Source organism: Arachis stenosperma, chromosome 1 (genome assembly GCF_014773155.1).
Source record: "Arachis stenosperma cultivar V10309 chromosome 1, arast.V10309.gnm1.PFL2, whole genome shotgun sequence".
NCBI classification, from domain to species: domain Eukaryota; kingdom Viridiplantae; phylum Streptophyta; class Magnoliopsida; order Fabales; family Fabaceae; genus Arachis; species Arachis stenosperma.
In genome coordinates, this window is record NC_080377.1 from 35,828,978 (window position 1) to 35,901,066 (window position 72,089).

The 72,089-nt window shown below is 32.1% G+C and overlaps 6 protein-coding genes and 1 pseudogene across 6 annotated transcripts; 3 read left to right on the forward strand and 4 right to left on the reverse strand.

Moving 5' to 3' along the window:
• Positions 1-2,835: 2,835 nt before the first annotated feature.
• Positions 2,836-4,225, forward strand: LOC130977709 (uncharacterized). Its single transcript, XM_057902213.1, has 6 exons — positions 2,836-2,982; positions 3,075-3,229; positions 3,331-3,379; positions 3,553-3,732; positions 3,846-3,926; positions 4,061-4,225. Exons 1-6 carry the CDS (start codon positions 2,836-2,838, stop codon positions 4,223-4,225), a joined length of 777 nt encoding a protein of 258 aa, XP_057758196.1.
• A 2,194-nt stretch (positions 4,226-6,419) lies between these two features.
• Positions 6,420-8,900, forward strand: LOC130977725 (uncharacterized; annotated as a pseudogene).
• A 16,558-nt stretch (positions 8,901-25,458) lies between these two features.
• Positions 25,459-26,313, forward strand: LOC130960996 (uncharacterized). The gene is made up of 3 exons (XM_057886585.1): positions 25,459-25,556; positions 25,688-25,789; positions 25,885-26,313. Exons 1-3 carry the CDS (start codon positions 25,461-25,463, stop codon positions 26,185-26,187), a joined length of 501 nt encoding a protein of 166 aa, XP_057742568.1. The 5' UTR covers positions 25,459-25,460; the 3' UTR covers positions 26,188-26,313.
• A 321-nt stretch (positions 26,314-26,634) lies between these two features.
• LOC130943777 (uncharacterized) lies at positions 26,635-27,671 on the reverse strand. The gene is made up of 2 exons (XM_057871797.1): positions 27,113-27,671; positions 26,635-27,042 (listed from the first exon to the last, which is right to left on the reverse strand). Exons 1-2 carry the CDS (start codon positions 27,347-27,349, stop codon positions 26,785-26,787), a joined length of 495 nt encoding a protein of 164 aa, XP_057727780.1. The 5' UTR covers positions 27,350-27,671; the 3' UTR covers positions 26,635-26,784.
• Positions 27,672-28,093: 422 nt separating this feature from the next.
• On the reverse strand, positions 28,094-32,494 carry LOC130977741 (chaperone protein dnaJ 10). Its single transcript, XM_057902214.1, has 10 exons — positions 32,362-32,494; positions 32,153-32,212; positions 31,981-32,063; positions 31,477-31,630; positions 30,395-30,524; positions 29,875-30,033; positions 29,600-29,772; positions 29,249-29,329; positions 28,244-28,378; positions 28,094-28,156 (listed from the first exon to the last, which is right to left on the reverse strand). The coding sequence occupies exons 1-10, from the start codon at positions 32,446-32,448 to the stop codon at positions 28,094-28,096; spliced, it is 1,125 nt and encodes a 374-aa protein (XP_057758197.1). The 5' UTR covers positions 32,449-32,494.
• A 2,225-nt stretch (positions 32,495-34,719) lies between these two features.
• On the reverse strand, positions 34,720-35,585 carry LOC130962546 (putative invertase inhibitor). The gene has a single exon (XM_057888751.1). It carries the CDS (start codon positions 35,530-35,532, stop codon positions 34,963-34,965), a length of 570 nt encoding a protein of 189 aa, XP_057744734.1. The 5' UTR covers positions 35,533-35,585; the 3' UTR covers positions 34,720-34,962.
• A 4,758-nt stretch (positions 35,586-40,343) lies between these two features.
• LOC130977757 (uncharacterized) lies at positions 40,344-40,595 on the reverse strand. Its single transcript, XM_057902216.1, is given in 2 exon segments — positions 40,344-40,549; positions 40,551-40,595. Coding segments are annotated over 2 exon segments (237 nt in total). The 3' UTR covers positions 40,344-40,357.
• Between the last annotated feature and the right edge of the window lie 31,494 nt (positions 40,596-72,089).

Sequence of the window (72,089 nt, forward strand, 5' to 3'; positions counted from 1 at the left end):
AACTCAATTAAAAATAACAAAAACCAGTAAAGTGTATATACACCCACACTAATAGCTAAAATACACCCAAAGAAGAGATTGATCTACACCCGAGCGTCTGCTATAAATTCCAGATAATTAAACAATGTTCAGCAATTTTTAAACAACACAATGCTATACAAATTACTGTAAATCAAACCTCAGGAACTTCGTTAGATTCAAATTCATAATCCACATCGCCTGGATTCAGCGCAGAATCTGAGCTTGAAGGATCCATTATCTTCAAAACGAGTTCGAACTTTGATTTCAGAAAACAACAAATCAACAGAGAAAACGAAGCTCGAGTTGCAGAGAGAGAAAAACAGAACGTAAACGAAGAACATACCAGTGAGAAAAGAAGAGGAAAAGATCGATGGAGAAGAATGAGCGAAAACGCGCGAGAAGAAGAACAACCAAATCTCAAAATAACGAAAACGAAGAAGGAAACAAATATTTTAAATTTGGAAGTTAGATATACGCGGCATATTATATAGCGCGTGTGATCAACGTAGCTGGAGGAGCGAGTATTTTAAATTTATTATTTAATAAACTTGTAAAGCATACAAGCCCTAATGGCTTGTATGCAGAGCTTTTCCGTATAAATAATTAAATATACCACTTAGGCCATAACTAAGCCAACTAGCCAACCCATGCCAAATAGAGCATGTTTGTAACAATTAAATTCGGTTCAAAACCTTATGCGCTAGTTCAAACTTACGAATCCAATTAAATAACATCAACATAATTTATAGTTCGTATAAATTTTATTTATATATAAAAAACTATTCTTTATAGTATACAAATGGAAAGCTCATATGCTGACGTGGCACTCATACGTTGAGTCTGGGAGTTCATTTGCTTAGGTGTCGTCATTAGAAATTTTTAGAATTATATTTATTAATTATAAATTATTATTTGCTTAGGTTATTATTTTTAAATTTTAAGTTTGGGTTGTTTTACTTAGGTTGTTATTTTTTAAATTTCAAATTATATTTAAGTTGCTATTTTTTAAATTTTAGATTGTTGTACTTAAATTATTATTTTTTAAATTTTAAATTATTTTACTTAGGTTGTTATTTTTTAAAAATTTGTTAATTCTTTTTACTATTATTTTTTAAAATTTTGTTGATTTTTTTAAAATTTGCAACTACATACGTTCTTTTAAAGAAATTTAGAGTTTTAAAAAAATTTACGTTAATTATATTTCGACTGTTACATACTAATATTACTATAACGATTTACGTTAGTTTAGATTTTTTAAATTATTATTTGTTTAGGTTGTTATTTTTAAATTTTAAGTTTGAGTTGTTTTACTTGGTTTGTTATTTTTTAAATTTTAAATTAAAGTCAACCAAATTTAAAAAAATAGAGTATATACCCATTTTGGTCCTCAAAAAATTTCAAACTGGACACTTTAGTCTCCAACTAAAATTAATTACTCGATTGGTCCCTAACAATTAATTCTGTCAGTCACTTAGGTCCTTTACTCCGTTAACTCTAACGGAGGACAAAATAGTCCCTGACAACTCTAACAGGAGACAAAATGGTCCTTGACAATTCTAACAAGGGACAAAATAATCCCTGACCTCTTTATTCGAAAACGATACTATTCTTCCCCAATTTTTATCATATCTCGCATAACCCTAACATTCATACTCTCCTTCTTCACCTTCACAGTCTTCTTTTCCATCTTTTCCTTCCTCCTCTTTAACTCCAAGATTAAGTTATGGTATAATTGTCACACATGTTGCACCTACCTCAACATGTCATGGACCACACACTTCCTAAATTCTTGTGACTGGTACATCCACCTCATTTGCACTTCATCCACCAAAAGCATCCACTTCCACGTCTTCGATAACATCACCTCCAACCCTAACACGTCCACGACATCCTCAAGACCAAGTTCCACAACTACTCCAATGACACGCCTTTCTCCACTCTCCGGCAAGCAATATAAATTATTGGACATTAGGATATCATGAGAAGATTCTCCTTCGACATCATATGTAAATTCTCATTTAAAATAGATATCAAGTGCTTCATTCCTTCTTTTCCAGAGTCCAAGTTGGCAGACAGCTTCGATCTCGCATCCAAGCTATCAGTACAACGAGCAATGTCGTCGTTGCCGCTCATATGGAAACTGAAGCTATTACTGAACATTGGTTTGTAGAAGAAGCTGAAGAAAGCGATCGGAGTGGTGGACAATATTGTCATGGAGATGATAGGATAGAGGAGGAGGGAGATGACAATGACGATGACGGGTCTTAACAAATCAGACTTGCTGTCTAGATTTATGGGATCCGTCGAAGACGATAACTAGTTGAGAGACATAGGCATTAGTTTTTCGAGTATGAATTGGTTGAGAACAAGTTGAGTATTTTTTTCTTGTGAACATTAAATTTATAGAGTGTGCATGGTGTAGTTTGAAGTTACAGTGTTAGATTGCTAGTGTTATGTGAGATATGATGAAAATTGGGAGAGAACAGTGTCATTTCTGAACAGAGGAGATTAGGGACTATTTTGTCCCCTGTTAGAGTTGTCAGGGACTATTTTGTCCTCCGTTAGAGTTAACGGAGTAAAGGACTTAAGTGATTGACGGAATTAATTGTTAAGAACCAATCGAGTAATTAATTTTAGTTGGGGACTAAAGTGTCCAGTCTGAAATTTTTTGAGGACCAAAATGGGTATATACTCAAAAAAATTTAGTTATGATGCAACTATAAAAGTATAAGTTATGAGAGATGTAAAGCACCACAATTTAAAGTACATCAATCCCTTTTTTTACATATATCCAAAATCTCTCTACTTATTCCAATGGCTGGTATTCACAAAATTGCTGACATCAATCCTACAATTGACAATTTGTGTGTACGTATACGAGTAATACGGTTATGGACACTACCAAGTTATGGAAATTCTCCATTGCCATACTCAATTGAGATGGTTTGGCTCGATGAAGACGTGAGTTTTCTACTAATATTTTTCTATTTTATTTTAAATTTATATTATTTATTTGTTTATTTAGGGAATTTAATCATTAATTTTTTTTTCAGAATGTTATTTGTGTTGTCTTGGCTACTATAACTCATATTATGGATACTCCAGACTGGTGGTACGACCAATGTGAATGCAACACATCCATATATACTTTTACAAAAACTTTCAAATGTTCAAGTTGTGGCCGTCTCCCTTTATCCATAACTCCAAGGTTATTTATTTATTTTTTTAAATTAAAGTATATGCACATTGGATTAGATATTGAATAGTCTATATTTAACTTTTTTTTATGTTATTTTCTTTTTTAAGCAGGTACCGAATAAAGCTTGGTGTCATTGATGATTCTGACTGTGCATGTTTTGTAGTCTTTGACAAGTAGGTAAAAAAAGTTTTGGAAAAGACCTGTGTGGAGATACTTGATCCACTCCTATTGATAAGATCTAACCAATATTTATTTCTAAAAACATAGTGAAGATATTTTTATTGGTAATTTTTATATTATTTATTATTAATATATTATGTAATACCCTTCAGAAAGGAGATTTATTGGATACACCTACACTTTTGCTCAACCTAATTGATAAGACATTTCTCTTCATCGTTGAAGTTCAAATATCTGATAATCCACATTTTTCATCTTCTTATAAAGTTAAGAAGATGACTGATAATGTGGACCTTATAAATAAATTCAAAGAGGCTCACCCTATTCAAATTGTGAGTATAATTATAAGTGTACTTTCTATTAAAAATTAATATATTTTTTGCTTCCTTGGTCATTAGTAGTATCTAATTTATAAATAATAATTAATAATTAATTATAATTTTAGGATGTTGACTACACCGGTGGTTTGCTTCCAATTTCAAAGACATCCTCAATCATTGAAGGGGAGAAAGTAGAAGGTGCTAAGGTATTTGTTCAAAAAATAATTTTTTTGTTTGTTTGTTCTCTCAAAATTAGATCTTAATTTTATTCAAAAAATATTAGTGAGATAAAATCAAAGGTTAGAAAGAAGTCTTTAATTTAACGTGGTATTTTGTACAGAATTTATTGCTTGAATTCTCCAATGAAGTTGCGGCCAGTGATGAATCCGAATTGTTGGAAAATGCTATTACACCAACTAAGCGATTATCCTCGGAGTCGGAAGAATCGAAGGTGGAAGAAGATACCTCAACTTGCAAGAAGATTAAGATTGAGAAAGAAACTTGAGAATTTGGATGCACATGTTTTGGAATCCCTTTTAGAGTCTATCTAATAGAATAATGCCAAACATATGTTTGTTTTGGTGGAAACATTATCTTTTCTTGAGTTGTTATTTTTCTTTTAGTTCTTTTCGATTTTTATGTTTAGAATTTAGAATTTTTTTAAATATAAATTAAAGTTATTTGATTATTACTTGTGGTTTTATTTTTAATTTGATTTTCACCGCTGATATTCTGATAATATCTAATTTAATATTTAATGTCATAAAGTTATAAATTTGTTCTTTGAATTATTGTTGATACAATTAAGTTAGTTATTAATTTTTAATGTGTATTTATTTTAAAAAAATCTAATTATAATTTTAATTAAAGTATTATGTTTAGAATTTTAAATTTAAATTCAAATATACTTTTTTTTTTGAATTTTTACGTAAACAATTAGATTTGAGAATATTTTTTAAGAATTTATATAATTTATAAGCTACTATGCTAATTACAAAGGATTATAATAAAGTAAATATAATTACCAGTCTTATTAAGATGTGAGGTTATTTATACTATTTAAAAAAAATATAATACTGTTTAAATTTTAGAAAAGGTACAATAAAGTTAATACTATTTATGATGAAACTAAAAAAAATTATTTTTAAATTAACAAATTTCTATATTCCTAATAGACAACGAACGTTTGATTAGAAAAATTTATTTAAAAATTTAAAATTTATACTAGCTAATTAGAAAATTCTATTTAAAAATTTAAAAATTGAATTTCTAATACTAATTTCTGATTAAGTAAGTTCTTAACTATTTCGATTTTTAAATTTAAATTTTTTTACTTGCCACATTTATAAATTTTTATTATTATCTTTTAGATTGTCTCTCCACAATAGAAGTACTTTCATCTTTTTCTCTCTTTTTAAATATTTTTTCTAAATTTACCTAATTTATAAGGTTATTAATTTTTAGATTATATTTAATTTTATTTATTTTGATAGATAAATAATAGGATTGATACTATTTATGACGAAACTAATAAAAATTATTTTTAAATTAACAAATTCCTATATTCTTAATGAACAACAAACGTTTAATTAAAAAAGTTTATTTAAAAATTTAAATTTGCACTAGCTAATTAGAAAATTCTATTTAAAAATTTGAAATTTAAAATTCTAATACTAATTCCTAATTAAGTGGCTTCTTAACCGTTTTAATTTTTAAATTTAAATTTTTTTATTTGTCACATTTATAAATTTTTCTATTTACTTCGTTTACGTTGTTATTTTTTAGATTATCTCAGCACAACAGTAGAAGTACTTTCATCTTTTTCTCTCTTTTTACTTATAAGTTATTCATTTTCAATCTCTTTATTTAAGAAAATGAAAAAAAAAGATTTTAACTATAACTTGAATTTATTGATCGTGAGATTAAACTTATATTTATTTGAAAAAAAATACTTTTGTAAAAAAATATATATTATTTTTCGTAAAATATGTTTACGTAACTAAATAAATGAGAATAAAAAAGAATTTAAAGCAATCAATGAAAATAAAATCTGTGCGATTTTACATAGACATAAGAAGACACTAATTTCATATTCTATATGGTAAGTTAGACATGAGAAAAAATTGTAAAAAAATTAGTGTCTCAGTATTTTAGAGAGACACAAAATATATATTTTTAATAAGTGTTTGTGTATGACCATGTCTTTCATTATTTTTGTCTCAGTAAACAAACACCATACATGTACTCTGTGTACTCCCGTGTCTATGTTTTGATGGACATGTATACCAAAAACAAACGCTGCCATATGTGTACTCCTATGTACTTTATTTTTTTTAATAATATAAAAAAATTAATAATAAAAATGTATTATATATAATGTATATATATTTTTAATTGGTTAAAAAATTTATTTATTTAGTATTTTCAGGTATATATTGAAAGATGCAAGAAGTCCAAAGAGAAGCAAGATTGAAGAGAAAATTGATATTAAAAGACAAAGAAAATATAAAGCGGAGCACAATTCAAGGTAGATTTTATACAAAAAAATAACTAACATGTCATGAGTATTTTGGCCGAATGAAAGCCCATAAAATACAATATTTTCTATATATTATTTAGTTATTGACAAGTATTTGTCTGCATGTGAGACTGTGTGGAGAACCTTATCTTATGATATTCATCAAAGGTGGCCTTCAGTGATGAGATTAACCTTTCATTTGCCTGGAGAGCAAAATATTATCTTTAAAAATGATGACGATCTTGAAGAAATCGTGGAAGAAGAGGAAGAAAAATGTATGATATTCTTAGCACGGATGGAGGCCAATAAAAAACTTGAAGCAGGTCAAACTTTGCCGTATGGTGAGTTTCCAAATCAATTTGTTTATGATAGAGAATCAAGGGAATGGCATCCATGCAAAAGAGGTATTCTATCGGGAGGTTAAATTATGTTCCACCGGGTACAGGTGATATTTATTATATGAGAATTTTGTTAGCTGTTCAGATAGGTTGCACAACATACGAGTATATTAGGACAGTTAATGGAATTACATATTCTAGCTTCCAAGATGCTTGCTATTCCATGGGACTACTGTGCGATGATAGGGAATTCATTGCAGCTATTAATGAGGTAGCTGAACTCGCATCTGGTCATCAATTGAGAAAACTATTTGCGATGCTACTGATATCTAATAGCAATAGCAACCCAGAGCGTGTTTGGAATGCAACTTGGACATTATTAGCTGATGGAATACTATATGAGAGGAGAAAAGCTTTCAAAAACCAAAGTATTTTATTATGTCTTTTTTTTATATCAAGATTGTATTCTCTTATTATCTTTATTTTTATTAATAATATTAATAGTTTTATTTTGGAATTACTTATTAAATATTTCATAAAATCACCATGTGCTTTTACTAGGACTAAACATGACTCATGACGAATTGAAAAACCTCTGCCTTATTGAGATTGATGAGAAGATACTCAACAGCAATACGAGATCTTTAAGAGACTATCAATTAATGCCATATCCTAAGATGTCTGATGTTTGCCTTTTTCAGAATAAGCTAATAGAGGAGGAGTTAGCATATGACACAAATGAGTTGACTCATACAAACTTATATACGAAACAAAAGATAACTCATGAGCAAAGGTTAGTATTTGATGAGATACTCAATGATGTTATCACAGACTCTGGTGATTTTTACTTCTTTATGGGCATGGTGGGTGTGGTAAGATATTTATTTGGAATGGACTTTCTTCTACTATTCGGTCTAGAAGAAAGATTGTTTTAAATGTCGCATCCAGTGGAATTGCTTCTTTACTCCTACCTGGTGGCAGAACGACTCATTCTAGATTTTCAATACCCATTACAATTACTGATGAATCTACTTGCAACATCAAGCATGGCAGTTTAAAGGCTGAGCTGCTTATCCAAAGTAGCTTAATAATTTGGGATGAAGCTCCAATGCTCAATAAAATGTGCTTTGAAGCACTTGATCAGACGCTCAGGGATCTTATGTCAGTTACCGATCAACATAAGACACATAAACCATTTAGTGGTAAGGTTGTTGTTCTAGGAGGTGATTTCAGACAGATACTTCCGGTGATTCCGAAAGGAAGTAGACACGATATATTGGCATCCACTATTAACTCATCCCATCTCTGGTCATTTTGTAAGGTTCTGAAACTGCATACGAATATGAGGCTTCTAATATCTTCTTCGGATCAAGATGAAGGTGAAATGAAGAGATTTGCTAATTGGATACTTGATGTTGGAAATGGAAATATTGGCTCTGTTGTTGGTGATGAATCAGAAGTTGAAATTCCAGATGATCTATTGATTACAACTACTGATGACCATTTGGTAGACTTTGCATATCCAAATTTGTTGCAAAACATGTCAGATTACAGGTATTTTCAGAGTAGGGCAATTCTTGCACCCACACTTGAGAGTGTCGAGAAGGTAAACGATTTTGTCTTGACAATCTTTCCAGGGATAGAAAAAGAGTATTTGAGCTCTAACACAATATGTCAAGCTGATGAGAATGAAGATGTACAACAAGAGTGGTTCACACCAGAGTTCCTAAATGACATCAAATGTTCGGGACTACCCAATCACAAGTTGACTTTGAAGCCAGGAGTCGCTGTAATGCTACTCTGAAACATAGACCAGACTTCGGGTTTATGCAACGGGACAAGATTAATAGTTAACGAACTTGGCAGCGACGTAATTGGAGCGACGATAGTGACCGGTAGAAATATTGGAGATAAAGTGTACATTCCAATAATGAACTTGATCCCTTCAGATTCAGGATTGCCATTTAATTTTCAACAGAGACAATTTCTATTAATAGTATGCTTTGCAATGACCATTAACAAGAGTCAGGGTCAATCATTATCACATGTAGGATTTTATTTGCCAAAATCAGTGTTCACCCATGGACAACTTTATGTTGCTTTGTCAAGAGTTAAGAGTCGCAGTGGCCTCAGGGTTTTAATTCTAGACGAAGACGATAATCCAAAGTTATCAACAACAAATGTCGTGTTCAAAGAGGTTTTTAATAATATTAAGGTAAGAATAATATTATTTTCACTTTAATAGCATGTTATGATTTATACTTTTGTACAAATATTTACTATAGATATAACTAATTTATCTATAACTTCTTTTTCAGATTTGAAATGAAATGCGTAACAAGAAGCACAACATCCTATGCCAATTGCTTTTCTAATGAAGTTAGTAAGATACTAGGTTGTCGATAAATTTTTATTAGCTTTTTGATAAAAAAAATTAGTGTAAAATTAACATGCTATTATTACAATTATATATGTTTTTATTTTTTTCATGTCTCCCTCCTTATGGTTCAAGAATATTATAAACTTCAAACTCTTCTATTTATATTTTACTTTGAATAAAGATAAAACAACATATTTAACACGTTTATTATATAACGACAATAATAGTGTTATACTAACTTTAAAAAATATATAGGTATAAAATAATATTTTTAATTTAACTTATCAAATTTAAATATAAGCCCGTGCATCGTCGCACGGGTTTAACACTAGTAATTATATATATTCTCTATTTATTCATTATAACTTATACTTTTGATCAAACTCATATACATAAAAAGATGACAATAAAATTTTATATCAATAAATATATATATATATATATATATTATTTTTTATTATAAATAATTTAATTACTTATTACGTTTTAGTTTATCATCTATTAATGAATCTATAACAAAATAAACAAAATATTATAATTTAAATATAATAAAAAATAATACATCCTGAAATATTTAACAAATATGAATATCATAATTAAGTGTATATTGTAATACTCCTACTTGTAAAACATTTAAAATGCTAAATTAAGTAAGATGTTAAACTTAGTTAATGCATGAGTATCTTATTGACCATTTTATAATTAAGCATATCGTAAAAAATACATATGAAAAAAAAGGTTGAATTCGTAATTCATTAAACATAAACCACACATGCATAAAATAATAATCTTAAGTATAAATGCTATAACAAAATATGAAAATCCTTAAAACATTTAACAACTAAAGTGAATTCATAAAACTCTTAGGAGGGCTTTTAGTTGATGCTAGTTGGTAGTGCGGATGAGGTTTTCAAAGGATTCTCTTCAGAACATGTTGGAGAAACTTTTTAAACAAAGGAAGCAAGAGCCTCTCCAAGTGGTCCTGGGTATAGGTTTTATCCAATGATTAATATGTGCTAGTGTGGAGGATTGGTGAGATGAGTCATGAGTTAATGAAGAACAATATGTAGTGTGGATTCGTATGTAGGTTGATAAGAAAAAAGTCATATTATGCGATGGAATCAAAAAGAGGACTCAATAGAGATTCTTGGAAAGAATGGAGTGCCATATAATAGAAGTGGATGTGAGGTATTCTTACTATGTACATATTTTTGGTGGTAAAATCTACCAAAACTCTTTGATTTAAGACAACTCAATGAACACCATTAGGGCCAGCTTCTGTATAATCTCAAAATAGAAAGGGTACATCACAAGAAAGCAATAAGGGTGAGAATTCAGAATTGCAACATGATTTACAGTAGTAGAGATTAGTGAAATACATCATATATCATTTATTCAAGAATCAACATCTAGGTTATCAATTATCATATAGTGTCACACAATTATACAAAGCATACATCACATGCCTTTCTATATGTTTGGCCATGAGCTCACGAGTTGATTTTCAATCTCTCAACTGACATTACCGACAACCGATTCCGGCCCTAGCCTGTCCATGAAAATGAGTATGAATGTACCAGTAGCCAACTCAGACCTTAACTTTGTATAACATTGGAACAAAGTCCGTTTCTTTCATTATAATGCCTTGAGAATTATCATTTTCATTCATAAATCTTTAAATACATGATAATGAGGTTATTATTAGGTTTTTGGAGTTGCAAAATATCATTTTGGGTCAAAGAAACGTATTTGGAATTCACCTTAAAGATTTAGAACATTAAAAACACGATTTTTGGTGATTTTATAAGTAGAAGATCGATCCTTTAGTTACCAGAGAGGATCAATCCTTTCGTGCATGCATAACTGAAAATTTTCTTTGTGAGAATCGATCTCACAATGGACCCTCTATCTGTGAAAGTGCATAAAGTATTGTTTTGTCATTCCTTGACCTACAAAATACCCTAAATGCATATTCTAGTGCTATATACTCATTTATACAATATCAAATATTCCTTCAAATAACTCCAAACATTAAATTTAAAATAAATAAATACATATAAGAAATCACTGTTCTTACAAAAATCACTTGAAAATTCCATATATGTTGACTTCTTTCTTAGCTTCTTAAGAGTAAGTTTGGATTTATCAACTCTTAGTATCTCTTAATATGAGTTGAAAAAATAACTAACTAAAAGTTGAAGGGATGAGAAGAAGGAAGAAGTAAACGTAGTGGTGGTTTGGGTGCAAATGGTTGGTCTTGGGTGCTCAAGAAAATGGTTGTATGAGTAACTAAGGTGTTGTATGAGGTGAAAGGAAATTGTATTCGTAGTTGTTGTGGTGAGAAGTGGGAGGTTGAACTGTAGAGAAGGGTTAAGAATTGACTAAGGGTTTGTTTGGAAGTCATTTTCGTAAAACATCTTTTATAAAAGTAAAAGTGATTTTATGTTTATATCTCATATAAAAAAAAATTTTATTTATTAATTATATTTAGATAAAATAAAATCAAAATAATTTTTTTTATTTATTATGTGAAAAGTATTTTTTTTAAAAAAAATCTTTTAAAAAAAGATGTAAATTGTAGTTTTTTAAAAAAAGATGTTTTTTATTATTTTCGTACTTTTACTTTTATTATTAGAAATTTATCAAACACATAAAAAAATAAAAAAAATATTTTAATTAAAAAAATATTTTTTTTATCGATTTAATAGTGTCCAAACAAACACTAAGTGTGTATAAAATTGATTTTAGGATTTTTTTTTTTAAGGTTTTTAAGAGATGGATAGAATGAACTAAGAGAGTGAAGTGGAGAAAGTCTGTGTGCATGGAAAGCTAAAATTTGAGGACTATTTATTGGGGAGAGACTGAAAGTTGGCATGTAAGAGAGGTTGACCATACAAAGGTTAGGTATTGCTTGCGTGGTTGAGCTTGAAACTTTGGGTTAAAGGTGGCATTGTGTTGAGCAAAAGATGAGGGGTGATTCAACCACCAAGATGAGGTGTTCATACATAGTAAAACGGTGAAATAAACGGTAGTGGTTTCTGGACATTCTTGTGACCAAATAGTGGGGTGCAATACATGAAAAGTGGCTGGAACATTATTTCTTGATCTCCTCATTCATAAAATCGATCCCTATATTAAAACATGGAATCTATCCTCTCTTCTTAAAATGCACAGTTCAATTTTATTGGGACGTTTTTTTTTTTGTTATTACATATATGCACATGTAAAATTATATATATTTATGATATTATATATATAATCAAATAAAAAAGACTAATAAATCTTTTATATATATATATATATATATATATATATATATATATATATATATAGGTGAATTCTATCCAACCCTCTCTGAAATAACATGTAAGTTACCCTTCATGATGTGTCACACTTTAATTGATCATTATCTTAACTATAGTTGGGTTATTTTGTAATTTATTATTTTAGATGGATAATTGTATAATTTTTTAAAATATTAAAATTCTACCCGTTAATTGAAGCACGTTCTCACGCAATCTCTTTCTACAGTGCATCATTCCTTAACGGGTCTCTCATGGCTCCTAACTTCCCCGTTCTTCCCAGTATAGCCAGTGTCGACTTCATTTCTATCTCTTGTCCTCTCACTCAATCCTTTTTTGGCCATGACCCATGAATCACTCCTTACCAACATCAACATCATTAATGGTTAGTTCAGTTATTAAATTTTTTTATTAAAAAATATATATTTATTTAATTACATGATGGAATATATATTCATATATAAAATATAATATAATAAAATAAATCTATTCAAAATACTTAAAAGTATATTTAAAATTATGAATATATAAATATAATAATAAAATTTGTACTCTAACCAAGTAAACATATTTTTTTATCATACATAAATTTATTTAAAAAATAAATATATTATTAAAATTAATAATACAAATTTAAAATAATAAAATCCAATTTTTTACTGTACTTTTTTATAATATTTTTATTTTTTTAATTTACAATTTATTAGTACTTTATTATTTAATTAATGATTAAACAAATTATTTTTATAAAAAATTATTTTTTGTATTATCTTAGAGAAGAGTCCAATATAATAGTTTAAAAAATAACGTAAAAATAAAATTTTAAATAAAAATATTTAATATTAAAATTTTTAAATACAAAAATAATTTGTATAAATATTTAAAAGATAAATATAAATATATGCATAAAATAAATAAAACAGATAAAATGGGAGTATTCATGAGAAATAAATAATTATTTTTGTCTTCTTTATTTATTTTAAACATATATTTCATATTTATATCTTGAATATCTATACAATTTGTTTTTGTATTTAAAAATTTTAATATTAACTATTTTTTATTTAAAATATCATTTTTACATTAATTTTTAAACTATTATATTGGTCTCTTCTTTAAGGTTATACAAAAAATAATTTCTCATGAAAATAATTTGTTTAATCATTAATTAAATAATAAAATATTAATAAATTAAAAATTAAAAGAATAAAAATACTATAAAAAATACTTGTAAGAAAGTTGAATTTTATCATTTTAAATTTGTGTTATTAATTTTAATAATTTATATTTTTTTAAATAATTTATGTATGATAAAAGATATATTTACTTGTTTAGAGTACAAATTTTATTATTATATTTATATATTCCTGATTTTAATTATACTTTTAAGTACTCTGAATAGATTTATTTTATTATATTATATTTTACATATGAATATATATTCCATATATTATTTTTAATGAAAAAAAATTAATAACCGAACTAACTATTAATTATGTTGGTAAGGAGTGATCGACGACAAAAAAAAAAAAGGGATTGAGTGAAAGGACAGGAGATATAGTAATGAAGTCGGCGCTGGCTATACTGGGAAGAACGGAAAAGTCACAAGCCATAGGAATTCAACGACTGGTTAAGGAATGATGCACTGTAAAAAGAGATTGCGTGCAACTAAGTCAGTGCTATTTACTGGGTAGAATTTTAATATTTTAAGAAATTATACAATTACCCATCTAAAATAATAAATTACAAAATAACCTAACTATAGTTAAGATAATAACCAATTAAAGTGTGACACATCATGAAGAATAATTTACATATTATTTTAGAGGGGGTTAGGTAGAATTCACCGTGTATATATATATATATTACCCAAAAATGAGATTTTCGGGAGGTGAGGACGATAATTTCAGAGATAGACACTTTTTTTACGTTAGCTTAAATTATACAGGTCAACTACTATCCACTATCTCTAGACATCTGCCAAATGACTTGAGAGTTTAAATGATTATCTTAGTCTACAAAGCTTTTGATCCTGTTCTTTTTTGTCCATATGAACATTTGGCTCCATAATCATTTGATAAAAGAGGCATTCTTATTCTTATGAATAATTTTTACCGAAATTTATGGTCAGAACCAAATCCAGATGAGGTGGCGATATTGAGTATGGACACATACACTGCCTATTATTTTCTTTCTCCAATATGATAATGTTTTTATAATTATTTATTACGAGAACTTTAATTATTATTATTTTTTATTTCTTAATAAAAATACTCGCAAATACTTTTGTTCGGGAGGTGAGATTATAGGATTACCTCTTGTAGTCGTGGAACATAGATTTGTATGATTGAGACACGAGACTACAACGAATTTTTACAATTAAAAAATTATTTAATACAGACAGATTTATAAATAGATTTGATTTATATTATACGAATTTTTAGTTATTGACAAAATTATTGATAAATTTTGTCTCTCTATAAAAGTTTCATCAAAAACTGTTTACTGACAGATTTTTTCCGTCAGTAAATTACTGACAGATCTTCCCTTTATAAATTTTTTTTTCCATTTTTTCGAGCGTCAAATTTTTTGACAAATTTTTCGTCTGTAACTAGAGACAGATTTTTCGACGGATTTTTCGTCGGTAATTGTCAACAGATTTTTCAACAGATTTTTCGTCGGTAATTAAAATCTTGAAAAAACATTCCAAACTTTGAATACAGACAGAAAATCCGTCTGTAAATCCGTGAGTAAGGTAAAATAATTTTTTTTAGATTTTTTTCATTGCAAAATAAACCTGTTTTCATACAAAATAAATACAAATTTAATAAATACAAATTTTTATCTAATTTGTATTCGAATATTTATAATATTTCAAAAATAAACAAATTCATCATATTATCAAATTAAAAGAAAAGTACTATAAACAAGCAAGTCAATATAATTCAAAATATAAACAAAGTGTTGATACATCAACTATAATAATAAGTAACAACCATACATCAATAAAGTGTATTGATACATCAACTATTGTCCTCTAATTAAGTCAAAATATACAATAAGGTTGCTTAATTAGGTTCTAAAATTGGAACCTCATCTGTACAGAAACCATTCATCATTATTGTGTCCATAGATTCAAACAGTGGGGTCATGAATTGATCCTCTGCCTCAGGCTTCTCTGTCTCCTTATATTTTTTTCATTTCTCATTTGTTCCCCAACTATTAAATTCTGACAAAAATAAAAAAATAGTGACAAATCTCAAGTAACAAATTCACAAGTGAAGCTCACCTCAACATCTGGTCTAGTTCTAGTGACTTTCGATTTGGGGTTGCAAGTTTAATAAGAGAAAAAGAGAAAGAACCTGGTGGTGCTTCTTTAATCTTTGCTGAGTCTTGGACTAGAACAGGAGTCTCCTTAATAACTGGTGGTGCTACTTCAATAGTTTTCTGTGCTATCTCACGCTCTTTAACTGCTCTGGCATTTGCTCCATCTACCTATATTTGTATTGCCTGCAAAGTATCCTGTAACTTGGCAATTTTATGTGCCTTTTTCTCTTCCAAATCAGTTTGTAACCAGTCAAAAAGTAAATAAGTTTATGGTATAAAACATGAAAATCAACTTACTACTAGCTTGAATGCACAGCCTTCGCAAATAATATGACCATGGGTTAGTCAGAGAGAAACCAAATAATTATTACATTCAATTACATTTGATATGCAGCCATCATTATAAGCTAAAAATAATAATATACTGGTTCCATAAGTTGAGGGGTAGCCATAAGGAAGGAAGAATAGGCCACTCATCGTGCTGTTGGAATTAACTGGCCAGATCTCCTATGAAGTGACTCGAGCAATTCTTGCATCAACAATCTTAAATTTGACATTTCTGATGGGTTCATCACACAGAGGTCCCTCTCGTGCACCTTCATCACACAGAGGTCCCTCTCGTGCACCCCACTAAAATCAGCTCCCAATATATATATATATATATATATATATATATATATATATATATATATATATATATATATATATATATATATATACCTCATATCAATTTGCAATAAATTAATTAATCACTGAATAGTAATATAGTTCAATGCATTTATCCTTTAAATTGGGGCTACATTATATTTACACATATAACACAAAAATTCAGAGACAAAATCATAAAAAAAAACAGAACAAGTAAATTTATCTGCTTATCAAAGCCAAATGCCTAGATTGACCATGCAGTAAGGAGATCCAAATCATACTTAGTCTGAAAGAGTTTACTTAGTCTTTTCTGATTCTAGTCAGTACTAACAACACCATTCTCTATGTCCTCAGCAAGACCTCTTTCTAGTGGCTCAGCATTCTAAAAAAAAAAACAAAAGTGAACAATAAATCAGCCTAGGAAAAAAGTACTCATGAATATCATACACCATACACTCTTGAAAATGCTTACACAATAAGTTTAGGAGATAGATGCTTACCATAGTTATTTAGTTCTTCTTATTTGGTGTCTCGGCAAAACATTTCATTGAGATACAACATGTAATAATACAAAAATATTAAGTAATGAGAATTTGAAGGTGAAATGAATAACTGGGGATATAAATCTATTTGTATTAGATGAATAAACCTCTATAACAAAGAATATGATGTTTGATAAACCACTATTTTATGGTTTATCTTATGCTCAATTGAGTGGTTTTTATCAATTCTTTACTCACTTATTCATACAATTCGCATGTTTTACATTTTCCTTCCTGATTTTGTGCTATGATTAAAAACATGCTTCTTTGATCTTATATTTGCTTATTATTAATCCTCTCTTATTACCATTAGATGCCTTGATATGTGTGTTAAGTGTTTTCAGATATTATAGGGCAGTAATGGCTTGGAGGATGGAAAGGAAGCATGCAAAAGTGGAAGGAATACAAGAAGTTGAAGAAGTTGTTAAGTTGTCCAGCCTGACCTCTTCGCACTCAAACGGCTATAACTTTAGCTACAGAGGTTCAAACGACGCGGTTCCAGTTGCGTTGGAAAGCTAACATCCGGGACTTCGATTTGATATATAATATGACATAGTTGCCCTGACGCTAGGTGGCGCGAACGTATGATCCACACGGACGCATCGCATCTGCGAACTTTAATCCGCGCGGCCGCGTGGGCGACACCTCCGCGTCACTTGGCTGCGACCTGTATGGACCAGAAAGCGCTGGAAGTGACTTCTGAGCTATTTCTGACCCAGTTTTCGGCCTAGAGAACACAAATTAGAGGCTATAAAGTGGGGCAATGCATCCATTCATAATCATGCTATTCATAATTTACTTTTTATTATTTTAGATGTAGTTTTTAGAGAGAGAGGCTCTCTCCTCTCTCTTAGGATAGGGATTTAGGACTTCTCTTAGTTTTAGGAGTGACTCTCGATCCCAGGTTTAATTTTCTTATTTATTTATTTTCTCTTTTATTTGTCTATGAACTTTTCCATGTTACATTTGATATTTCTATTTAATATAATTTGAGGTATTTTCAGATTTATGATTGCTTTATTCTATTTATGATGTCTTCAATTTAATTTAGAATTTTTCCTTTTGGCTTGGGTTAAATAATTGGTAACTCTTGAATTATCAAATAAAGCAGTGGTTGAAATGGGCAGATCGCTCTAAAGCCAGTCTTCCCACAGGGATTAACTAGGACTTGAGGATCAAACTGATTATTTTACTTGACTTTCCTTTGCTTTAGTAAAGGTTAACTAAGTGGGATTAAAATCCAATTCTCATCACAATTGATAAGGATAGGACTTCCAATTCTAATACCTTGCCAAAGATTTTATTAGTTATCAATTTATCAATTCTGTAATCTCTTTCTCTTGCTTAAAACCTTTTTCAACCCCAAACACTGTTTTTCCATAACCAATAATAAGAACATACCTCCCTGCAATTTCTTGAGAAGACGACCCGAGGTTTAATACTCGATTATCAATTTTAAAGGGGTTTGTTACTTGTGACAACCAAACGTTTGTACGAAGGGATTTCTGTTGGTTTAGAATCTATATCTACAACGCGACTATTTTTATAAAATTCTTTACTAGCAAAAATCTTAACGTCAATGTCCCAGAAAGAGCAACCTGGGAAAGAAAGTAAGAACAATACAAACACTTAGTAGAAAAATCAAAATAATAGTAATAATTGCAAAAGTAATCAACATCAATTAATAATCTACAAGATTTTATAGAGGCCTGGAATGCATTATCTGGCCAGTTGTGGAAGAACTTAGCAATAGGGCCTGCATTGATTGTAAACGGCGATCTAAGAGACACAGTAGGTGCAGGAAGATAAACCAGCATGAAATCTGCAAGTATGGTCATCACTTAAGAACAACAGTATATGGAAAAGGGGTGTTATGCCATTGAATTCTTCACTTGACTATATTCTTAACAAATAGTATTAATAGTCAAAATAGTCCTGAAAGATCAAATATCTCAAATTGGTCATTGAATCTGCCAAAATAATTCACTATTATATCATTTTAAAACTAATTGAAAGCATTTAATCTTGACGATGATGAGCATGTTTAAGAAATAAGTTGAATATAAAGAGCAGATATTCATACCACATCTGCGAAAACTATTTCATATATAAGTATTTAAGGAGGATACTAATGGAATTGAAGCAGGCCAAGTTGAACCTAACAAGAACTACTAATGATCTTGCTGATGTTCGAACATTTTTCGAATCACTTAACAAGAAATTAGAGAAGGAAAGAATCTCGCTTGAGAGAACCCGCGAGAGGCTTAGTCAGAATTCATTGAAAATATCTTCTCTTGAAGAACTTAAACATACCAGGAATGGTGGTGGATTAGTCACACACTTCTCCCTTTCGCGCCGCAAAATCACCGACGGCGGCTCTGCTCCTCACATCGTCATCAGTGATGGTTGTCCGCGGGTTTGGCACCTCCCAAGGAAGAAATCGAGCCCTGTCCCGTTGCCGCCGTTGGAGTGAGGTCCCGTCGCCATCGAGCCCTATTGTTGCTTCTGCTTTTCTGCTTTTGCTTTCTGCCTTCTGCTTCTACTTCTGCTTCTATTTTTGCTTTTGTTGTTGCTTCACCATTGTTGATTCACCCTTCACAATTGTTGTTGTTAATTTATTATTGGTGATACTGATTCTGATTATAGTAAATTAGTAATTGTTTCTGATTATAGTAATTGCATGATGATGATTTGGCTATGATGGCAGTGGTGATGGTGATGAGAAAAAGGAGAGTGAGGAGGTGCGAAAGGAAAGAGGTGATGGCTATGTTGTTGTTAATTTAATTTCTTGCTTCTACTTTTTGTTATGCTCTGTCTGCATGGTAGAATGAAGAAAAGTGAGAAGCTGAAAGGGGATTGGGGAAGAGTGAGAAGAGGAAGGGGAGGAGAAAAGAATGAGAAGCTGGAAGGGGATTGGGGAAGAGTGAGAAGAGGAAGGAGAGGAGGGGTGGGTGTCCTTCGCCAGTGGTAATTGCCGTGGCGAAGGTGAGAAGAAGAGGGTGATGGTGAAGAGTAGAAGGAAGGGGATTGGGGGAGGGTGGAGGGAGAGACGGAAGAAATGTTGGGGAGTGGGTGGGGTAGGATTTTGCTCTTTTTTTAATATTATTTTTATTAATAATAAAGGGTAATTTGGTCAAAAAAATATAATTGAAGTAGAAAATGACGATTTTATAACGTTTTGTAATGTTAGGGATGATTTTAATAAGAAAAAAAGGTCGGGGATGATTTTAATTTTGACCTCAAATTTTAGGGACAAAAAAAGTACTTATCCCATAATATAATATCAATTAATTAAATTTAAACATGAATCATTAACTGATTTAATTTATAAAATAGTATATTATTTAATTAAAAATATAAATACAAAATATAATTATTTTATAATAAACTAACATGACAGATAAAATATATGTCATATATACGTAATTAAATTTAAGCATAACTTATTAACCGATTTAATTCATAAGATAATATATTATTTAATTAAAAATAACAAATAAAAAATATAATTATTTTACGATAAACTAATACGACAGATAAAAATTATTTCAATGTTCTACTCTTTCAACAAGTCTCATCCAAGTAGACACTAAATATCTAATTAACATATAAGGGTCGTATTAATTAAAAATTAAATAAATCAAAATATATTATATAATTAAATATTAAAAATAATAGACATAAAAACTTACCTCAAAATCCAGTGCCTCCGCTACATACCAGGTTGCATTCAGATTGTTAATATTGTACGATCGGATGTAATCCCTTCATCTACCAATGAATGTTGTGAAATTTTTATAAACTCAAAAAATGCCAAATGAAACAAACAGATCTCGGCTACACTCCTTTTATCACGTTTCCATGTATTTCTGGCACTGTGTCTGATTTTTCTGCAATGTACGTATTTCGAGTACACAATATCTGGTTACCTAACTTTATTCGTATCCCGGTAACACTCGAAAATGTGATGAGTGTGGTTCTTTGACATATAGGACACAGTGTATCCAAGATGCTTGTGTAACTTAATTTATCCTACTGTACTCGAAATATGAGCAATTACAAATAAAAGTACATACTCTACATTTTACAAATTTATATAATTATTATATTTAATTAATTTAAATAAAAAAATCTTGCATAAATATGTTGCTTAATTAAATTTGAATATCACAATTGTCACATGAATCACTTTATCCCCTTTAGACATTTAGTTTTATTTGTTTTTTAAAATATATATTACGTAATAGGCTAAAATGACCTTGCTATTAATTATGAATATTGCAATTTTATTTGTTTTTAAAAATATATATTACGTAATAGGCTAAAATGACCTTGCTATTATTAATTATGAATATCGCAATTATCATATGGATATTTTTTAGTTATTTTTTAAATATATTATTGTACTTTGCATAGCCTTAATCACATGTTTACGATTTTTCTTTTACTCCTCCTCTTGGAATTTTCACTGCCACATGTCACTAAATCACTCACAAGTTAACTTCTAGCCATCGTTAGCTACTGGAATCTTGGCCACCAAACAACTCGCCTTTCAAGTTTAGCACAAATGAATGCACCAAGTGTGGAACGATAATAAAGAAATGGGAAATTAGAAAATGAGTATTGATATGAGCACTTAAGTTTGACATCGCGCAAGGTTCCTATTTTTTTTTATTTCAATTTATAATTTTTCATACTTGAAGCTTTTAATTTTAAGTTTCCGAAACAATAAAAATAGAGTAAAAGCCCTTTCCGGTCCCTAACCATTTACCCGATGGACGACCCACCCCCTAAGTAATTTAAAACCCCAAATCGGTCCCTATCAATGATGGTATATGGACATTGAAGACCCTGCAACCGGTTCCCAGCAGGTGACATGCTGATCTGTCAGTCACTTGTCCACCTGGATTTTTGTCCTACATAATTAGGACTAATCGCCCCCTGCACCTTTGAAACGATGCGTTCCATGAAAACCATTATTCCATAAAACACCTTCCTCTCCCTCGTCATTTACCTTTGGCCCTAATTCAGCAAAGCTTTCTTCTTCCCTCCAAAACAGAGTTACGTTGAGGACGTGGGAGCTAGTTGCACTACTGCGTGGGAAGACAGGGTCTTCATTTGGAAGCTTCCTTTGAAACGGTAACGTATACTTGGTTCTCTTCTACATACATTATTCTTTACTGTAGTGAAGTTGAGGAGTATGTCAGGTAGTGGGGGTTAAATTAGCTTTGATATGTGAGTTCTCCCCTGCATGGTGATTATGGGTGGATCGGGTGAAGCAGTAGGTTTGTTTCATGAGTTAGGGTTGTTGTGAAAGTATGAAAGTGATGTTAAGTTTGAAAGTTTGTACCTTTGTGTTGGCTTGATGCATTAAGAATGCTTAATGGATAGGCAGGATAGCCTAGTTGCTGTTGAGGGTGTTTGAAGTTTAGCTCTGTTACTGAGTTGTGATTTGGTTTTTTACAGATGTCTGTGTTTGTTGCCCCTGTTTTTCATCACGGTGGGAGACTAGAGAAAGATTCAAATGGAGTGTTACGCTATGTAGATGGGAAGATTGAGAAATTTCCACCGATGGATGTTGATTTTGTCAACAAGAAGGACTTGGAAGAACTCTTCAGGGGATTAGGTTATCTGGAATACAAAGAAATTTATTGGCTTGATCCAGCAGCAAGAAACTTGGAGTTTGGGCTTCATATCCTTAAGGGTGATCAGGATATTAATGACATGTGTGAAGCCACCTTAAGTTGTCCAGATAAGTATGAGTTCTACATCTACTTTGAGCACCCGGTAAGCCAACCAATGCAAGCCGAACCAGAGCCAGAACCAGAGGAAGAGCCCGTTGTGGTGACAGATGAATCCTCATTGGATGACGGATACGAGAGTGCCGAGGATGAGGCCTACAAGCCGCCACCTCCTGGTTATGAGAGTGATAGCAGTGATATTGAGTCAGCAGAAAGGAGTGGAAAAAAAACAAAGGAAAAAACTTCGGTGTCTGCAAGAAACAAAAAGAAAGTGTCACCCAAGAAGAATGGAAAGAAATCATCCAAGAGGTATACTGGGAGGAGGAGGAAGAGACATGTGCTACATGGTGAATCTAGTAAAGGGAATGGAACTGAGACACCTCCAAGTGGGTTGGGTTCTGGCCAAGGGCCAGTTGAGACAGATATGGGAGGGCCAGTTGAAGATGAATTAGGAGGTCCAGCAGTGGCTAATGAGGAGAGTGATGACTACAAATATGAATATGCTTCGGAAGACTGTCATACCCCGGTATCTTCTGAGGATGAGAGGACAACGCACGGACTTGATTTCAATGAAGAAAATGAATATGGAGAGGTTCAGTTTGAGCTTGGAATGCAATTTGCGACTATGGAGAAATTTAAGAAGGCCTTGAAGGATGTATTTGTCTGGGATGGAAGAGATTGCATGTATATAAAAAATGAGAAGGAGAGGGTCAGGGCTAGATGTGCAGAGGAGAACTGCCCATGGTTGATATACGTGGCAAGGAACTCAAAAACAATGGCTTTTGAGATTAAAACATTTAACAACAAGCATACATGTGGAAGGGATTATGGAAGTAACTTGGCCGATAGGGTTTGGGTCACAGATAAGTTGGAAAAAAGGTTGGCAACACAGCCTAAGCTGACACCGAGGGAAGCAACGGAGCATCTGAAACAGGATTATAATGTTCAGGTCCATCCTAAAATGATCCAAAGAGCTTTGAAAGCAGCTAGGGAAATTGTGAACGGCAATGACAGGGCACAGTATGGGAAGTTGTGGGATTATTTGCAAGAGTTGCACAGGAGTAACCCAGGCAGCACGGCTGACATGTGTGTTGACCCAATTCCGCAGTCTCTACCACTGTTTGACAAAATTTACATTTGCTTAGATGCGTGCAGAAATGGTTTTGTTAAGGGCTGTCGACCACTAATAGGCCTAGATGGTTGCTTCTTAAAAGGTTATTACGGAGGGCAGCTCCTAACTGCAATGGCACTTGATGCTAACAACCATGTATTCGTTATTGCATATGCTGTGACAAGAGCTGAAAACACAGAGAACTGGATGTGGTTCTTGACGCGGCTTCAGGATGATTTGGGAGACCATCAAGTGCGCGGATGGAATCTGATGTCCGACCAACAGAAGGTAACTACAATTCCCTATACTATTCTGATATAATGTATGTTTTATGAATGTAACTCTGCACAATGTAGACTTGTGTTGAATGTGTTAATTAGTTGTTTGTTTAGATTTAAAGTGGAATATCTGCTAATTGAAGCAAAAGGCTATACTTGTTAAACTGAAGAAATTCATCAACATAGTTGGTAGTAAATACAACCAATCTAACCATCTTCCCTTACAATTGTTGGTATCCCTTCCATAGAAAATAATCTGTTAATCTGTGAATTGTCACCTGGGTTAGTATTTGTTTGTAATCGTGTTGTTTAATTTCTAGCTTTTGGTTAGTAGAATTCTGCACAACATAATACATTCATAATTAGTTTATGCATATATGGTTAAGTGGCTTATGATTGGTCTATGTCTATTCCCAGCAATTGGTGTGTAGTTATTGGTGTCTTTATGTCATAAGTGCATTATATTTGGTTTGTAAACCATCTTTGCAGGGACTTATGCGTGCAGCCAAGGAAGTCATGCCCTATGCACACCACAGAAATTGTGTGCTGCATATTTGGAAGAATCTTCAACAAAGGTTCAATAACAAGCAGGTAAAGGGTCTGTTATGGCATGCTGCCAAGTGCACCACTCAGGTGCAGTTCAAAGCGGCAATGGAAAAATTTAAAAGTGTGTGCCATGGAGGATGGGAGTACATGAATCAATTTGACCCAGCAGTTTGGTGCAAGGCATATTTCAGCCATGGTCCGAAGAATGACAGCCTCACCAATAACATGTGTGAGGTTTGGAATTCTATGATACTTGAGGCCAGGGAGAAGCCCATTCTAACAATGTGTGAAGAGATAAGGTGTACAATAATGAAAAAGATGGCCAAGCACAAGAGGATTCTAGGAAGATGCACTGGGAAACTGGCACCAGCGCAGCAGTGGAGGCTTGACAGGCACATTAAACCTCAGAGTCATAAATGGAATGCACAATGGAGCGGAGATAATGACAGGGTTCTATTTGAAGTTACTAGGGGAAAACACAAGTTGGGAGTCAACCTCCAACATCATACATGCACTTGCAACTCATGGCAGTTGACAGGTATACATTGTTTCTTGTCTTGCTGTTTTCACATAAATTTGGCTAACCATATTCTTGTTGTTGTTGCTGTTGGCAAGGGATGCCATGTGTCCACGCAGTTGCTGCTATATCTAGGTTGAGGATCAAGGCTGCCGAAGAATTTGTGAGCCCTTATCTCACTATGGATGCTGTCAGGAAAACATATGATTTGTGTGTAAATCCAGTCAACAGCGAAGAATTCTGGGAGAAGACAGACCATCCAAAGCCACAACCTCCCAGGATAATAAGACCAGCTGGTCGTCCAAAGAAACGCCGGACTGAAACTGGTGCACCACCTCCCCCCCAAGTGATTGGAGACAAAGTCAGAAGGACTTTTCAGGTAACGTGTAGCAAATGCGGGAGAAGGGTCATTATTATAAAACCTGCAAGGGAGCACCGGCTACACCGGATTGGCAACCAAAAAGGAAGAAGGCAAAAGCGGCCACCAGAGCTATGTGTGTGTTGACCGAAAATGTTGCTCCTGCCCCTCCCCCTATAGGGAATGTGGCTAATACTGAGGAACCTGCACCTGTTAACCTGGAACCTCTTGTAAGTGTTTTTTTTTGTTTAAGAAAACCCTTCTGTAACTTGTATACATTTTGGGTTGTGTCTTTTTTGAATTCACAATGAGTTAACATTTCTCAACATATGTGGGTGCAAAACATGATTCTGTGATATAGGACAAGGCTAGGAAAAACAAGAAAAAAATGCCAAAGAGGCCGCAGGTAGAGCCAGATGAGATAAACATCTCACAAACTGCCCCAACAGCCCCAACTGCAGAGGTAAATATACCTACAATTGTTCATAATTTTTTGTTATAGACAGAGAAGAAGATGCAGTTTTTTAGCCCATATGTTTTTCATCATTGTGTTACCAGGTTCCAGGAACTGACGAACCTGCTCCAATGAACCAGGCCACAACTCAGGCTCCAAATGCTCAGCCCCCTTCTGCAGCTCCAAAGTTTAGGCCCAAACAGAGTGTCAGAAGGCCCCAAGGACATCCAATGCAGCCCAACCAACCGTCTCACAATGTACAACCCCAACCACAAGCACAAGGCTTACAACAAAACTCTCATGCAGTCTCCAATGAAACTCTGGCAGCAGCTAGCCCTGGGACCTCAGCAAGGCTATTTCAGTTCATTCCAACTCCAGGAATGAAGCCTCCACCAAAGAAACAGTGAAACAACCTGCTATATGGATATCATGTTGTTAGGGAATGTAGAATTTTGGTTTAAGGGGACACTCTATGTTAGTTATTTTGGTTATGGTGTTGATGTTATCATTAGGTTCTGATTTCAAGCCTTGATTTACAGATCCTCTCAAGTTTTTTGGTATTAGTTTTAGTGTCAACTTGGAAAAAACTGACATTGTCTTCTGAGTGAAACTCTGGGGCAGTTCTTGGTTCAGAGTGAATTTTTGTGAAACACTCATGCTTGGGTTTGTGAATCACTGAATCAATTTGTAACTTTGTTTCAACTTTTACCAAACTCTCATGAATTGAAGTACACTTGCAAATCATGCACAAATTTGTGTCTGTACATTACTATCTTCATAGACAACTAGACAAGTGCTTCACAATTACATAATAATACAACATCATAATAACTACATCAAGCTACTCAATCAGGTATAACTACATCAAGCTACTCAATATCATAATAACCATAACATCAGTTGTTGTCTTCTTACAAGCCATGGATTTCAACCATAATACATGAAGTAGTTCTCTTCTATGAACAAAACTTTGCACACTAAATCAAATTCACATTTGTCTCAATTCATCCACTGTAAATTGCTGAAATTACAACTGTAACTGCAATTCCAATTAAAAAACTGGTTAAGCTTCGGCATTTCGTGTTTCCTCCAACTGTTTTTCCAATATCCTGCTTCGCAATCTTCAGTTCCAGTGCTTCCAATCTTTCTTCCATCGTCTTCAGCCTTTCAACCACGCCATTTTCTTTGCCATCAGCTTTATATGAACATGACACTATGTATTCATCAAGCCAAGCAAAGTACTTGCAGTGTGGAGATGCGGTCTGCAACAAACAACACTCCATGCTCATGGCAACGAATTTCGAAACAAAACTAAAATTGCAAAGCGATTACCTTAAAATAAGAGCAACCAAAAAAAAGCCTGTTCGGATTTCCTGCAGTGCTAGATTGAAACAATATTGCATATGTGCCACAATGACATCTCGGTGCTACAAATCTTTTCTGGCCTTGGTTTGCCATTTCCCCCATACTCCCTGTGGAACCCAGAATCGGACTCCAGCACAAATTCTTCCCACCTTCACTACTTTCCTCCACGGTTCGTGACGAAGATTCTCTGGCTTTCATAGCCATATTCTTCTTCAGCAGAGAAAAGCCCTAATCTTTACTCTACACACAACTAACACGATGAAGAATGCAGATAAAACCCTAAACAAACCCAGGAGACAACTGGTTTTCATGGAACGCATCGTTTCAAAGGTGCAGGGGGCGATTAGTCCTAATTATGTAGGACAAAAATCCAGGTGGACAAGTGACTGACAGATCAGCATGTCACCTGCTGGGAATCGGTTGCAGGGTCTTCAATGTCCATATACCATCATTGATAGGGACCGATTTGGGGTTTTAAATTCCTTAGGGGGTGGGTCGTCCATCGGGTAAATGGTTAGGGACCGGAAAGGGCTTTTACTCATAAAAATATAAAACAAGAAAAGAAATACAAAGTAGGTGTTTGAAGTATGATGTCTAAGGTTTGTAGGCAAATAGATTTTCACTCAGAATACAAAAGTAAGTAGGAACAATATGAATCGTGAGATTACCGGTGGTAATTACAACAGGCAACATCGAGTATATATAGCCTAAAAGTGACATGCCAAATGTAAGTTGGTAAAATGGTAACAGTGGTAATTACAAGCAGCAACAAACATGATTCTCCCTGGTTTGCACCATTTTCTTCACAAAACTATGTTCCAGCACTACCAGCGTACTACAAAGCCATGTTATTAGTATATCGTCTCACTCTCACCAATAGAATGTTGAGAAGGGATGAATCTTTGTTTCATACTCCTTACGTTTTTGCAGATCATTTACTTTTGTAAACTACTCTTCATCGTCCACATCAAATGCTGGATTACAAAGGCATTTGAATAGCCTGCCAATACCCTGCAGAAGCAAAATGAGAATTAATATGCACATATCTTGCAGTAGTTTGCATGGGCATGAGTTGGCTTTAAATTGTTTTGAACATGCCTGAGTAAAAAATGGAGTTCGATAGGAAAGAGCTCTATGTGATTCATCTTCTGAAGAATCAGAACTGCTTCCTTCGTCGTCAGAATCTATAGCGATTTTCTTCTTCAATGTCTCTTCTACTTTTGGATTCTTTTCCTGATCATATTATATCCATTATTAGAAGACATAGCAGTTCATCATCATTGTGACTTGATTATGTTTTAAGCTACAAAGTAATCATAGATAAAATCAAAGAAATGTGAAAAAAAAAAATCAAAGAAATGGATCAAGTGAAGTTTTCACATAACATGATCATATATGTTTACCATTGATTAGGAAAGTGGTGTCTAGTATGAGATATACAAAAGAATCTAGTCACTGATGAAAGTTTACCCATGACAAGTTTTCACACGCATATTGCTTTATAGCATTTGAAAATGGGATCATGGTGATGAGGCTAGGGATGGCAATGGGCGGGTAAGCAGCGGGTTTTTGTCCTATTAAATTCTGTCCCTACTCTACAATAATATGTATAGACCCATTCCACTCCTACTCGTAGGTAGTAAAATTGAACTCTAATCGACCTCTGCGGGTATTTTATCCGCATCTAAAATTATTAAAATTTAACAAATAAAATTAAATTTTAAAAAAAATTATATAACCATTATCACATAGATAACATAAATTAAAATAAAAACATAAGAATGATACAATATTATTAATATTTTACTAATTATTTTATATATATTATATACATATCAGGGCGGGTAATACCTAAACTTGACCCTTTCCCGCCCTGCCCAAGACCCTGTACCCGCCCAAAAACCCGTCTCGCATCGGGTCGAGATATTACCTGTCCCAATTGGACAGAGACGGGATGGGTCCCCGCGAGTTCGGGTAATATTGTCATCTCTAGACGAGGCTCACATGAGTAAACAAGAACTATTAGAGAGAACAATCCTTATGTTGTATTCTTTAAAAGTTGAAAGATAGAATACTTGATGACAAGTAACTTAAGATGGGCACCTGAAATATCTTCCCAAGAATTTTAAGAGCATTTGCCCGAACTTTAAGTTCCTCTTTCTTAACATTTTGTTCCCTCAGCACCTGCAAGAATATATTAGTATGAATATGAATCTGCTATCCCTTTCAGTTCCTGAATTCTGCTAGCAAGTGATATCTTCCAGCTCTTCCAAAAGAAGTCATATCTTAAGTTCATTGTCGCTCTTAGATTACCATATGGAAATAGAAGTTATCTTTACATAGAATAGCTTTATTTTTATATGGATTATTGATCCATACTACAGTAACTAAATATACCAGATTGCACGAACACAAACACAAAATAATTTGAAGTAAAAGAATTTAAGAACCTACCATTTGGCACACATGTGCAAGAGTTACTTCTATGTCCACCACATTTAACTTCCACAAAGAATTCATCCATGTATCCTTATTAATATGAGAGTCAATATCATTTTCTGGGCCACTACCATCCGTTTTACGTTGCTTGTAGATGTCTTCTTGAAACTGTAGCAACTGATAAGCACCTAATTTGTACGTGCTCAATAAAATCAGACATTTAAGTTTGAATAACTAGCAAACAGAAAATTTTTGCGGGTGGGGGGTGGTTAACATTGGAATTGTTATACCTTTAGCAGCCGTAAGCTGTGATTTCCAGAAATGTCCTTTGTTGCGAGCCCACTCAGCCAAAAATGGCACTCCAAGATAAATGGCTTTCTTCCCTAGTTCTTGTGCTGCCTGTCTTGAGTATATATACCCTATGGTGTGTAACATATCAACTCCAAAGGCTGCATTGGCATTCAGAGATGACGGAGAGTGAAAATTAATTGGTAGTACCATTGATACAATGACATGTAACAAATTCAATTTTTGCGTCGTGATATAGTGGTTGTGCACTTATGAATCATGATGAAGCTCATCATTTACAAGACATCATGTGAAACATCAAATATGTAGCATCTAAGTTGATAATTTCATAATCAACTTTTCAATCAGAGAAGTGTTAATTCATGGTTAGAGTTTTTGTGGATTTTTCTCTGTACGAGGCACTAAATAATCTGCAGCATTTCATTACTAGCAATTGCATCATGTGCTCAGTTCAAAAGGAAATAATAAGAAGAAAATAAGTTGGATGGATGTTTAACTAACCTGCACGAGAAAGCCGTCTTGCTTCAGATTCTGCTTGATGTAAGAATCCCTTTTGGTCACCATGAACATATTGACCAAGGAAATCTTTCAAAAACCTTGCCAATTTTTCCTCCCTTTCTCTTTGGACAGCCTACAATTTATTGAGACAGAGTACACAATTGAAGACAAAGTAAAATAAAATAAGGGGATAATATTTTCCTTTTACTAAAGCTGAGCTAACTCTCAATCTGATCTCATCTCTGGCACTGTGATTTTTTCCCGCCCAAGGAAAGAATGCATTATCAATACAACAGAAAGAAAATGATCCCAGGTATGGAGTGAAATGGTATGGTTAGGAAAATGTCATAAGAAAGTGCTATAACAGAAAGAAAATTACAGGTATCTAAATTTCCTAGTAAAAGAAAAAAATTAAAATAAAAGTCGCTTAGATCTTAATAGAACCCACTATCCAGCATCATAGTTCCAGTTAAAATGAACTGATATTTTGTAGCTGTGAACCTGAACACCTCTCAGCTAAGATAACTATTACAAACTTCAAATGGTGCATTGCAGGCTTGATATATAAGGTACTGTCTTTTTAACTTGACTGTTTTGGAGAAACGAAGTTAAATCATCAAGAAAATTGGGAATTACCTGGAGTAAGAAAAAAAAATTATAATAGGTAAATTACCCTGATGGGATATTCATAATAATTTTAAGTGAGCAATAGGAACTTTGCTAGTTATACATCTTTTCCATCAACATAAAGAATGAACAGGAACAATAAGCTTACAACCTAAACTATGACAGTATGGCCTAAGCTGTCACTTTAATTGAGTGTTTTGAAACAGTAATATTATTCATATTATCAGCAATATAAGGATTCAGGAATGAACTTTGAGTTTTGTGTTAAGAAAAATGATTATCTTATATTAAACAAACTACCCTCATTGAATTTTCATCATAATAAATGGAAGTAGGAGTAGGAACTTTCCTAGTTATACATCTAGTTCTACCAATCTAAAGAAAGAACAGCAACTGTAAAATTACATCGTTAACTATATGGTCTGAGCTTTTAGTTTCTTTTGGCAAAACCTACTTGCCTTTAACTTTTCATTCATTTTATCAAGGTCATTGCTTTCTTCGGATAGTTCAGAAGAAGCCATCGTTGCCACAGCTAGATGCCCTACATAGTCCTCGAACAATTCACTTCCGAAGAGCAGTGCAAACACAGCCATGGGGTCAAGCATTGTTTCTCTGTCAAGGAACCAATTAATCATTAAATAATAATAATAAAAAAGAAAAACCATCTTCAATTTCTCGGGAGATAACTATTTTGGACTATACATGTAGGTACAGTACTGATCATTGCTTCAAGAATGGACTATACTGGTTTCTGGTTACATTCTTCATCCCCGCTTGAGTAATTAACTTAGGTTACAATCATCAACAAACAAGACTAAGCCTGAGCCCAAGGGAAGGGAAGGCTTTCAGATTCAATTCAATCAAATCCTGATTGTTATCACTTATCAAACTACATAAATTGCTTTGGCATAAAATGATATTAAGCTGAAACACATCATCATCATCATCATATTCATGCGTACCTAGACACAGAATGCTTCCCATTCTGATCATACGCATTCCTCTGTACCGGATCACTCAAAACCTGGTATGCTTCACCCAAAACCTGCAAAACCACCACAAAGTGCGTTCGTTCTTATCTAAAATTAGCATAATTAATTGTTATTCAGTAATCTGAACAAGCTCAAGCAAAACCTGAAATTTTTCAGCTGCACGAGGATCGTTTGGGTTTTTATCGGGATGAACCTGCATTGCCTGCTTATCACAGTAAAACAACCGCAAAATTCACCGATCATAACAGGTGAATAATAGCAATAATCACGATTCCAATAAACCACAAAAAACAGGAGAGAACAACGTCAAAATTGCAAAAAAAGAAATGGTAAAATTATAAAGAAATTAACCTTGAGGTAATAAGCCTTGCGAATTTGGTCTTCAGAGGCAGAAGAAGAGACTCCGAGAATATTGTAGTACTCCATATCCTTCACCATTGTGTGTGTGTGTTTGCAAAGATCAAAGAGAAACGGAATGAGGAACTGTAACTGTAAGTGAGTGACGCTGGGAACGAAAGAAAGAAAGAAAGAATAAGGTATGGAGATGAAAAGAATCACGAGGGAGAGTTGGCTTTACAGTTCTGAGTTGCAATATTGTATTTCACGGGAGCTCCTTTTTCGCGGGAGGATACAATTTTTTAAGAACGATTCATTTGCCTCGGTGGCGCTGGCCACTCTCGCTATCATCACAACCATTAAGCCGCTTTTTTCTTTTTCTTCTTTGACTAAAAGCTCTATTTGGTCACTTCTCCTCTTACTATATTCTTTAGTTACACTCATTTTTTTTCTTTTTTGAATTTTATACAAATTAATAAAACGTAGAACGAAATAACAACCATCATCACTAACATTAGAAACTCAATTTGATCATCTCTCTTTCGAATTATCTTTTAACTTGACCCTTTAAATATACGCTTTCTAATTTTGGTGTTGGGTTTCTAATGGTATTTTTAAATAATGTGAAGATTTGATTTTTTTTTTTATATAGTGAATACAAATTTAAGGGTTGAATGTATTAATTTTTAAAAATTTTTTTAAACATGCAAATCTAAAAATTAGATTTGAGTTTTTTATTTAAAATTTTTTTATACATATAAATTTAACATTAAGAATATTTTAGTATTAAAAATTTTTTAAATATGCAAATTAAATTCTAAATTTTATATTTTAGACAAAACTAAGCCTTCAATTTATTCATCACCTTCACCATGCTATAAATCAAACTCTAAGTTTTGTATCCCAAATAAAATTGAATCTCTAAATTTATCTCTATATCCATAAAAAATACGTCATAGCTCCATAACAGTATATAAAACATACTTGGTCTCCTTTACTAAAAAGAATAGCTTTAAATATACACATTATTATGTAAAATATGGAATAGATATTACTATTCCCTTTTAATAATATCATTCTAAATTTAATAAGTATTTCATTATAGATTGCAAAATTTTGCAAATAAAACTAGTGCTGTCAATTTTGAAGAAGTGAAATAACAATATTCACTTCCCATAAAATAATTCCTCAAATTTTATAAAGACAAATTCTTCTATTATCAATTGAAAACTGGTTATGCAAGTAAAAAGTGTGAATAACAATGTAAAATTATTTTGAATACATTAATTTTCTTTTGTTATTCCTACTAATATGGTTAGAGTAATACTAGGGAATAATAATAAAAAAAAATAATACTAAGAAAACAATAACACAGTTACGTTATTTAATTTAACATTTATAATTTTATATATATAACATCTATAATTACATATTTATTACATCTAAAATTATTTATTTATTTAAATAATAAGTAACGAATACAAAATAACAAAACAAATGCAATAAAAAAAGGTTTAAAAAAGTAAGTTTTGACTCTATATTTTCCAATCTATAGCTTTCAAACATGATACTATTGTCATTTAGTAGTCTTTCAGTCCTCTAGTATAATATTTTATTTTATATAATTAACTTACATCAAAATTTATTTTTACTCCGACTAACTTTTAATATGTTGTCATATTTTGTTTTATACATTATCATGAAATTTGTGTACAAAATTCATATATTATGCTAAGCTATAGGATAATTGAAAAAAAAGTGTGATAAATTTATAAGTTCTTAAGAAAAATAAAATATTTAATAAGTTATTGAAAATTTTTTGTAATAGACTTATGAGATTTTGGGAAAAATATTAAATAAGATTCAGAAAATTGCATTGCTGGACTCAATTTATTTTCTGTTAGGTGTTTAAAAGTGTATGATAATTTTTTTTAAAAAAAATTGGTACTTTATTTTTTTAAGAAAAACTATAAACCCATCATTAAATGTTTAGATACATACTTGTTTTGTTACTCTATTAAGCTATAGTATATGTTAATAATATGATATTAAAGTCATTCAAAATTAATAGAATTAAATTAATATTAGAGATTTAAAATTTGATAATAGATTAAAAAAAGCTCCGGAGAAAAATTAAAAATAACAGTAATGTTAGTAATGTTAGAATTTGTCTTTTTTTTAGTATTTCTTAATTATTGTAATAATTAATAAATACTAAATAAAATAAATTTTAACTATTTTTGACTAATTGTTTTTTTTTTTACCAAACATTTCGTATAAATGCATCTTTTACACAAACTGAAGAAAAAGTGGCTACTTTACTAGTACCAAAGCAATATTACAAAAGCAAAAGCTAAAAATGAAGAAAGGAACTAAAACAGAAAATAGGTAACTACTCTGCCCAGTTTGAATTTTACATTTCCATGTCTCTTAATTTATGAGGAAGACATATAACAGCCAAATTGATGGAACCAACTAACACGCTTTTGTGCTGTTGAACTTGCTCAGTAACTCCCCTCTTTGTCGCATGTTTTTTTTTTTCCAAATACTTACTAATTAAAATTAATTCCTGACCTCACTACTATAATAAGAAAAAAGGAGAAAAAGAAAAAAACACTAAGAAGCTTTGGCAGCTGGGTTAGACATTTGGATGATGCAAACTGCAATACCACATAACTGGAAAAGATTGTAATTCTCCGTTGTCAATGGAGAACCCTCACCCTTTTTCCCAAACCCTTGCTGGCATGTTGATGCAGATTCCATAACAGAACTCATCCAATTAATTGGCACTTCATAGTTCCCTGACAAGAATGCCCCTATTGAATTCACTATTGTCCACGCCGCATCACTGTACAGCTCCATGCAATCTTTCAAGTTATCAATAATGCTGCTTACATTTTCATCATCCAATAATTTGTCTATGGTTTCAATTGAGCTTGTTACGTTCTCTAGTGCTAGCTCCATTGCGATCAGCGCGAGACCTTGGAGGTTCGCCGAGTGGCTCACAGGGATTACAGGGAGGGACGTTGAGCATAGAGGGTAGCTCAGGATCTTTGACTGGTTTGCGCATTTCTGGCATGTTTGATCAACCAAGTCCTTTGGAGACATCAATGTTATTGAGCATGTTACTAGTGGGGTAATTGTGATGATGAGAAGCAGCAAGAATAATGATGGAGGTTTCAGCATTTCTTTTCTTTATTTGGTTATAATATTAAACTGATAATAAATTAAAGGCAAGTGTTGCGAACTAATGTTGGGGTGAGATATATATAATGTAAGGAACATATATTAAATGGTTCATGAAGGAAACTTCATCGATATGTTGCTTAATTAATTATGTGTTGCGTTGTGTATGTGTCCATAACAAGACAGTATAGTGTAGCTTCTACATTTTGTTGCACAAATTGGCATTTGAAACAAGAAATTTTGAATTGGGTATACACAAGATAGGACTTTATTGGCGTCTTGTCATCTTGTGGGGAAAGATTTTAAATTACGGAAGCTTCCTGTGCCATGCACGGATTAAAAATAAAAAATAAGAAAACAAGAAGATGGGAAAAACCAAAATTTCGCTTAAGGCGAGCTACGTTATAGGAAGTAGTTATGGTAAAAGTACGTACTGTTTTACAATCAATGAACTTGCAACTTTTCTTTTCCCTTTTTTTTTTTCTTTTCTAAGGATTTGGCTTTTGATGTGGCCTTTTAAATTGATAACACAGCCCAACTTTACCAAAAAAAAATTTGACCAACAAAACTAAACTGAAACATGTTGATAAAATATTCTTAAGGTAAATATATTTTTTCTTTTAGTCATAACCAAAAACAGATTTTTTTTAATCCGAAGTAAAAATGCTTCTAGTTTTTTAATTTGTTTAATTTTATTAACATTTCGAATTTTTTTTATTATACTTGTTGTTAATATAGACATTTATGTGATAATTCTACGTTAAAGATAAGTTTGAAACTAAACATTAGTGTTGAGGATAAAAATACATATAACCCAAAATGACATCTTTTATTTTTTAATAAAAAACAAGATTATCTAACCTCTTGAAACAAAGTAAACAAAATTTTGGGTAAAAAGGAAAGTTTTTCCAAAAATGAATAATTAGCTAGGATTATCGGATGTGTCATTTATTTTTAGTTAGGAATCCCATAATATTTCTAAAAATTATTAACAATATAGTTGATATTTACTTTTTTAATTATGATTTGAAAATTTTATAATGAAACGAAGTATAAAGAAGAAGTTAGTTTAGGGTAATTTTTCTCAAGTTCAAACAGAAATATCTTTGTTAATATTAAGACTTGATAAAACTTGAAAGGAAATGGACACCATGAAAGGGACTTGATTAAGTAGAATATAGAAATCCTCATCTTTCTAAGTCCTAGGCACAATTGAACTTGATCAGTCCATTAAAAAAAAAAAAAAAAAATCAGAAAGCAGAACTGAAACAACTGAAACAAATGACAAGGGGAACCAGTGGTAATTGAGCAACAGCGGACAAAGAGGAGGACAGTGAGTAGCATGTAGACACAATGATACTTAAATAATTTTGGGAAAAAGATAGGATTTTTTTAATTTTTGACAAATACATCGTTGACAAAATTTAAATACAAAAAAGTCTCTGATTTTAATAAATGGAAGACAATTTAGTCTTTTTGTCTATTTGCCTCTCATACATCAAACGGAATTGGCTGACGTGACTGAAACGGTGTCCAAGTATCCGTTACGGTGCCACGTTGGAAGGGGAATAAAGTTCAAAGAACAAATAAGTCATTGACGTCATTTTGCAAATAAAGTTTGAAGGACAAATAGGTCCTTGAGAATTTTTTTTCCATTATGCTTCTATTATGTTTCTATTATGAGAATTTAGTTTATAAAATTATGCTTGTATTTTGAAATTTAGTTAACTTGTATTCTGCAATTTAAATTATTTGTATTAAAATTGCAGAAATTGGCTTGTTTTGTTTCTACTTTTTTTCTTAAAATTGCATTAGTTCAGTTTTAGTGCATTTGTGTATTATATTAGAATTTGTTAAATTGCATTAGTTCAGTTTTCATCATACCAGTGGCATTAGTTAGCATCAGTTTGTTTATGCATCAAGTTAGCATTAGTTCATTTGTGCATCATTCATGTATTAAGTTAGCATTAGTGCATTTGTGTATTATATTAGAATTAGTATTTTTCTCCATAATAACATTAGAGAATAATTTTTTTTTTAAATTATAGTTCACTTTGTTCTAACAGTATAAATTATGCATGACACAAAATATTTATAAAATCTAACTACTTTTAGAAAAAAATTGTAAGTTAACAAAAGTTTCTGACTAAGAAGACCAAGATATCCGCAGATAAAAAATTAAATAAAAAGATTTTTAGTTATTATTTTTATATGAAAAAGTCTAATTTTTTATTAATAATTAATTTTAATATTCGTTATCTAAAATTTAAAATAATTTAATATGTATACTTTTACATTTAAAATATTTTAATTGTAAAAAAATATCAAATGACATATTTTGATTTGTCAAATTACTAATATAAAATATAATTATATATAGAGTAAAAATAGTAGAGAGAAATATAAAAATGGAGAGAGGTAGATGAGAGAATTTAGGAAAAGAGTTTATTAATTTTGAAAAAAAAATTATCAAAGATCTATTTGTCCTTCGAACTTTATTTGTAAAATGACGTCAAGGACTTATTTGTCCTTCGAACTTTATTTTTCTTCCAGGGTGGCACCGTAACAGACACCTGGACACCGTTTCAGCCACGTCAACCAGTTCCGTTTGGTGTATGAGAGGAAAATAGACGGAGGACTAAATTGTCCTCCGTTTGTTAAAGTCATACACTTTTTTGTATTTAAATTTTGTCAGGAATGTATTTGTCAAAAATTTAAAAAGTCAGAGACCTATATATTTTTTTCCCAATAATTTTTAATGAATACTAGTGTATATTTTCATATGACAGTGACGAATCCAGAAATATTTAGTAGTGAAGGCAAAAATAATACAAAAAATAATTTAAAATTTAAAATATATAATTAAGTTTTTAATAATTTAATTAACATGCTAAAAGTATATTAATTTAAAAATATTTTAATATAGTTATTATTAATACTAACATTTTATTAGATATTCTATACCCATCAAATCATATTTTATTGATTTTTATATAATACAAAAAAAAATTATAGCTCAACAATTAAAAAAATTATTAGAAATATAATTTGAATGAACTAACTTTAATTTTTCTAAATTTTTATAGTTGTGTGAAAAAAATCAACAAAAAAATACACACAAAAAAAAGATAAATTCAAATTTAATAGCTATATATAATTTTGTTTATATATATATATATATATATATATATATATATATATATATATATATAACAAAATAATGTCTCTCTATTTTTTATTAAATAATTATTTTACAATTTTTCTATTTAATTAATTGTAAAATTAAAATTTTATCATATTTATGGTAGATGTTTGTTTGACAAAAAAAATTATTATATATAAGACCAAAATTAAATTAAATAAAATAATGAAAATAAATGAATAATATATAATATTAACTCAAGTAACTTTTAGAAAAAATTACTAAATACTAATAATATTTTTTTATTTAAAAATTTAAATTTGATTTTGTATAATTAACTAATTGAATTATTATTATTTATTTTTTAATTTAAGTAAATTTAATTTTTCTAATTTTAATAGATTAAATTTATATATAATTTTTTTTATTGTATTAATATTTAATAACTTAAATTTTTATCATACTTAAATAAAAAAAATATTTAAGCATGGAACAAATATAATAATACAATGAACATATACTTTTATGTATACTTATTATTAATTTTTTTTGTAATTCAATGTGGGCAAATGCCCCCACCACTTTTTATGTGGTCCTGCATATCAGATAATACATAAAATTATATAAAAATTTTTATTAAAAATTAAATAAAATATATATAATAATTATTATTATAAATATTTTTTAAAATTATAATTAAAATTAAACTCTTAAAATTTTTAATATTAAAAATAATTAATATTTATTTTAATTAATTTCTTATAATTAATATTTTATAATAATTTTTAAATATTTATATTTTTATATTTTTAAATGAAATATTAATTATTTAATTTTTTTATAATTAGACGCTAAATTTTAGACAGTAAATTTAAATAAAAACAAGTACACGTAAAAAGAAGTACATATCCAGCAAATATTACTGCCACAAACTAATTTTAATTTCATACCAAGTTATATTAATTTTTTAATTTCAATGACCACAAAATAATTTTAAGAAACACTTTTAAAAACATTTTTTTTAAAGAAAAACAAACAATTTTCACTTTTGACTCTTGAGATGAAACTGTTATAAGGCTATGGGAAAACAGTGGAGTATTAAAGCAGGACTAACAACAATTCTGAGTCTAAAAACTTCACATACTTAAAAGCCAAAAGCTTTAGTAGTTTGTTGGTATGTGCGGTTTTGGGGTATAATATATATAATGATGGATGTCATAGAATAAGTGTTGTTTACTCATACTTTTATACTTGTAGTTCTGCTGAACCACCATGTTTATGTACTTTCCCCCTGCTTTGCTGGAAATACACTACTATCCAAAAAAAAAAAAAGAAGAAACCTCTATTACTTATGAGTACTATTTACTATAGTACAGAATATGAACAATTTTTTATTGGTCAACAGCCATTACTACAAGCTTAATCATACAGGTATAGCATATTGAAGCGAGCATACTCGTTCTGTTAATTAAACTTATACATAGCACTAATTTCTATTTCACAAATTAATTCAAAAGGTTAATAAACTAAGGAAAGAAAATTAGCAGACGAAATTAAGTTAAGATAACATCCTATCCGATATTTTTATCGGAGAAAAAGAAAAACAATATAGTTTCATGATTTTATTCATATTATACATGAGACATAAAAGTGAAGGAGGGAAAAAGTGTAAGAAGTGTCAACTTAAATTGGAATAGCATTAGTGACTGAAGGGTAGACCACGGTGGCAGGATGAGCCATGATTTTGCGGCCCTTCATGTGGCGGAAACAATAGATCAGAGCACCCACCGGCCACTCCACTACCGCCGCCGCAGCAAACGCCAGGAACTCCACCGTTGGGCCCACCACCTTGCACCGGCAAGGGTTGCCATTTGCCAATGTTACCACATTGTACACATATTGGAACCCCTATTCCAACCATATCTAATTGATCTAATACTTAGCTTATATTATAATATAAAGTAACAACTTAACTTAAATGTGTAATATCCAATTGTTAGGGCCTGTTCTTTATATAGAACGAATTTGACTTCCTTAGTAGTAGGGGAACTCAAACATGCATGTAATACATACATTATACATTAGTGCTTTTAAAGTTATGTGATTGGATGATCTACGTGTCAGAGGAGGAAGGAACTTATTGCACACGTGTCCTTATTTCGTGTGGTTATAGACACGTGTCTTATTTCATTGCTTTCAGTACATCTGCCCACCTGGGCTTGGTAAGCTGGTTCCACATATTGAATTTTGCACATGTTATTTAATTATATTTAGCACTCTTATTATATTTATTTTATTTAATTTCATATCATATTTTGTATGTGGTAGAGCACAGACTTTGTTGTTGATATATGTCATATTTTTAAGATTAATCTTAATCACCTTATAAACAAAGACTCATAGACAAACTAAAATGAATTACATTTTTCAATTTCACAACTAAATCATTAGTTTTTAAATTTCAAAATTAAAGTGAAATAGATAAATAACTTTTTGTTTGGTAATTTTAACAACAGACTAATAAAAGAGCACTACATCTGTTTGGAATTTACGAAAAAAAATCACAAACTATATTTAAGTTACCGACGTTCTCATTGATGAACCCGTTGATAACCAATTTAATTGATAGTCAAGACTTCTGTAGAAGTCCGTATAGGCCAAAATCTCAACGAAAAAAGATTCAATTATATTTACCAATGTCGGTGTCAGTCGATAATAGTAAATACTATCAGTAAAACACGAGTTAAGTCTTAAAATGTTTGTGTACTATGTATTAAAATTATTTTTAAGATTTTAATTACATTAATTATATTTGTGGAATTGATAAAAATATATTATATTAGTTTGTGATCTATTTTTTATTAACAGCGAATTGATATGACTGGATAACATAAATTATTTAGTGATATGTATTACTTTATGAGTTAGCCGCATATAATTATAAGATAATGAGTCAAATAGTAACACATAATATGTTGATGTAGATAAATGTACCACATGGCATAATATTATTTATGTGTCGGTTTGTTTTAGGAATTGAAAAAATATTGGTTAAAAAAATTAAATAAAAATAAATATCAGTTTGATTGAAAAAAATTTTTAAGAATAAATTTTAAAAATGTCTTTATTAAACTATTTTTTCACTTTAACTCATGACAACAATAAAGATATCTTACGGTTCACAAATTCAGCCCAACAGAATACACACATTCAATTATAATTTTAGTCTTTATCTTATCTTATAGTTATCTTTATCTTTATCTCTATCTTATCTTTATCTTATCTTTATTTATTTTTATCTTTCATAGGCCAATACTCTATATATATTTAGTTTTACCTTCATAGTGTATCATTCAATCAATCAACAATCAATAAAATTTCTTTATCTTTTCTTTTCTTTCATTATTATTCTTTCACAATTTTATTATCCTTTCGTACTCTTTCCGTTTTATTATGGTATCAGAGCTCCTCTTGAGCTCTGCTGACATCTATGAATCAAGGAGAAAGGGCATACCAGCAACTTCATCCGTAGCCTCTTTCAGATCTTTCGTCAACCCAACACTTTTTTTCATGGCACTTCCTTTCAATGAAGAAGCTCGTCCTTCAAACCAACTTGAGCTTTTGTCAAGTCAAACTACTCATTATCTTTGTTCTTTCAATACTTTTCTACTGTTAACAATTCTTCAAATCGAAATTCATTCTTGAATACTTGGATGATTGATTCTGGTGACACAGATCATATTACATCATATTTGTTTTAGTTTATTTCTTACACACAAATTTCTCCTATTATTGTTCATTTACCAAATGGTTCTCAAGCTACTGTTTCTTATAAAGGCATCGTTCAATTTTCACCATCCTTGATTCTTCATGATGTTCTTTATTTACCTCATTTCAACTTTAATATTATCTCTGTTTCAAAAATTACTTCAGCACTCATATGTGAACTCACTTTTTCATCTTCTTCTTGTACTTTACAGAGCAACAATTTGGGAACGATTGATTTGGCCAGAATGAGAGAGGGATTCTATGTCTTTGAACCCAATTTCGGTAAAAATTCATCCACTACACACTTCATAAATTTCATTCAATCTCCACCCATTACACCTTCCAATATATGGCATTTTTATTTAGGACACCTTTCTGGGCAAAGACTTAATCATTTACATAAATAATTTCCTTTTATCTCTATGCATCATGATGAGACTTGTGACATTTGTCATCTTTCTAAGCAAAAAAAAACTTTCATTTTCTCAAAGTTTTAACAAAGTCAATGCAAGTTTTGATATATTACATTTTGATATTTGGGGTCTGTTTCGACAAAATTCTATTCATAATCATAAATATTTTTTTACTATTGTTGATGATTTTAGCCGCTTTACATGGGTTACTTTATTAAAATCAAAAGGAGAAGTGCAAAATCAAATAAAAAATTTTATTACTTTAATCGAAACACAATTCAACTCCAAAGTCAAAACTATTCGTTCCGATAATGGATCAGAATTTATTTTACCTGATTTTTATGCTTCAAAGGGCATTATTCATCAACGTAGTTGTATTGAAACTTCTCAACAAAATGGAAGGGTAGAACGCAAGCATCAACATATTTTGAATATAGCTCGTACTCTTATGTTTCAATCTAATTTACCATCATCTTTTTGGTCTTATACTGTTAGACATGCTGTTTATTTACTTAACAGAGTTCCATCATCTGCAATTAATTTTAACACACCATTTGAAATTTTATTCAATCATCCACCAAATTATCATGACCTTAAAGTTTTTGGATGCTTATGTTTTGTTTCTATCCTAATGGCAAATAGATCAAAATTTGATCCAAGAGTCAAAAAAGCTGTATTTATTGGCTTTCAAAGTGGCTTTAAAGGATATATTATTTATGTTTTAGAAGATAAAAGAATTAAGATTTCTAGAAACGTGATTTTTTATGAAAGATAAAACATAAAAGTAAATAAAGATAAGATGGAGATAAAGATAAAGATAACTATAAGATAAGATAAAGACTAAAATTATAATTGAATATGTGTATTTTGTTGGATTGAATTTGTGGCCCATAAAACGTCTTTATTGTTGTCATGGGTTAAGGTAAAAGAGTGGTTTAATAGTCTTATCTTTCAAGAACTAATTTTACATTTAATCTTTTTTTAATGAATTCTAAATTCTCAATATCTTTAATTATACTAATTTTATTATATTTTTCACATATTTTTTTAAATACAAATGCTTTTGATAAATATTTTTAAAATATTAATTTTAGTCGTACAATTTTTTCATAATAATTTAATCCTGATAACTACGCGACATCAAATAACTTGTTAACTTTCCATGCAATAAAAAAAGAACTTACATACTCATTTTAGATTGTATTCGGGATTGTCTAAAAGCTCAGTTTGTCTGGCATAGGTTGGATATTTCTTGTCATCCTTTGGATTTGAAGAACTGGTTCTTGTATCATAGCAGAGAGCATCCGTTCAAGTTCTTTTCGGGACTTTGGTGGATATGGCGAGTAAGGAATAATGACATATTTAATCCCATGAAACTTGGCCTCCGGAAAAAGTGATTTGTTTGGCATTAACTTCAGAAAAGGAGCTTATGAATATTTTTGAATTACAACGTATGTCCCTTCCCTCTACTCTAAATGGTTTTTGGAATCCCCATCCATTGGTACTTTTAAGATTAATTGTGATGCTAGTTATTTTGGTTCGGGTGATAGTGTTAGTTTTGCTTGTGTTATTAGAGATTGTAATGGGAGTTGGCAAAGGGGATGTTTGGGAATGATTGAGAGTAATAGTATTCTTCAAGGAGAATTGTTTGCTATTTAGAGAGGATATCTCTTAGCTTGGGATGTAGGTCAACGAGATGTTATTTGTGAGACGGATTGTGTGGAAGCATTTAATCTTGTTACTCAAGATGGTTTAGGGTTTATTGATCCATTGGTGCTCAAAATAAGAGATATCATGCATTGGAATTGGCGTGTTGACTTTCGTTTGATTATGAGAGATGCAAACACGGTGGCAGATACTATGGCAAAGATGGCGATGAAGTTACAACTTTCGCATGTGGAGCTTCTTTCACCTTGGGAAGAGTTTAAGAGTAGTCTTAAATGGGACTGCCCCTCTATTTAAGCAGTTCCTTATTTTGTTTATTTTGTTTTTCTTTGTTTAATTTATTTCAGTCACCAAAAAAAATACTCATTTTAGATAAGATTTTTTTTTATCAAAAATAGGAGATTTGAACCTACAACCTCTTAAATGAATATGGAAAGACTATACCATTTGAGTTATAATTCATTAATTCATTTAGATAAGATTATCGATTCAGATGATTAAATTATCATTTTTCTTTATAAATATCTCAACAAATTCAGATATTTTTCAACTCAATTCTCACATATATTAACTTAAATTCTTGCTGATCTATGTATCAAAATTCTTTATAAATACTTTAAACTACTATTTTGAAGCTAATGTGAAGACACTTCAAACATTTTCATTATTATCTCGAATCTCTTTTATCCGCATAAAATGACACATGATTAAATAGTATTATGACACATAACATACTCGTTTACGTCTGTATGCTACATATCACTAATAAAACTATTATCATATTATTATACTGGTCAAATTATAAAGTAATATGTATCACTAATATCTATATCATCAAGTCACTTTAACATGCTGTTAATAGAAAAGATTAATGTAATATATTTTTATTAATTTTAAAGACGTAAGTAGTGTAACTGAAATTTTAAAGATAATTTTAATATATAATATTAATTTTAGGGACCAATAAAACTTAACACTAAAATATAAATTAAAATCTTTAGTAATTATATTAATGACTTTATCGACATAAATATTAATTAACTACAAAAATGCAATACTCTTGTCAGATAACGATCTAACTCGTAGCAGATAATAATCGAACTCGCATTTTAGATATGACAACATATAGTGAAAGTAATTTTTTGGTATTAGATAAACTGCATAGATTTTTTATGGGTTTGTCCAAACCAATGAACACTCTTATCTACTATTAGTAAATGAGACAGTAGGTTAAATTGGTGAGTTTTAGCCTGTGATTATCCAGATCAGGCTCTCACGATGCCTCTTATTTTTTGTCAGGAAGAGTCAGAAGTTTTTTGGTTTATTATGAAATTTGGGGCTCATCCTTAAACGTTCCTTGCTAAGTATGGAGTGCTGCACATCTTATGAATTCGTTAAATTTAAACTCTTCATTTATTATATTTTATTTGAATAGTCTGGATTTAAAAAGGTAACCTATTAATCAGATTAATTATTTTTTTTACAAATTTTAGATTTTTTTGGCAAGTCTCAGATACTGAGATGGAGTTCAAAATAAAAAATTAGTATATAAATATTAAAAACAATATGTCTGTACAAAAAAAAGTTATTGGACTTTATAATTAAAATAAATAATACATAAAAATAAGTTAAAAATTCATGTACTAAATCCAAAAAAAAGATATATTAGAATCTTAAAAAAAAATATTAAATATATATTATGTATATAATATTAAATTTTAAATAAAATTTTTTTTGTGTGAAATAAAATATAATATTAAATATAAACACAATGATAAAAAAATTTGTGTTATATATATATAATATTAAAATTTAAATAAATTTTGTTTTATGTGAAATAAAATTATAATATTAAATATAAATATAATGATAAAAAATTTTGTATTATATATATATATATATATATATATATATATATATATATATATATAATTTTATTTTGTGTGAAACAAAATTAAAACATTAAATATGAATAGAATGATAAAAGATTTAGTACTATATAAATTTAATTAAAAAAATATTTATACAAGATAAAAAGCAAACAAACATATAATAATTTTATTTTGTGCGGAAAAAAAATTCATGTAAAAAAAATATTTATATAATTTTTTATTCACAATTTTTTTATTGAAATATGTTATTTTACTATTGTTACGGTGGGTAACCGGAGATTAATAAGATGGATGGCTTTGGATGGCCCAATTGTCCGTGGATGGTGGCTTCTGAGCTAGTTTGCACGTTGGAGCCTCCTTCCGACTTGTGCTCGTGAATGAATGGGGGGTGGTACCTGCAAAGACACTCCGATGCCTAAGTTAGCAAGGGTGTGAGCAGGTCTAGAGAGTATTGGGCTTAGAGATACCTGAGGGGTGTCAGTGTATTTATAGTGGTGAGGCAATAACCACCGTTGGAGTAGTGCCATATTTTTAGGGTGTTAACCGTCCCATTATCTTAGGGAGGTTAAGATATGGCTCGATAAAGTAGTTAGAGAGATTTTAGGGGCAGTTACTCATTTGAATGGGTGCTCATCTGCCAACTATTCTCCGTCCCGACTTCTTGGGAGTAAGTCGGGTTTGACACCGACTTCTTAGTGTGAAGGTTGGTGCTTAGTAAGGCTCAATCCTCTGGACTAGGCCTTTTATTTGGACCTGGGCCTTTATTATTGGGCCAGGGAAGGAACAGTGCCCCTATTTGAGCCCAAGATCTTTATAAGACTTGGGTTCGAGTATTTTACTCGGGGTCGTAGTCGACTTGTTGGAGGACCGACGTGATTTTCTGAAACCGACGTGACTTTCCGTGTCTCTTCGGTTCTGACGGTTACGTCTAATCAAGCGTCGTGTCCGTTAGGGATGTGCGTAGACTTTGGTAACGGTGCATTCTCATTAATGACTGCCCCGTTTTTACCATTATGCCCCTTAGCATGTTTATAAATACTTTCCCTCTCTTTCATTTTTTCGTTTCTGCAATTTTTCAAATTTCTTCTTGCTTTGTTCGTGCCTCATTCTTGCATTCGGAGACCTCTGCTTCTTCCAACCTTCGCTTTTGGATAAAGGTTAGTGTTTTACTTTTATGACATGCTTTGTGATCGCATGCTTTTATTTTCTTTGGAGAGGGAGAAGTGACGTTGTAGGCTTTCGTATCCCCTTAGGGACTCTCGTTTTTTATTCTTTTTCCTTTTTCCTTTGTAGGTTTTCGTCATATTTTTAGAAAAATGTCTTCTGTAGAAGCTCTTTCTCAATGGGTTGATGTCACAGTCCTAGGAGAGGAACCTTTGGTCGATGCGGAGTTTATTACTCATCTTCGTACGCACCACAGGATTTGTGTTTCTGAGGATGACGAGCCGAAGTATGAGTTGGTAGTCCCGGGTCCAAAAGACCGGGTTTGCTTTGGGAGGGCCAATGAGGCGTCTTCTCATTTTTTCTTTATGTATGAATGTATGATCACCCGTCTGGGTGTCTTTTTTCCTTTTTCGGATTTTGAGATGTCTGTTTTGCACCACTGTCGAGTTGCCCCTACCCAACTTCACCCCAACTCTTGGAGTTTTCTGAAAATTTATCAATTTATTAGTCAAGCTTTGGACTTCCCGACTTCTTTGAGGATTTTCTTTTTTCTTTTCCACATGACTAAGCCCTTTAGTGGGCTAAACAACAAACAGCAATGGGTGTCCTTCCGAGCCATACAAGGTCGGAGGATTTTCACCCTTTTTGACGAATCCTTCCATGACTTCAAAAATTATTTTTTCAAAGTGCAAGCTGTAGAGGGTCACCACCCCTTTTTTCTGGATGATAACTCTTCTCCTCGCTTTCCCTTATACTGGCTGGAGGCCTCCCCTTGTGAGAAATATGGTCTGGATGACCTGGATGAAGTAGAGGCTGCCATTGTGGGGTTCCTCCGAGAAGTGTGGGGGAGGGCCCCATATTTGGATGCTAAGAAGTTTCTCCAAGGGTCTCCGACCTTTATCCAGGCGCAGCTAGGTAGCTTTTTCTTGTTTTAAATTTCCGACTTATCAACTGATCATTCCGACTTGTTTGATTCCTTAGCTATTGTTTTTCTTTTTCAGAAATGGCCAAGACAAATGCTCAAGAATCTTTCCAGAGAGTCCAGGAGGCCAAAGCCAAGTCTCGCGCTCGGGCTGGTGGTGCCAGGGTTATCTCTCCTCCTCCTCCTCCTCCTCGGAACATTGGGACTCTTTCCAAGCCCATTGTAATTTCTTCTTCAGCTCCCCCTCAGCCGCTCCCCGTCGTCCGACCTTCCCCTGATCCAAAGAAGCGCAAGACTTTAGAGTCTGGTGCTTCTGGTGAGGTTAAGGCGGATGCTATTGAGTTTGTCCGAAAGAATATCTATCCCCATGTTCGTATAAGCATGGATGATATGTCTGTTCGGAGCCACCTTACCACTATGGTCGAGGAGAGTCTCAAAGCGGCGGGGGTTTGTGGCAAACTCTTGGATATCTTTGAGAAGGCTCCTCTCAACTCTTTAGGAACGACCTCGAAGGTCGAGGAGCTGGAAGGAAGGCTTCGCTCATATCAAGAGCCTGAGGGAGAGTTGAAGAAGGAGATCGCCAAGCTGAGGGAGGAGAGAGATACCTTCCGGGAGAAAGGGAAGGTTTTGCAGGCCCAGTGCAACATGGAGATGGAGTTGAGAAAAACAGCGCAGGCCAGCTATCAAAGTTTATTCAAAGATCTTGTGTCTGTGAAGAATGATCTGCTGAATTCTCGGAAGGCACATGATGAGTTGGAGGACTCAATTGCTGATGGCGCCGAGGAGTCTTGGAGGATTTTCTTGGAGCAAGTCAGGGTGATTGCTCCCGACTTGGATCTTTCTCCTTTACATCCTGACAAAGTTGTTATTGATGGTGCCATCGTGGATCCTCCTGCCCCCGTAATCGTTTCCGAGTCAGAATTGAAGACTCGGGGGCAGAGGATTATTGAGTCCCCTCCTCGTTCTAAAGACGCTCCGAGTTCTTCAGTAGTTCCTCCTATCTCTTCATCTCCCATGGATGCCTCTGGTGGCGCTCCTCCTGACTCCGGTGGTGGTGATCCTTCTAAAAAATGATTTATGGCTATTTGGGGTCCGGCCTGTGGGCCCCCGTTTTTAAACTCTTTATTTATTTCTGGTTGGTGGCGTTGAACAATTTTCTTTGGCCTTTTGAGGCCGTAAACAAAATATTTTATGGGTACCCTTTTAATAAGGGTTTTAACTTAACAAAATAAATACCCTTTTTTGGATAAGGGTTTAAGTTACCTTATGCGTGTATGTTTTTTTGATTTTCTGAATTCCCCTTGACCTTTTCTTGAAAACCTTTCTTTTTGGCTTGTTTGTTTTTATGAGCTTTTTGTTTAAGGACTTTTGGGACAACCTTTAAACTTCTTCCTAGGTTTTCCTATCTCTTTTCGTTATCCCTCATACTCAACTTTGTTTTAGCGAGTTCTTATGACTTAGGTTATTTTTGCGATGCGTTTTTCTTCTACTCGGTCCTTCACTCCGATTTACGGGTCGAAGTATTTCCGAGCTTTTCTACTCGGGTTCTCGTTTTGACTTATGAGTCGGATTTGTTCCCGAGTTTTTACGATCGACTCATATAACCTCTTTACACCGACTTGTACCTCGTTGTTTTATCCTGACGACCATCTAGGTCGGTTCATGGGATTTTCACGTTTTGTCGAGCTTAAGTCGGCGCGTTTCGTAGAAAGACTTAAAAAGAATTTTATAAGAGATATCGTAGATGAAAAAAGATCTTTATTAATTGGAGAGGTACCTTCTTGCTACTAAGGGTTTTAATAGCCTATTTCCCTTAGCCTCTACTATGATGCCTCGTTAAAAACCCTTCTCCAGAAAAAACCCTTTTGGGAAAAAATCATGAAGTTGGGAAAAGAGTACATCAGGGAGTAGAGTTCGCTTTTAGCTGTAGTACCTTTTCATGTTACAAGCATGCCACGACCTCGGGAGCTCAGTGCCGTTCAGGTCGGTTATTTTATAATAACCTTTTCCTAAAACTTCATTGACTTTGTATTGTCCCTTCCAATTTGCGGCGAGCTTCCCTTCTCCTGATTTGTTGACTCCGATGTCGTTTCTGATTAAGACCAAGTCATCTGGAGCAAACGTTCTTCGAATGACTTTCTTGTTGTACCTTGTGATCATCCTTTGCTTCAACGCTGCTTCTCTTATCTGGGCGTCTTCTCGGACTTCGGGGAGCAAGTCGAGCTCCTCTTTGTGCCTCTGTATGTTTCCGATCTCATTATGGAGAATTACCCTTGGGCTTTGCTCATTGATTTCTATTGGTATCATTGCTTCTACGCCATAGACTAGTCGGAAGGGCGTTTCTCCAGTGGCGGATTGAGGCGTTGTCCTGTAAGCCCATAATACTTGGGGGAGCTCTTCGGCCCAAGCTCCTTTTGCTTCTTGCAATCTTTTCCTTAGTCCTGCCAGTATGACTTTGTTGGCTGCCTCGGTTTGCCCATTGGCTTGTGGGTGCTCCACCGAGGTGAACTGATGTTTGATTTTCATACTGGCTACTAAGCTTCTGAAGGTAGCATCAGTGAATTGGGTTCCATTATCCGTAGTGATGGAATAAGGTATCCCATATCTTGTGATGATATTTTTGTAGAGGAACCTCCGACTTCTTTGAGCGGTGATGGTGGCCAATGGTTCTGCTTCTATCCACTTTGTGAAATAGTCTATTCCCACGATAAGGTATTTGACTTGTCCTGGCGCTTGGGGAAAAGGACCTAACAAATCCGTTCCCCATTTTGCAAAAGGCCATGGAGAAGTGATACTGATGAGCTCTTCTGGTGGAGCCACGTGGAAATTTGCATGCATCTGACATGGTTGACATTTTTTCACAAATTCTGTGGCATCTTTCTGCAAGGTCGGCCAATAGAATCCAGCTCGGATTACTTTCCTGGCTAGTGACCTTGCTCCAAGATGGTTTCCGCAGATTCCACTATGTACTTCCTCCAACACCTCGTCAGTTCTTGAGGTCGGTACGCATTTTAACAGTGGTGTTGATATCCCCCTTCTGTAGAGGATATTTCTCACCAAAGTGTAGTGTTGTGCTTCCCTTCGGATCTTTTTAGCTTCTCTCTCCTCTTTAGGGAGGATGTCGAATTTCATGTATTCAGCTAAGGGGTTCATCCATCCGAGGTCTAAACCGACTACCTCAAGTACTTCTTGCTTGTCTTTTATTACTGAGGGTTCCTGAAGGGTTTCTTGGATCAGGCTTCTGTTGTTCCCTCCTGGTTTGGTACTTGCTAACTTAGATAGGGCGTCTGCTCTACTGTTTAAATCCCGAGTTATGTGTTTGACCTCGGTTTCTGCGAAGCGCCCAAGGTATTCCAAAGTTTTTTCCAAGTACTTCCTCATATTTGGGTCCTTTGCCTGATACTCTCCACTTATTTGGGAGGTTACCACTTGTGAGTCGCTGTATATCATCACCTTTGTAGCACCGACTTCTTCTGCTAGTTTTAGTCCAGCAATCAAGGCTTCATATTCTGCCTGATTATTTGAAGCCGGGAATTCAAATTTTAAGGAAACCTCTATCTGGGTTCCTCTTTCATCTACCAATATTATGCCTGCGCCGCTTCCCGTTTTGTTGGAGGATCCATCTACATAGAGTTCCCATGTATTTGGTTTTTCCTCCTGATCCCCTGCGTATTCTGCAACGAAGTCGGCGAGGCATTGAGCTTTGATCGCTGTCCGAGTTTCATATTTTAAGTCGAACTCGGAAAGCTCTATTGCCCATTGGACCATTCTCCCTGCAACATCCGTCTTTTGGAGGATTTGCTTCATGGGTTGGTTCGTACGGACTCTTATTGTATGGGCCTGAAAGTAGGGTCGTAGCCTTCGTGAGGCTATTACTAAGGAGTAGGCAAACTTTTCTAGTTTGTGGTACCTTAGTTCAGGGCCTTGTAGAACTCTACTGATGAAGTAGACTGGATGTTGTCCGACCTTGTCTTCTTTTATCAGGGCTGATGAGACAACCCTATTTGCTACAGACAAGTACAGGACGAGGTCTTTTCCAGGTACTGGTCGGGTTAGAATAGGAGGTTGGCTTAAAAACTTTTTGAACTCCTGGAATGCCTCCTCGCATTCAGGAGTCCATTCGAACTGTCATCCTTTTCTTAATAAGGAGAATAGTGGAAGGGATTTCAGTGCCGATCCTGCCAAGAATCTGGAGAGGGCTGCAAGTCGGCCGTTTAGCTGCTGGACTTCTCTCAAACAGGTCGGACTTTTCATCTCTAGGATGGCTCTACATTTGTCGGGATTAGCTTCGATCCCTCTTTGTGTTAGCATAAACCCTAGAAATTTCCCTGCTTCCACTGCGAAGGCGCACTTTGCGGGATTTAGTCTCATCCCGTGCAGCCTTATGGTGTCAAAGACTTGAGAGAGGTCTGACAAGAGGTCGACTTCCTTCTTGGTTTTTACCAGCATATCGTCGACGTATACTTCCATTAGGCTCCCCAGATGAGGGGAAAACACTTTATTCATCAACCTTTGATATGTGGCCCTCGCATTCTTTAATCCGAATGGCATGACCACATAGCAGAAATTAGCTCTGGGCGTGATGAATGATGTTTTCTCCTGGTCGGGCTCATACATCGGGATTTGATTATATCCTGAGTAGGCGTCCATGAACGATAAGTATTGGTACCCCGAGCTGGAATCCACTAGGGTATCAATACTTGGTAGGGGATAAGGGTCCTTAGGACATGCCTTATTTAAGTCGGTGTAGTCGACACACATTCTCCATTTGCCATTCTATTTTTTGACTAGCACTGTATTGGTTAGCCATGTTGGGTACTTGACTTCTCTGATGAAGCCAGCTTCCAGGAGTGCATGTACTTGTTCTTCTACTATTAGGGTTTGTTCTGGGCCGAGCTTCCGTCTTCTTTGCTGTACAGATCGGGATCCCGGGTAAACCGAGAGTTTGTGGGACATGAGCTCGGGATCTATTCCAGGCATGTCCGAGGCCTTCCAGGCAAAGAGGTCGGAGTTATCTCTTAGGAGCTTAGCCAATCCTTGTTTTAGGGTTTCCCCTAGATTGGCTCCTATATGAGTATTTTTCCCTTCCTCCTTACCGACCTGTATCTCCTCGGTTTTTCCTCCCGGTTGTGGCCGCAGCTCTTCTTTGGCCCTTGCGCCCCCGAGTTCTATCGTGTGAACTTCTCTGCCTTTCCCTCTTAGATTTAGGCTTTCATTGTAGCACTTCCTTGCCAACTTTTGATCTCCCCTTACCGTTGCTATTCCCGCGGAGGCCGGGAATTTTATGCAGAGGTGAGGAGTAGATACCACTGCTCCGAGTCGATTGAGGGTAGCTCTGCCGACTAAAGCATTATATGCTGACCCCACATCAATGATTATGAAGTCTATACTCAGAGTCTTTGATTTTTCCCCTTTTCCAAAAGTAGTTTGAAGGGGCAAAAATCCTAGCGGTTTTATTGGCGTGTCCCCTAATCCGTATAGGGTGTCGGGGTAGGCTCTTAATTCTTTCTCATCTAACTCTAGCTTGTCGAAAGCGGGTTTAAAAAGGATGTCCGCCGAGCTTCCTTGGTCTACTAGGGTTTTGTGGAGGTGGGCATTTGCTAGGATCATGGTTATCACTACTGGATCATCATGTCCAGGGATTATTCCTTGCCAATCTTCTTTTGTGAATGAGATGGTAGGGAGGTCGGATGACTCTTCTCCGACCTGATAGACTCTTTTGAGATGTCTTTTGCGAGAGGATTTGGTGAGTCCCCCTCCCGCGAATCCTCCTGAGATCATATGGATATGTCTCTTTGGTGTCTGCGGTGGTGGGTCTCTTCTATCCATGTCGTCTCGCTTTCTTTTTCCGTGACCGTCCGACCTTTCTATGAGATATCTATCAAGCCGACCTTCTCTAGCCAGCTTTTCTATCACATTTTTAAGGTCGTAACAGTTGTTTGTGGAGTGACCATATATTTTATGGTACTCGCAGTAATCGTTGCGGCTTCCCCCTTTTTTATTTTTAATGGGTCTAGGGGGTGGCAATCTCTCAGTGTTACAAATCTCTCTATATACGTCCACTATAGAAACTTTCAGAGGAGTATAGGAGTGATATTTTCTTGGCCTTTCGAGACCGAGTTCTTCCTTTTTCTTGGTTTCCCTTTCTCTCTCTTTTGTTGAGGGAGTGGGTCCGGGTCGCCAACTCAGGTCTCTTAATTTGGCATTTTCCTCCATGTTGATGTACTTTTCAGCTCTTTCCTGTATATCACTCAAAGAGGTGGGGTGTCTTTTGGATATGGACTGCGAGAAGGGACCTTCTCTAAGCCCATTGACTAACCCCATTATTACTGCCTCGGTGGGTAGGTCTTGAATCTCCAAACATGCTTTATTGAATCTTTCCATATAGGCTCGTAAAGATTCTCCAACCTCCTGTTTTATTCCCAGGAGACTTGGTGCATGTTTCACTTTGTCTTTCTGGATTGAGAACCTCATCAAAAACTTCCTTGAGAAGTTTTCAAAACTAGTAACCGACCTCGGGGGGAGGCTATCGAACTACTTCATCGCTGCTTTCGATAGAGTGGTCGGGAAGGCTTTGCATCGCGTAGCGTCGGAAGCATCAGCTAGATACATCCGACTTTTGAAGTTGCTCAGGTGATGCTTTGGATCCGAGGTTCCGTCATAGAGGTCCATGTCAGGGCTTTTGAAGTTTCTCGAAACTTTAGCCCTCATTATGTCCTCGCTGAAGGGATCCTCCCCACCTAGGGGTGGTTCTTCTTGTTCGTCGCGGGAGTTGCGACTTTTGAGGGAGGATTCCAACTGTAAGAGCTTTCTTTCTAACTCTTTTCGTCGTTCCATCTCCTCTTTTAGGCTCTTTTCAGTTTCCTTCTGCCACTCTCGTTCCTGCTCTAATTGCTCCAGGCAGCTGTGGACTAATCCCATGAGTTCAGTTACATGGGGTGGTCCTTCTTTTTCTGACTCGCGCCCTTCTGAGGAGTTTACCTTCGGGTTCTTTATTCCGGAAGTGCCTTCCCTGTGTTGATTATCGATTTCTTGGTGGAGGGTGAGATCCACATCGTTGTTGCCTGTGTCCAGATTCTCTTGTTCAGAATCTGTCTACACATGGCCTTCTTCGTGGGATCTATCCGCCATCGTTGGATGATCTCTCGGGTCCCCGGCAACGGCGCCAATGTTACGGTGGGTAATCGGAGATTAATAAGATGGATGGCTTTGGATGGCTCAATTGTCCGCGGATGGTGGCTTCTGAGCTAGTTTGCACGTTGGAGCCTCCTTCCGACTTGTGCTCGTGAATGAATGGGGGTGGTACCTGCAAAGACACTCCGATGCCTAAGTTAGCAAGGGTGTGAGCAGGTCTAGAGAGTATTGGGCTCCTGAGGGGTGTCAGTGTATTTATAGTGGTGAGCCAATAACCACCGTTGGAGTAGTACCATATTTTTAGGGTATTAACCGTCCCATTATCTTAGGGAGATTAAGATATGGCTCGATAAAGTAGTTAGAGAGATTTTAGGGGCAGTTACTCATTTGAATGGGTGCTTATCTGCCAACTATTCTCCGTCTCGACTTCTTAGTGTGAAGGTTGGTGCTTAGTAAGGCTCAATCCTCTGGACTAGGCCTTTTATTTGGACCTGGGCCTTTATTATTGGGCCAGGGTAGGAACAACTATATTTATAATATATTATTTGGGATAATTATATTATTTTAGTTAATATATATTATTTAAAAAAATATTTAAAATTTATCATTTTGTATTAAAAATATTATTAAAAATATATTATTATTTTTTCTTAAATAACATTTTCTTTTCTTTGGTTCAAATACTATGACAACAAAATTTTTTGTGTAATTGCTTCTACTCAATAAATATTATATTCATTTATTTTTATATTGCATGTAAAATAAATAATTAATGTTTAAAAAAGTTAATAAAGGAAAGAAGTATTTTTTTTACCAATTCTTAGGTGAATATAAAGAGATGATGTCATTTGAACTATAATTCATTGGCAAAAAAAGAAATACTCTTAATTATATATTAAATAGAATAATTATTTATTAGGCTCATTTTTATACAAATAAAAATTTTTCTTAGTTTTATATCTGTAATATTTTATACCAATTAGCTTCAGAATTTAATTATTTTTTGAATAAATTAATAAAAAAATAATACAAATAATTGTTTAAATATAATGTATTTTAATTTTTCATTTTATTATGTACACGTTGAGGTTAATTTGAAATAAAAGGTAATGGACTTGTTGTAACTGCTATGTATTTTGTGCTTTGACTGCGTCGTCATCTGAGAATCATGCGCCTTCATGGAACCGGGGTTCTTCTACAGAATCCGTTTTGCGTTTGGAGTTAGCTAACCAGCAGTGGCGATAGGCATGCGTCTTCTTTTTCTATGGCAGCAATTTTTCGGACTTTGATGATCATTTATGGTAGAGGTGGAATAGGGTGGGTTCAAGAGCGTCAAAATCTATAGCTAGCTAAAACGATAGTGGAAGCACCTGCCAGCAAACAAAACAATAAAAATATTTGAAGACATCACATCGATAATAATAGAGTAACAGAGGAGTTAATTTTTTTTGTTAGTACTGGTTTGTTTGTTCACTCCATGATAAAAAAAAAATAACAATAATAAATAAATTAAATTTACTTGATAATTTTTGATAGTAGGTTAACTTTTAAGGAGTGCTGCACTCCCTACTTTATCTGGAGTGCACTAGCTTTCGCCGAAATTTGGTTGCTCCCACATAAATTTTGTTATTTGCAAAAGGAAACCCTATTTATTTGAAAATTGTTTGTGGGTGCAACAAATATTGGGCCGGCCCGTCCAATGTCATAATATCTTCGGCCTATTTTTTTGTTATAGTTACTCGCAAGTATTTTTTATTGTGTCTAGTGGAGGACAAAAACATTTAAACATGGAAAGTTCAAGTAAAAAAAAAAACGTGAAAAGTTGAAGACCAAAAAAGAAAACCTGAGAAGTTTTACACTTTTACTAGAGAAAAATTGAAAGACAAAAAACAAGAAATGTATCATCTTATTGTTTGAAAGTGGCTTCTCTTCTCTAAAACTCAAATTCCCAAATTAAAAATGTATTCGATTTAAGAGTTTGATTGCGGCCAAGTTGCATAAACTACTTAGACATCCGCGATAGTTTCCATAATCGGTAGCTGATGGCTGGTCAGCATTTCGTTCTATTTGAATTTCTGTATAGAGTTATACATTGTACATTGAATTAAAGCAGTATTGATCAAAGATAAGCAGAGTACACTTATTTCATAGTTTTTATGTTATGTTTGTAGGCATTATTAGAGAAAGATCTGGACATGTACTGTGACGATTCGATATATGCATCATTCCAAAAAAAGGAGTGTTTGAGGAGAATGAAGTGAGCGACGGAGATGATTTTGAATGGGTTGGGGGACATTCAGATGAGTTTCGTCAGGAAGGCGACGGCATTAACAATTTTTAAAAAAGATAGTTATTTTTGTTAAAATGACGTGATGTAATTAGATGCACATATAAAGTGATTTTACACTTATTTATACTTATAGTGCATCAAAATTAAATTCTTTAAATGACATTTTAAAATTTAGCTGTTTGAATTGTAAGTATATATCTATCATATAAGTTATTTGTGCAATTTTTTAAATTAAAAATGTAATTGACTAATTTATTTTAAATTAAATTAATGTGGAATTTTATGTTTATAATTTAGAAGATATGAGTTTCATACTTAAAAATAAACTTTTTTTTTTAGATTTAATAACTCTGTTGATCCCTATAATTTTGCGAAATTTTCAATTAGGTCCCTAAACTTTTTTCCTTTTAATCGGGTTCTGCACCAAATTTTTTTTTTCAATTGAGTCTCTACACTTTTTTTCCTTTTATTTGAGTCCCTGCACTAATTTTTTTTTAGTTGGATCCCTATACAATTAAACCAATTATTACCAAGAGGGACCTAATTGAAAAAAAAATTGGTGCAGGAACCCAATTAAAAAAAAAAGTATAGAGACCTAATTAAAAATTTTACAAAATTATAGGACCAACAGAATAATTAAATCATTTTTTTTATTAAAATAGAGTACTCAACGAAATTTTTTTTCATTTGTCTTACATTTACTAATCCTAGCCAATTCTCTTTTCCTTTAACTAAAAATGTTGGTCATTTAATATTTTTCTTAAAATTTTTTTTACTATAGTTTAAGATAATTTGTATTTGAAAAAAAAAATATATTTTAAAAATTGATCTAATTAGAAATGAATTGAAAAAAAATTATTATATTTAAGATAGTTATATAATATAAAATAACATTATCCTCCATATTTCAAAACCTCTGCTTCAAATTTTCAATGGAACTAATGTAAGGTTCTCTGTATTGGAACTATTTCTTGGGCTGGAGGTTCTTTATATTGGCAACGGACTGCCATGCAGCGACAAAATAGTATTTATAAATAAATTGTTGCTTTGATTAAATAACTATTTTAAATTTGTGACACCTTCAATATAATTTGCACAACTACATAATCTCTCTTGTAATGTTGGAATAAATAACATTAATTTGACCTAATCTAAACATAAATTTTCTTCTCTTTTAATCATTTTTTAATTAACTCTTATTAATAACTAAATAAAATTAAAACAAATTTCATAGTGCCTTTTTTTTCGTCAAGAATAAATTGCAATTTATTTCAGACAGACTCAGTTTTGGATTAATTCCAATATCAAATTTTATTTCAAAGTCTAAATTGACAAATAAAATAAGTACCTCTTATCAGTTATAAACCAAAAAAAAAAAAAAAAAACTGCCACTCCAACTACAAAAATGTCCAAATCAGAATTATCAAGACAAAAAAAAAAGGCCAATTCACAAGAAAACAAATTTCTACCCATGCATATAATTATTATATTTTCACCCAAAGTGTTCACGCAGAATTGTAATTATTATAAAATCGGTTCTACTTGTCTGGAGGTCAGAAATAATACTTCATTCATAGGATAAATGTTTTTATAGTGGTGGAAAAGGCCAATGGTCACGTACCTTTCGCACCTCAAGGCATCTAGTCGATCTTTATCAAGGATTTTTGAAAAAAGATGACAAAGTAAAGAAAACAAATTTTATTTCAAATGATGTTGAAAACTCCACTACTCATTATAATGTATCTGATTTCTTTGAGGATCCTGAAGAAAATATTGACTATTTGATCAATAATGGAATAGTTTAATATGTGAGTTTGTTAAATATTCATGTAAATAAATAATGTAAGAAATTTATTGTTGAGTTTTATTTTTATGCATCTGAATTTCAATATGATATTTATGAATTTTAAAATTACTAAATGTGCCAAGATAATAATAACAAAAATTTTTAGTATATGATACTATATACAGTACTTCTTAGAAAAACGATTTCAATTAAGAAAATAATTTTACAGTGCATATATTTTTACTCATTTTATTATTATTATTATTATTATTATTATTATTATTATTATTATTATTTATCTTTGAAGAGAATGGCAAGGATATATAATGAAGATGTATGTCTTGTGGATAATGCAAGTTTGCACACTATTATCAAAAGTAATATATATTTTACCCATCTTGTGCCAAAAGAAGAATATGTTAATACTATTATTGGCTCGGACAATGTGATAGGAGGCTCCGGAAGAGCTATAATTTTGTTTTCCGGAGGAACAAAATTCATAATAAATAATGCACTATTGTCTACTAAGTCTTTGAGGAACTTATTGAGTTTGAAAGATATTCGCCGAAATGGATATCATGTTGAGATAATGAATGAGGAAAATCATGAGTACTTATGTATCACAACTTATGATTCAAATAAAAAGGTTATATTAGAAAAGTTACACACACTTTCATCTGGGTTATATTATACCAAAATTAGTGCAATTGAATCACATGCCATTGTAAACCAGAAGTTTACTAGCCCAAATGAATTCATAACTTGACACAACCAATTGGGTCATCCGGGAACAACCATGATGTGGATAATTATTGAAAACTCCCATGGATATTCACTAAAGAACCAGAAGATTCTTAAATCTAGTGAAATTATGTTGCATGTTCTCAGGGAAAGTTAATTTTAAGGACATCACCACTAAAGATTGGATTTGAGTCCTCTGAATTCCTAGAAAGAATTCAAGGTGATATATGTGGACCTATTCATCCACCATGTGGATCTTTTAGATATTTTATGGTCATAATAGACGCATATTTGAGATGGTCACATGTGTGCTTATTGTCTTCTTGCAACCTGGCGTTTGCGAGACTACTTGCTCAAATTATTCGATTAAAAGCACAGCTTTCAGAAAATCCAATCAAAGCAATTCGCCTTGATAATGCTGGTGAATTTACTTCCCAAGCCTTTGATGTTTATTGTATGGCTAATGGAATAAGTGTTGAACATCCAGTAGCTCATGTTCACACACAAAATGGGTTAGCAGAATTACTTATTAAACACCTCCAATTGATTACTAGAACCCTTACTTATGAGAACAAATATCCCAACCTCAGCTTGGGGCATGCTATTTTACATACCACAGCACTTATTCGTTTGAGGCCAACGAATTATCATCAGTTCTCTCTTATGCAATTAGCTTTTAGCCAGCAGCCAAATATTTTCCATTTAAAAATATCCGGGTGTGCGATATATGTTCCCATTGCACCACTTTCTCGCACCAAAATGGGACTCCAAAGAAAATTGGGGATATATGTTGGATATGATTCTCCCTCTATAGTAAGGTATCTTGAGATACAATCTGAGGATGTATTTAAAGCCCGATTTGTGGATTGTCATTTTGATGAATCAAAATTTTCAACATTAGGGGGAGAGAATAAGCTTCCTAAAAAGAAACTTAATTTGAAAGTATCATCTTTGATGCATTTGGATCCTCAATCAGGGCAATGTGAACTGGAAGTTTAAAAGATTATACATTTGCAAAGAATAGAAAATGAATTGCCTAATGCATTTTCTGATACAAAGAGGGTAATCAAATCTTATATACCAGTAAAAAATTCTCCAATTCAAATTGAGGTCCAGTTAGACAAATAGCCATTGAAACAAATTCACGCCAAAAGCGTGGCAGGCCTGTCAGTTACAAAGACAAAAATTCTCGAAAAAGAAAAGAGGTAAATACTGTTCCTGTTGAAAAAGACATAGTAAAGATACCTACAGTTGTCCAAAATTATGATATAGTTTTAATGCCAGAAGACGTTCAGGTACCTGAAAATTATAAAAATGACGAGATCTCGATAAATTATGTCTTTACAGGAGAGAAATAGGACCGAAATAAGACAATTGTCAATGAAATATTTGCATATAATGTGGCATTAAATATCATACATGAAAGTAAGGATCTTGAGCCAAGATCAGTCAAAGAATGTCGACAAAGAAATGATTGGCCAAAATGGGAAGAAGTCACGAAAACAGAGTTAGACTCACTTGCAAAATGTGAAGTCTTCAGATCTGTAGTCCGTACACCAGAAGATGTAAAACCTGTTGGATACCAATGGGTATTTGTGAGAAAACGAAATGAGAAAAATGAAGTTGTACGCTACAAAGCTCGACTTGTGGCACAAGGTTTCTCACAAAGGCCCGATATAGATTGGTGCGCGGAATTGTGATCATCAACAATGGCACCAATAGACTTGGAGCTCTCAAACGTGAATCACACTTTGTCACAACTTCGCACAACTAACCAGCAAGTGCACTGGGTCGTCCAAGTAATACCTTACGTGAGTAAGAGTCGATCCCACGGAGATTATTGGTATGAAGCAAGCTATGGTCATCTTGTAAATCTCAGTTAGGCGGATTCAAATGGTTATAATGGTTTTCGAATGTAAAGATAAATAAAACATAAAATAGAGATAGAGATACTTATGTAAATCATTGGTGGAAATTTCAGATAAGTATATGGAGATGCTTTGTTCCTATTGAATCTCTGCTTTTCTACTGCTTTCATTTAATCCTTCTTACTCCTTTCCATGGCAAGCTGTATGTAGGGCGTCACTGTTGTCAATGGCTACTTCCCATCCTATCAGTGAAAATGGTCCAAATGCTCTGTCACAGCACGGTTAATCATCTGTCAGTTCTCGATCATGTCGGAATAGAATCCATTGATTCTTTTGCGTCTGTCACTACGCCCAACAATCGCGAGTTTGAAGCTCGTCACAGTCATTCAATCCCTGAATCCTACTCGGATTACCACAGACAAGGTTTAGACTTTCCGGATTCTCAAGAATAGCTGCCAATAATTCTAGCTTATACCACGAAGATTCTGATTAAGGAATCCAAGAGATATTCATTCAATCTAAGGTAGAACAGAGGTGGTTGTCAGGCACACGTTCATAAGGACGGATGATGATGAGTGTCATAGATCATCACATCCATCAGGTTGAAGTACGAATGAGATCTTAGAAAAAGAATAAGCTTGAATTGAATAGAAGAATAATAGTAATTGCATTAATTCTCGAGGTACAACAGAGCTCCACACCTTAATCTATGGTGTGTAGAAACTCCACCGTTGAAAATACATAAGTGATAAAGGTGTTCATTGGTTCCGGCCCCAGAGAGGGAACCAGGATGACCAAGACGTCTAATACAATAGTAAAAAGTTCTATTTATACTAAACTAGTTACTAGGGTTTATATAAATAAGTCTAAGTGCAGAAATCCACTTCTGGGGCCTACTTTGGTGTGTGCTTGGGCTGAGCTTGAGCTTTACACGTGCAGAGGCTTCTCCTAGGCGTTAACGCCAAGTTGTAACGTATTTTTGGCATTTAACTCTGGTTTGTGACGTGTTTCTGGCGTTTTACTCCAGAATGCAGCATGGAACTGGCGTTGAACGCCAGTTTGTGTCGTTTAAACTTGAATAAAGTGTGGACTATTATATATTGCTGGAAAGCCCTGTATGTCTACTTTCCAACGCAGCTGAGAGCGCGCCATTTGGAGTTCTTTAACTCCAGAAAATCCATTTCGAGTGCAGGGAGGTCAGAATCCAACAACATCAGCAGTCCTTTGTCAGCCTCCTATCAGATTTTTGCTCAAGTCCCTCAATTTCAGCCAAAATATACCTGAAATCACAGAAAAATACACAAACTCATAGTAAAGTCCAGAAATGTGAATTTTGCATAAAAACTAATAAAAACATCCCTAAAAGTAGCTAGATCATACTAAAAACTACCTAAAAACAATACCAAAAAGCGTATAAATTATCCGCTCATCATAGATTATGAAGAAACGTATTTCCCTATAATGGATGCGATAACATTGCGTTATTTGGTCAGTTTATCTGCATATCATAAACTGCATATGCATTTAATGGATGTGGTAACGACCTAATTATAGGGATCATTAGATCGTGATATCTATATGAAAGTCCTTGAAGGATTAAATATATCTAAATCATCCAATGAATATTCACAGGAGTTATACTCAGTCAAATTGCAAAGATCTTTATATGGTCTAAAGCAATCTAGACGAATATGGTATAATTGTCTTACTGAGTATCTAGCCAAAAACGGATTTAAGAATGATGATATCTGCCCATGTATTTTCATAAAGAAATCTGCATCTGAATTCATTATAATTGCTGTGTACGTTGATGATTTGAATATCATTAGAACTCTTGAAGAGATTCCAACAATTATAAAAACTCTGAAAGAAGAGTTTGAGATGAAAGATCTTGGAAAGACTAAATTCTGTCTCAACCTGTAGATCGAGCATACAACAAATAGGATCTTCATTCATCAAACAACATACACAGAAAAGATCTTGAAGAGATTTTATATGGATAAGTCACATCCATTAAGTACCCCAATGATCGTAAGGTCTTTGGATGTGAAAAATGATCAATTCCGTCTTAAGGAAGAAAGTGAAGATATCCTTGGTCCTGAAGTACAATATCTTAGTGTCATTGGAGCGCTAATGTATCTTGCTAATAACACACGATCAGATATATCATTTGCTGTGAATTTACTAGCAAGATATAGTTCCTCTCCAAACAAAAGACATTGGAATGGAATCAAACAAATCTTTCAATATCTTCATGGAACGGTTGGTATGGGATTGTTTTATCCCTATGGATCTAAGTCACAACTAGTTGGATATGCAGATACAGGATACTTGTCTGATCCACACAAAGGAAGATCTCAAACAGGATATCTATTCATATATGGTAGTACAGCTATGTCATAGAGGTCCACGAAACAGATGATTGCGACAACATCCTCTAATCATGCTAAAATACTAGCGAAACATGAAGCTAGTTGCGAGTGTTTTTGGCTCAAGAGTTTGATCCAATATATCCTGTCATTATGTGGACTAATTGATCATAAGATAGCTCCAATTGTCCTGTTTGAAAATAATACATTATGTATTGCTCAGGTTAAAGGTAGATACATTAAAGGTGATAGAACAAAGCATATTTCTCCCAAATTCTTCTTCACTCATGATCTTCAAAATCAAGGGACAATTGATGTCCAACAGATCCGCTCAAGTGACAATATTGGTATATGAGATTGGGATGCGCCGATTTCGAGACATTAAATGATGTCGACAAGAGGGGGAGACTGTACTCTTTTTCTCTTGGTCAGGTTTTTTCTATTGGGTTTTTCTTGATAAGATTTTTAATAAGGCAGTTCCATCACAAAGGATTTTGTACTATTTTTCCTTTGCTAAAGTTTTTTCCCATTGAATTTTTCTTTAATAAAGTTTTAATGAGGCATAATCCTAAATGGTCATCCAAAGGAAAGTGTTGTGATAAGTATGAATGATGTGGATAACTATTAATAATATGGGTGACTCAATATTTCCATGATAAAATACTCATATTACTAAGAGAATTTACATTTAATAAAAATTGAAAAATATGAATCCTATACATGTATAAATAGAATTCCGTTGATTACACACTGCAATCAACAATAGAATCACTCTCTCCTTTTTAATTTCATATACTATTCTTCTCTTCCTTTTACTAATAAGTTACTATATATATATATAGATAAATATATATAAACTATCTTTATTATATTAAAATTATTATATTAATAATAAATACTAATACTAAAATTTTCTATTTATATTTTTTTATTTTATATATATTATTTTATATATAGTCTTTATTTATTCTACAACACTAACAATATATATAACGGCATACGATATTAATTAATGCCAGAAGCTATTTTAGACTTTTGTATAAAAATATCGGAAATGAAGATGCCAGCATCGAGTGGTTTCATTTAAATAAAGAGTGGATGCATATATGCATACATAGTGCTTTTCAAGAACCAATTCTATGTTGTATCCATATCCTTAATTCCCTTTCTCTATTCTTAGTTGAGCAGTCAACTGGCCTCTCACCTATTTATATGTGGAGCCATCATCCAAGGGCGAATAAAAATATTTGTGTATGGTATGTGTATATTAAATAAAATTAGTGATTAAAATTAATTATCAATATAAAATTATATATTAAAATATAAATATATTACAAATAAATTAAATTATATATATAAATTTATACATAAATATATTAATAATTAATTTTAATAGCTAATTTTAGTATATCAATAATATTTTTAAAAAATATTAATGAAAAAAATAAAATAAAAGGAATCAAAATCCCTTGATGGTAATAATATATAGTCGTATAGCTAATAAGACCATCAATCCAGAGGCAAAGACACATACGAGGCGCAAAGGAATATATGAACCACCTTTGAACTCCGAGATAGGGAAAAGCAGAAAAAGGTTGCAATTATTTATTTTCAGACACGCATTATTTAACTCATGAGAAAATAAAAGCCATTATTGTTGTACCATATACCATATAACTTCCTTTTATGTATATATATATATATAATAAATAGTACAAATAAATTCAACGTGTCATCAACACAATATAAATAATAAATAATGTCCAAACACACACTGCTCGTATAATTCACAAGTATGTAATTAACAATATATGCTTTTATCAAGCTCACATATCCGTTTTAAAATATCTTTGCTTTATATATATTGGTCGTATTAAAATATATTAAATTTCAAAAGTACCAAATCTATTACAACGTGACAAATATTTCTGAACAAAAAGAGTAAAAATTCATATATTAATACTGTAAATTGAGTTAAAATGATTTTTTAATTATTATTATTTTATACACTAAGTTAAGAAATAATTTCATTATTGAATGAATCATATTTAGTTTTGCGATTCATTGGGTAATATATATAGATATATATATACGAAATAAGAGTAAGGGCAAGCAATTAGTTGTATATTAATTGTAACACCTAATCTTTCTCAAACATGATGATTACACATTTGGGTGAAAGCAAGAGCTATAATATTGAGTTGGTAGTAAACTTGGTTATCCTTCGTTAAAGGAGAGGAAACACCTTTCTTTTCCTTGAATTGATCTTCACACGTAGTCGGATCATCCGAGGCAGCGCTCAATTTTGTGAGGGCAGTGTAGAAATCCTTGGACCTGAAAGCGGCCGCGGCGTCTTCCAAAGTCGACAGCGAGTCCTCGTAGAGGTCGAAGCAATCCTTCAAGCAAGCCCTCACGTATGGATCAACTAAATGGTTATTGTTCCTCAGGAGCCTGGAGATTTTGGAAATGATGTTAGTGCCGTTGGACTTTGTTAGCTTAATTACAATGACCACAAGATCTTCTATGCTGTTGGGTTGTGGTGATGAGTGGTTCTTGGATATGGATTCAATAAGGGAATTAACACAGAAACCATAGCTTAAGTTTTTTGGGTCGGTTTCTGACGCTTCCTTGCATGATTTAGTGATAAGGTTGATGTAGTTGGAACCATTTGAGAATTGGATGATGAAGATTAAGATGAGAAGGAAATTAATTACTAGGCCTGATGATGATGAGGTGGAGGACTTCATTTTCTTGCACTTTAAGACCCTTGCTTGTACTTGCAATGTCAATATGTATGTGAATTGTGTTTCTGATGCATATGCATTTATATGCACAATTAGGGCTATTAATTTGAAACTTCTACGGGAATCTAATGATATATATTAATTCAGGATTTATTGGCATTCATTATAGTATATAATATTATCTATTCTATTCTATAAAAATTGGGTTTTTGTATTTAATAATGGAGTTGATGTGGCATATTTTTAAAAATATTTTTTAATTTATTTTTTTAACTCATTAAATATAATTTATTATAATAAATTAATTATATCAACTAATTCATTTGATTAAATATTTAATAATCACATAATTTATTATAATGTATATCAATTTATTTTAGTAGTATTTTTTAATTTATTTCTTTTAATATTCAGGTAGTATTTTTTAAATTTATTTTTTTTATTTATTAAACCAAATTAATTATACTAATTATGTATATTAATTAATTAATTTGATTAATTTATTAGTCATTAAAATAATAAATCTATGAATAAAATAGGCAACTGAAATATTTCAATTAATAATTATATCAAATCAAATTAAATCATATCTATTGAAGTATTGAGTCAAATTCAAATCATGTGAATTAATGACCAAACTAAAATAAAATAATTTCTTACTTATTCAAATTGAATGTAATAAATACAAATTAATTTTCATAGATAATCATGATTTTCTAATCTTTTATATATAAATGGCCAAACAAATCTATAAGAGTATCTCTAATGCTTGGTATTAATTTTATTTTATTTTAGGTTTTCAAAATGTCACATAAATATATGTGGACTATATATCATAAGACTTGATTTAAAATTTAATGTAAAATTTGTCACTTTAATGCATGGTTTCATTTCAATTTAAATTTTAAATTATTTTTATTATTTTAAATAAATTTAATTAAATTGTGAAAATTTAATTAAAATAAAAATATAAAATTACAAGATTAATAATTATATACCATATTTAGATTGAGAAAAAAATTAAAATTTTATAAATAATTTAAACAAATTACGTTAAATTGATTTGGTTCTATTTTTTTACTAAATTGATAAGATAATAACAAAAAAAAAGTAATAAAATGCAGAGTATAAATAACCACATCTAAATTATTTGAGTAAATTTTAAATGACTCTTTATTAATGTTATAATAAAACAATATTACAGTAACATCATTAGTATTTATTTAATAGATGGGTTTAGATAAGTGGTAATATTTCACTCTTTTTTTTTTAAATGATACGGTATTTTTTTATTGATATCGGTTTTCATTTCAAGAATGATATTCAATGCACGTTTCAATTTTAAATCAGTTCATTTACTATACAAGTCAAAATTAATACCTAAAAGTGATCTTATTAGATCGAAATTGTTCTAAAAATTATTATTTTTATCGCTCTTACTATTTCAACTCTTCTTTTCTTCTTTTTTCTTTTTGTATAATTTCTTTTATATTTAAATGTATTCAAAATGAGAATGTATGGATGAATGTTTAATTGATTGTTTGTTTGGAAAATATGATAACCTAAAAATGACTCAATTTAAGTATTTTATCGTAGCCGATGAAAGTTAGATTGTAGTAATTAAAGTGATCAGTATATTTTTTATAGTATTGGATAGAAGAATATTTAATAAAATAAATATACTAATTGTAATATTATTTTTGATAATTTGTTATCTTTTACCTAATAAACAATATTCATGTTGAATATATTATTTTAATCAAAAGTTATACATAATTGATTAATAATTTTGTGTAAAAATACTTCTATAATAATTAAATATTATATCATTAATTTGTTAAAATTAATTCTCCTATAATTATTCCAATGTGTAATACTATTTGATAGAAAATTAGATTATATTTATTTTTAATGAAGTGAACAAGTTTTTGACATAATCACGGTTAAAGTTGAGAAAGATTAAAAAAAATACTAATAATACAAACATTAAATAATTGATGAAGGAATTAAAAACTTGGTCCCGCAAGAGCTGACCGAAAGCCCTAAAACTGTGTTGCTTTCAGAGGACTTTCTGTTGTGATTTGGCCGCTTTTAGTAATCTTATCCATGTACGTCATATATAGCTATAGAAGCCAATAGAAATTTTGTCACGTAACGCATGAATACATGTGATCTCTTAAAGCAAAGGAATTGGGTGACAATGTGACTTATAGTAAGAACAAATGGAATTAAGTTGGACGTGCCTTTCATAGTGTGTATATATGACATTGCAGTCACATTCAACATAAAGTCTAATAAAGAATAACGTAGGAGAAGCAAGCAACATTTATCTATTTTTACTGTTGGATGATCGTATTACTCACTATACAACCGTCCCTTAGCTTTTTACTTAGAAATTATATATATATATATATATATATATATATATATATATATATATATATATATATATTTGTTAATAAAATTCAACCAAATTAGTTAAACATACTAAAAATTAATTATAATTAGCATTATTTCACGTCTTATATATTGTTTAACTTGGTTAGATTTAATTCACAAAAAAACTTAAATATATAGCATTATTCTTTATATATATATATATATATATATATATATATATATATATATATATATATATATATATGTACAAATATTTTTCAACCAAATTTAATTAAGATGGCATAAGTCTAGAAAGAAAAAAAAATCATGTGCATATGTCACATACACTACAAGAAAATCATCTATTCAACTATATTTAAAAAGTGTAGCTAAAAATAAAAAAAATGATGCTTTAGACAAAGATTATATTTTTTTGGCTTTGAGAACGCTTTAATGAGAGATGCCTATTCCGCCATTGTCTATTCTCAAAGTTTTGGCGTTGAAAATAGGATGCACTTTTCAAGTGATAAATTTGATGACCAAAGCTATGTTTTTCATCACTCATGCTTACCATAAAATGCTACACTTTCTTTACCACTACATCACTTTAAAAATATAACAACATTTTATATAAGCGTAGCCTTTCTGTTCCTCAACTTTTATTTTTAGTTTCTGTATATATATAATATTCTAATAATTTTTTTTAAAACCTAATATTTAGTAATATAATTATATATAATTTTATATTTTTAATTAAATTAGTTAAATATTATAAAATAAAAATAATTAAATACAAAAGACCATACAATATTTTTTAAAGAATAAAAATTATTCTTAAACAAAATATATTTATAATAAACAAAAATATTGGATTGATCAAAATAGAAAAATTTGAAATTTTTTTTTTATTTTTTTTACAAACAAGCACATAGAATTCTATATATAAGTAATATGCAAACACACGTATATATATAATTACAGCTCCTATTCCTTTTTACAAGATTTAATAATAATGACGAGAGAAATATATAAGATAATAAAATTAAAATACAATCAAATATTCACTAGAATTTTTATACTTTTCATCCGTTTTCAAAAAAAAAAAAAAGATGTAGAGAGGTGAGAAGTTAACCACAAGGTCTCACCAGAAAAGTTTTAGAATTGTCATAAATAAGTATTCATACATCTTACACTAAATTAAGTATACCCATATAAAAATATACATGAGACCACTTAAAATTTACTACTAATAAACTACAAAAAACAAAATATTATATATTACAAAAATATCTTTTAATAAAAATCATCATTAATTAATTATACATCTTTCAATTCTCAACACTCCATCTTTATTAATAAATTATCATGATAAACATCTTAATCTTTATTAACATCATCAAAATTATTTTGCATAACTACATAAAAAAATATTATAATTTAAATAAAGTACAAAAAAAAAAATAATTAACATCTTAATTATTTAGGGTGTCAAGGAGGTGTCCATGATATACAGAGAGGGCGCCTAGCGCCCATAATTCAAGCCCAACGCCTAATTTCTTTTGTCAATATAAAGTTTTTGTTTATTTGTAGCAGGTTTTTCTTTTATTTGTGGAGGTTTATAACCCTTACAAATGGTTTATGGGGGTTTCTGAAATCTTCAAAATTTGAAGTGCCATGAAGTCTTATAAAAACTTCCGCAATCTATTCAGTGGAAAATTTTGTATGTGTTTAGTGGAGGTTTTATATTAAACTTTTATGGCGGTTTTAAATCACTTTTATGTCAGTTTAAAACTCTCACAAATTAATTTTTTAATTTAACAAAAATTAATTATTTTGTGAGATTTTTAAACCTCCACAAATCTTATAATTATTTATTTTTAATTTCAAATCATTCATTAATCTCATCCTATTTACATCCTCACAAATTAAAAGTTAGTTTTTAATATCAAAATTAAAAAAATCTAAGTAGAAAACATCTTAAAACTAGTAATCACTAAAATAATATACTTCTTACCATATCAAATACAAATGCTTAAATATCATTAATATTAAGTTGTCCTTCTAGTATAGTGACATCAATATTTATTTATTTAATTAAAAAGAATTCGATAAAGTAAAAAGTAAATGGCAACAAAATAAATGATGACAAGAGAACTATGACTGAACAAACCCACATCCGCAAAACCAATAAGTACATCCACCAACATCAGCTGGCATTTCTAGTCTGCCAGTTACTAAATATTAACTTCACATGAAATTCTACAATTGATATTACCTTTC

Excerpts from the sequence above, each read along its gene's own strand:
- LOC130977709 (XM_057902213.1), top strand. The coding sequence starts at position 2,836 with ATGGCTGGTATTCACAAAATTGCTGACATCAATCCTACAATTGACAAT. Across the intron at positions 2,983-3,074 it reads TGGTTTGGCTCGATGAAGAC|AATGTTATTTGTGTTGTCTT; the intron begins GTGAGTTTTCTA and ends TTTTTTTTTCAG. Across the intron at positions 3,927-4,060 it reads AGAAAGTAGAAGGTGCTAAG|AATTTATTGCTTGAATTCTC; the intron begins GTATTTGTTCAA and ends TATTTTGTACAG.
- LOC130960996 (XM_057886585.1), top strand. The coding sequence starts at position 25,461 with ATGTGTGTGTTGACCGAAAATGTTGCTCCTGCCCCTCCCCCTATAGGG. Across the intron at positions 25,557-25,687 it reads CTGTTAACCTGGAACCTCTT|GACAAGGCTAGGAAAAACAA; the intron begins GTAAGTGTTTTT and ends TCTGTGATATAG. Across the intron at positions 25,790-25,884 it reads CAACAGCCCCAACTGCAGAG|GTTCCAGGAACTGACGAACC; the intron begins GTAAATATACCT and ends TTGTGTTACCAG.
- LOC130943777 (XM_057871797.1), bottom strand. The coding sequence starts at position 27,349 with ATGGCTATGAAAGCCAGAGAATCTTCGTCACGAACCGTGGAGGAAAGT. Across the intron at positions 27,043-27,112 it reads TTGGTTGCTCTTATTTTAAG|ACCGCATCTCCACACTGCAA; the intron begins GTAATCGCTTTG and ends TGTTTGTTGCAG.
- LOC130977741 (XM_057902214.1), bottom strand. The coding sequence starts at position 32,448 with ATGGTGAAGGATATGGAGTACTACAATATTCTCGGAGTCTCTTCTTCT. Across the intron at positions 32,213-32,361 it reads GCAAGGCTTATTACCTCAAG|GCAATGCAGGTTCATCCCGA; the intron begins GTTAATTTCTTT and ends TGTGATAAGCAG. Across the intron at positions 28,379-29,248 it reads TTCTTGGGAAGATATTTCAG|GAAAAGAATCCAAAAGTAGA; the intron begins GTGCCCATCTTA and ends TAATATGATCAG.
- LOC130962546 (XM_057888751.1), bottom strand. The coding sequence starts at position 35,532 with ATGCTGAAACCTCCATCATTATTCTTGCTGCTTCTCATCATCACAATT.